Source organism: Eulemur rufifrons, chromosome 23 (assembly GCF_041146395.1).
Source record: "Eulemur rufifrons isolate Redbay chromosome 23, OSU_ERuf_1, whole genome shotgun sequence".
Classification (NCBI taxonomy): domain Eukaryota; kingdom Metazoa; phylum Chordata; class Mammalia; order Primates; family Lemuridae; genus Eulemur; species Eulemur rufifrons.
The window spans coordinates 4,836,676-4,898,738 of NC_091005.1; the positions used below are offsets into that span (position 1 = coordinate 4,836,676).

At 43.0% G+C, this 62,063-nt stretch overlaps 1 protein-coding gene across 2 annotated transcripts; it reads right to left on the reverse strand.

Annotated features, from left to right (window-relative positions):
* Window positions 1-683: 683 nt before the first annotated feature.
* On the reverse strand, window positions 684-39,104 carry CSNK2A2 (casein kinase 2 alpha 2). 2 transcript variants are annotated; one of them, XM_069497905.1, is made up of 12 exons: window positions 38,633-39,104; window positions 37,702-37,813; window positions 27,110-27,211; window positions 24,562-24,612; window positions 16,090-16,149; window positions 11,275-11,358; window positions 10,386-10,496; window positions 10,021-10,122; window positions 9,400-9,500; window positions 8,421-8,569; window positions 6,886-6,979; window positions 684-1,144 (listed from the first exon to the last, which is right to left on the reverse strand). In XM_069497905.1, the coding sequence occupies exons 1-11, from the start codon at window positions 38,734-38,736 to the stop codon at window positions 6,903-6,905; spliced, it is 1,053 nt and encodes a 350-aa protein (XP_069354006.1). In that variant the 5' UTR covers window positions 38,737-39,104; the 3' UTR covers window positions 684-1,144; window positions 6,886-6,902. The 2 variants fall into 2 exon arrangements, with proteins under 2 accessions (XP_069354006.1, XP_069354007.1); XM_069497906.1 differs by lacking the exon at window positions 11,275-11,358 and having other exon boundaries at window positions 745-1,144; window positions 38,633-38,796.
* Between the last annotated feature and the right edge of the window lie 22,959 nt (window positions 39,105-62,063).

A 62,063-nucleotide genomic window follows, 5' to 3' on the forward strand; every position in this document is an offset into this window, starting at 1 on the left:
CCCCTGGCACTGCGGTCCTAGATCAGATGAGCATCGAGCCAGCTGGCGAAGGCTCATTTGTGAAACTCGTCCTGTTGTTTCTCCATTTAACAAATACAACCAGTGCTGCCATCCCAGCCCCTCACATCTGAGCGGGCCACTTTTCCTTCCAGTTTATGGGTGCTTCAGAAAGGGATCAGAAGCAGCCCTTGGATCCGAGACCCCGAACCCCCTCCTGCCTCAACTGTCCTCCAACACATTTCTGTGTATGGGGGTATTTGGAGGGGCAGGATCAGGAGATGGAATGAAATGTGGAGACATGAGCAAAGGGACAACAGAGAGGGCCAAGGCATCTTCCTGAGATCATCAGAGGTGACATTTATCTACCACCTACCGCACTGGGTCTCACCTGATATGGAAGGGGGGTCGGGGGAGGACACTGGCCAAGGGACGTGCTAGGTCAAGGCCCAGCTTTCCTGGCTCACTGAATCTCCTTTTGACTATTGGCCCCATTCCCAGCATTTACATAGCTCTTAACACTTGGCATCTCTATAAACAGCGTCCTTAAAACTGGCTTTCCTGGCCTCAGGGATGTCCCCTCCTTTCCTCTGGTTACAATCTGGCACAAATGCACTTCTGTCTCAGTCCTCTGTGGCCACAGGTCTCCGTTCATGGCCCCTTCCATACTGAAAACTCTCCATACATTTCTTTTAAAACCTTTTATTCAATAATATATACTTTTAAAATAATAATATGTAACTGCCCACCATGCCAGGTATCGCCCCCGCTCCCCCACTGTGGAGTCTGTGGTCGGCTAGTTAGCGTGGTTTGCTGGAAAACCAGGCGGCTGCGGCCACGGCCACGGACAAGTCAGGGGGCGCCGGGGAGCAACAGTAACCAACAACCATTTTGCATACCCTTCACATTTCCCATGCTTTCTGGGTCGGGAGGAAGTCAACAGGAAGCCAAAGGCAAGTGAACCTTTTACATTCGGAAGTGAGGTTTGATATACAGTGGCGGCTGCCCTTCAGCTGGTCTAGTTCGTGCTCGCCAAACCTGCCACCGTTTTGTGTCTGCTCACGGAACGTGATCTCTCTACACACGTTAAGACGTTTGATTTGGTTCTTGTTCTGCTTATGGAAAAGTGGGAGGAACCGCAACAGACCTGGGGAGAGAGACGGGAGGAGGGGAAAGACGGCATTAATGAACCTGAGCGGAGTGAGGGGCAGGCCTCCCCTGTGTGGGGCTTCCTTCCCTTGAGGAGTGCTGGGGACAGAGTGCAAGCTGGCTTTCCTATGCCACTCCTGGAAAACCTTGGAAGAACTCGCTTTACGATTTCACGTTACAGTCAGTCCTCTCTGCCTTCCTCTTCTGATCACCGTACCAGAGGCCACCTTTAGGATGGCCTGGTGAGAGAGGAAGGGATGCGCCCCGGACACACCATGTGTTGCGACCTGGCCTCCTACTCCTTCCCTCGGGTCCAGGACACTGATGTAGAAGCTTTGAAGCCTCCTGACCATTCAGTGGGAGCCAAGTTGCAAGTTCAGCAGTCCAACGCTAGCTCCTGCTCAGACCTGACCTGATTTATTGAGGACATCTTGGGACTAAGAGTCAGAGGACTCGTATTTACTCAGAAAAAGGGCTGAGTCCACTAATAAGGAGCAGTAAGTGAGCTTAAAAAACATTTTTAACTCTCCTCTGGAAACAGCGAGCTGTCTGGCATGGCCTGCAAACCTCCTTTCTCCTTCCATGTCCAGCATAGTGAGTGGGTGGTCAGATGCCGGCAGCAGAATTCTGGAACCAATGTCTCCCAGAACAGGGCTACAACAGAAAGGACTATGCACCCGGCAAGCAGTCACACAAATCACTTCATGACAACTTTCTTTGGCTAAAGGAAGGGTGGCCCCACTGCCCAGTGTTTGAGAAGGGCTGCGTGGTGCATAAGGTTAAGAGGGATGTGACTATATTTGCCTTTCAGCACATCAGCTGATTTCCAAGCATCCAACTCCACAGGAATCAGTGAGAAGCAAGCACACTAATTAAAGACACGACCATCTGCCAAACAATAGCATGTGCCCGCATGTGTTGAAAGGAACAGTGTAGGGAGAGATTTTCATAAATGCAGAACACGGGGCCACAAGGTTAAAGTCATGCAACAGAACAAGGCAATCCCAAGAAGCAGGTGTCTAAATGGTGCGGCTCAGAAGCAAGTACCAAGAAATAGAACAATCCCACAAGGACGCCCCTCGAGTCCCACTTCTGCTAAAGCAAAGTCTTCACACGAGGGTGTGACAAAGATCTTTGCAGCTCATGGTTAATCCCTCCCCTCCCCCAAGAGACAGGCAGTACAAGTTAAGGTCCTCATAGCAATGGTGTCTTCCACTTGGGGAGGCTGGTTATTGTCAACATTTTTATTTATGAAAACAGGATTTAACATGGCATTTTTCTTCCCTCTAGGGGCAGCAGCACATAAATCATACATCAGTCATCCAGTGATACAGAGGTGGCCAACTGTGTCTGAAGTAGTCATTTGTAAAGGATCACAACCCAGGCAGTAGTGTTGCTTTTCTGCAAACAGAAGGAAATGGAAGGCTCCATGGTTCTTGAAGATTATCCAAGCTTTCCACTGAATGTCAAGATTTCTGTCCCAACCTCTTAGTCACCATTTACAGCAAGAAGAGCCAGCAAGTAAAAAACTGTTAATTTATTGATTCAAAGTTTTTTGTTTTTGATTTTTTTTAAAACAATCCCCAATACATGCAGTTCAGGGTTAAGTATCACATTTGTAGCACATTGTTGAGTCTCAACACAAAAATATGCATCACCTGTATAATCCCATCACATCTTTCCCAGCCTCTGTAATACCTGGTTGGGGGTTTTCATTAACCACATCCATATAGCTCAAAAGCATGTTGTTACTGGTTTTCTTGGCCAGATGTTTCCCTGCCACTTCTGCTCCCCCAATCCCCACCCTGGGGTTAGTTTTTTAAAGGCAGGACATTGTTCAGTCTTAATTTATTAAGCTCGCTGACAAACTTTGGCTTCTCGTGTGCTCAAGTGGACCCTGCTTTTGCTTTCAGAAGGGTTTATACTTAAATGACTGTGACTCTGATCAGTTATGATTCATTCATTTATGTAGGAGGGAAGTTTGCTTTTTCCTGTGGGTGCTCACGCAGTAACACAGGTTTCTAAACTAATCACTTAATCTGAACTGGCATTAAAGACAACTGCGAACTGGGCTCTCTCAGACCTATTTCAATGCATATATTAAAATTCTTCCAGTTGTTGCTTGTGTCCGTCCCAAAGTAGTTCTGCTTCCATCCTTATCAATGCAGCACCTGGGAGAACCTAAGTCGTTTCCCTGAGTAGGCACAAGACTGTGAGACCCACGGCACCAGCTCTCTCCGGGTCTCAGCACCTGACTTCAGAGCACCACCTTTCAGCCTCACTGGAACCAACCATGGGGCAGTGCCCTCCCCAGAGCACATTCCAGAACATGAACTTGGTGCCCTCTAATTTCATCCCTTCAAGAAGTGCGCTTCCTCCTCAAGATCGATCTACCTTTAGATCCTTTTTCTTATTGGTTCCTTTTCTTTTGACATCCCCTCTCCCAGCCACTCTCTCCAAGGCCCCAAGGATTACAAGTTCTTCTCCGTCTCCTCTATCAGTCTGAAAACACCTTCCTCGCTGCAAGGGAACACACTTGCTTTAAACCTTGAGTACTGACGTGTTACAAAACGTCCAGGAGGCGGCTCAGCTGAGTGACTGGTGTTTAAGCGCCCCACTGAACCACACCGGCACTTCCCTCAGTGGCGAGAGCCTGGTCTGCGTCATGCAATTAATGGCTTCTCTCCCTCCCGGCCACCTACCCTGCCCATAGGTACAAGACAGGAGCAAGGCCAGCTGAGAGCATCCAGGGGAGACTGAACTGCCACCAAACCACAGATGCAAATATTACTTAGCACTTCACTGGCTCCACTCACTCCAAGGGATTTCTCAGCCAAATCAAACCTTGCAGTCATGCTAACTTGTGGCCAACAAACGACGCTCTACCTGGAGTTGGCATAGGAACCTTTTGTTGTCATCACACCAAGTCTATGTTCTTGAACACAGGCAGTACCTGAGATGATAGTTTAACACTACCCTGTTCCCCACATTTTTTGCTTTTCTTTAGGAAATAATTAAGTCCTTATCATAGGCACTTTTAACCTGTTATAAGGTAATGAAGCAAACAAATGAAAATTACTGAGATGAGTTTAAGAAAGAATATGCTAACTGAAAAGGATATTGGGTGGGTAAATTTACCATAGTTTAGTCTAAACATTAGACTTCCACTCCTACACACACACACACACGCACACACCCCTTCTGGAATTCCCCAAGACCATCTCCTAACTCAGGTAAATACTCCTAAAATTTTAGGGGTGCTAAGTCCACCTGGACACAAAATGGTTTTTGGACACAAGTAAAGAGAAGGTCTGGACTGGACTCACTTCAGTTTGGGAAAGAATGGTCAGACCCAGAAGGGAGCGAGCACATCAAACCCAGTTAGTCTAAGGCATGAAGAGAGGTAAAAAGTGTAGGTGCTGGAAAAGAGAACCGTATGCTGAAAAAGGGAAGAACTCCTGTGTCAAAGCTGCAGTCACAGAGCCCAAGGACAGGCAGAGTAGCTGTGCTTGCACCTACTAAATCCTGGTCAGCGGAGAGAGAGGCTGAGGTAAGTCACCTGACTCTCCTCCAGATGCTTTGATTGCCTGTGGGGGATCCAGGGGACAGAAACGGCGGGGCTACCGATTCCCCAAGACCCTCCAGCAGGCTACTCTTGCTTGGTCCAGACACGCAACTTAAAAAAAAAAGGGCTTGGCATTACATAAGATATTCATGTAACAAAACCACTTGGGCTCCCTTAATTAATATTTTGAAATAATAAAAAAAGAGGGCACAGGTGATAAAGGAGATGGTAGGTAGGGGAGCAGGCAAGACACGCAGTGGCACATCTCCCTGATTATAACCAGCGGTTCAGAATTGCTCGTAAGGGCACATTAGAAGGCTTCTGATAATCCAAAACACTGAGTTTTGCTGCCTGACACAGCAGTCTGTTCCGCTGAGAGCTCACGTCTTGTGTTTGATTTTCAGGCAGAACAAATGTTTACATCACTATGCAGAATATGCAATGCAGGCAGGCAGCACTGGCGTGACAACCTCGGCTGAATGGATTCCGTAGCTTTGGGGTCTTACTGTTTATTTTTTACTCTGTAAACTCAACTCTATAATAAGAGAAGAGTTTTGTTTGCATTTTAAGTTCCCATAGACCAAACGAAAAAAAATAGAATCTACATTTAGAGATAGGACCTACTACCAATACCAATAAGATTTTATTGGAATATGGAATGTAAACAGATGCTTCAAACAATCAATCTAACCTTATAAAAATGTATGGCATTATTAAATAGTTTATCAAGAAACCCTAAAGTGTGATGTGGTGGTAGACACTCCTAGCCCTAGCCTAGGTGTGTGAGGTCCCCAGAGCTGTGCACAGCTCTGCAGGGGGGCGGGGGACTGTCAGCAAACCGTGTTGGTGATAAGTCCCCAAAATAAAATCAGCCCTATTTTTTTTTTTAAACAAAATCTTTCTTTGCTAACGTGAAAGTTAGCACACTGCATCCAAAGCTTAACACTTGTGCCAGGAGCTCCACGTCCTTCCCCAATCCTATGTTCCTCTCCTCTCAGTTGCTGCGTTATCAGATGGCTCTGCCCACATAAATCCAGTACCTGCATGCAGGAAAGACTTATCTTTGCTACCACATAAATGTATCGCATATCAGAGCTTAAGAACACATGTTACCCTGATTACGATGGGAAATTATTTCTTCCTCATGGGGATAAAAAGAGGGAAGGGGGATGATACGTTTTTGTTTTTTTTTTTAAACAAGTCTTTCCTGAATAAATTCTGATAGGATGTTTCCCCTCCCTGACCTGCCTGAAGACTGACTTTCCAGCTGCAGCTATGCTTGTGAACAAAAGGTCTGTTTGAGACAGGAGCACTAAAATAGGTGCACACACAGGGAAGTGCTGGGAAATGGTGGGGTTTTCCTTACAAGGCTGCCAAAAAAGAAAAGGGAAAAAAAAAAAAAAAGGCTAAAAGAAAAAAATAGCAACACGCTTTTATGGTTAGGCGAATCAACAGGGGTTATAGTGAGCTCCAAGTTATGCACTTAGCATGGAACGTTCGATGAGACTGATAGACCTGTTCATGGCATTGCAAGGTTTAAAATGATGCCCCCTAACATCAAAGAGGACTTGTGAAGGTGACTGCAGTTTGCTCCCAAATGAATACACTTAGAGGAAAACTGCAGGGATGAGGTACATTTCCTGGAGAGCTCATGTCATAAAAAAATACATAAAACATGAATTTGTAAAAGACCTTAAAAAAAAATACTGTCACTATTTTATTATCTCCGTTTCATAAATGAGGCTGGTGTGTCAGTATAAACTGCTGACCTTTTGCTAAAACTTGAGCCTGAATCTCACTGAAGGAAACCCAGACCACAATGGAATAGATAGGAAGTCAGACATTCAGAGCTTGTTGACCGCATGGGTTAATTCAACAGCGGTGCCCTGTTAAATAAGGTGAATGCACAACAACTCCGAGCCTCTCATCTCCCATGCATTCCAAAGGCAGAGCTCCTTCAGATCCTCAACTACGTGCATCAGCGTGCTGCCGCCATGGCAGCTCCCTGTAGACTAGTACTGGGGAGTTTCTTTCTTTTTGACAGACTTTTAGGTCTTTACTCTTCTTTGCGTTTAGAAGGAATGATTAGAATTTCTTTTTATCACACTGTAGTTTTCCTTCAAGATTTGTGTCTGGTTGGTTGGTGTTATTGGCAAGCATCAATGCCGCATTACCCGTCGCTTTCCAGTCTTCATCGCGCCGCCGTGAGAGCGCCGGGAAGCACAGCATTGTCTGCACAAGGCTGGGACTGCTCCTTCACCACAGGGTCTGTAAGAAAGCAGGGTGACAGTCGGCCGATCAGGGCTGGGGAGTGCCGGAGAGAACCCCATGGCAAAACCCAGCTCTTCCACCGTGAGACAGAGAGAGACAAGAATGACGGGCACGCCTGGGTCAAGAGGGCAACAGACGGAGACGGGGAAGTCACAGAATTCAGGACGCAGAAATAACCAGACACTGAAAAATCACCAGGCAAGCTGTTCTTGTAGTCAACCCTTAATACTTCCTCAGGGTATAAACTCAACTGCTGAAAGGCGTAGAAACCCTAATTTCCCACTGTTCAAAATGTCTACTAATTTTGTGTTCTTTCCTTTGAATACTAACATCATATCTAACCCCTAATTTCTTCAACGCATGTGCGATAATAAGCACATGGAGGGAAAGGTGGATAAAAAGAGCCATTAGAAGACCTAGTAATTTTAAGCAATAGTAGTTTAAAATTTTTTTAATGGAAATATAACGTGTATTCAGAAAAGTAGACAGATCATCAATTACATGTCATAAACATCAGTATTCTTAACGTGATTCAACTCAAAGGGTAAAAATAGCTCTGTGCCAGAAACTGCAGAGAGGACATCCGAGTTGCACTTGGACTGGGGTCTAGAAGGCTGAAGGGTAAAATCTTTTAAATTTGCTGTCTCTTTACACTTATGGACCATAGGTTCAAGGACACAGCAATATATCCTCCAGGCAAGAATTTAGTTAATGGGGGGGGGGGGGGTGTGAAAGAAACGAGAGCTTATTAGCCAAGCAAAAGGTAACTTTAAGGGCTGAAAGTTTTCATCTTCATTCAGAGAGTGAATTGAGACAAGCTGCTTAACCTCCCTGTTCCCAGTCTCCTTCCTGACTGGACTCAAACACAGGCTACACGAGGCAGTGCACTTCAAACACAAGTCACCAGCGGGAAGAACGCGGCACGCAGGACAAGCGCATGAAGCGATGCCCACGTACACTCCCGAGTGAGGCACGAGAAGCCAGCAGCTCAGCCAGGATTTCAGTGAGGTCTCTCCACACCTGCTTCCCTTTCCTCAAATTCCTTTCACCCATCCATTTCCTTCTTTAGAAATATTCTATGGTTATCTTATTACTTTTTAACTAATTACTTGTTTTTTGAGGGTAGAAATAATCGTTGATTAGGTTTCTACACTACAAATGTATATATTTCAAAACAAATTTTACACACTTGTGATCTATTAACTCAGGGTGACAGGAGTGGTCAAGCCAGGGGAGCTCCGGCTGGGAATAAGCAAATGCCTTTGGTGACCAAGAAACCAATGTGCAAAGCTGTTTCAATCGTCTACGACACATAAGGCCAAATTCCAAGGATGAGCCAATGTAAATACCTAGAATTCTCTTGACTGGCCTCAAAGATAAAGGGTGGAGGACTTTTTCCTGTAACACCCACCCCCGAAAACAGTCCCTGCAGACTCACAGAAGTATGGGTGCTCCATGGCCTCTTTGGCAGTCAATCTCTGTTGATGGTCGTATCGCAGAAGTTTGTCCAGAAGATCTAGGGCCTCGGGGCTGACAAGGTGTCTGTTCTCACTATGGATAAAGTTTTCCCAGCGTTTCCGTGAATGTCTGAGAAGAAAGGTGAAGGGTTAGTATTCTGAGACTAAATTCAACAAGAATCCTTATCTATTAGGGCTAAAGCCAAAAAAATCTTGGAATACTGCATTGGGTACAAGCTTGTTAAATTTCATTGTTATTTTTTCATTCTGAACCCTCCATAGTTATAGCACAGCATCCTGAAACGAAACAGTGCTCTGTGACTAGATGAACAGAATTAGCTGGAACTTTTACATCTGATTTCAAATTTGTGAAACCTTTCTTAGAGTACTCTTTATGGCCCAGGCTTTTAGGCAATTCTGGGTGAGGCATGGAGGAGACTGAGTAATTTTTACTGGTCAGCAGATGTATTTAGAGGACTGGCCTCAGAAACATGGAGGTTCCATAAAATACTTTTTGAAAACTGTCAGCATAACATTTACTTTTTAACACTATTGCACCATACCTGAAAAGTCAATGTGTTTTAAAATTTGCTAACTTATAGAAAATCCATTACAGAGAATGAGAAGAGTAAGTCTCTTACTCAAAGAAGTATTACAGCTTTCCAAGATTTACCATTAAAATTAAGCATATGCTGTACCAGAAAGCTTTTTTCTCTAACATTATGATTTTGTTTTCCATTTTCTAGTGATAAACAGGCTATTTCTTGGAGAAGTAAAATGATTACAAGATACATATAAACAATGTTCAAATATCTCAAAATAAAGTAAGCCTGGGAAAAAAAGGATTTTCAATTTTGAAATGATGAAAAAGGGGAAAGAAAGTGAATTCGGCTAACCTTTCCACTTCTGAAAAGGGGTAAGGTAAAGCCCTCTTTCTTTCTCTCTCTCTCTCTTACTTACTGTCCCAGGATATCGTTGAAGTGTGGATCTAGGTCTATGTGATACTTCTTCAGATACCCATACAGCTCATCTGTACCCAGAACCTTGGCAATGCGAACAAGCTGAAACACAAAACAAACTGACCAAATCACTGAGCACAGGACTCACTGCAAGCCCGTGAGGATGCTGTACCAGGGATCAAGACTTCCACACCACTAAATCTCCAAGGACAAGACACAAAGCTGAGTCTAGGGCAAGCAAGCAGACCCAAGGACATGAAATTCACATGAATGCAAATTTTCAAACTGTCTTTAAACTGATCACACAACTTATGATGATAATCTTTTAGAAGCTGACGAGTACAGAGGCATCATAATCTAATGACTAGAATCTAGTTTTATGAGAAAGGGGGTGCACCTGACTTGTTCACAGATTCACTTTGGAAGTCTGGCACAGATAGCCACTATCTGTCACTCTGGGGACCTCGTAACTACACACAAATTTTTGTGAAATTCTTTACCTTGAAGAAAATCTAATATGCAGACACTGAGAGAGATTTAGTGGCTCAAGGACATTATCTAAGGATGCTATTTTCTTGGCATTCACCCCTAAATAAATAAGAACCGGATGGTGTTTGCTCACCTGGTCATAGTTGTCCTGTCCATGGAAGAAGGGCTCCTTTCGAAAGATCATGCTTGCTAACATACAGCCCAAACTCCACATGTCCAAGCTATAATCATACATCTGAGAAATAAGGACAACCAGTTAGCCAAGGGTGTTAGCAACTGATCTGAATTTTTGCCTTGCATTTTATCTTTGCATATATTTTAGAAATAAAGCTCCTTCCCTTCCATGAAAAGTGGCTGAGAAAAACTAAAATTAGCATTTTGGGGTATAATAAAGGTCTGGGTTTTGAATGTATTCAAACTGACTAAATAAACAGCAAACCAGAAAAAGCCCTAAGTAAGTACAAAAATAACCCAGAGCAGCTCTGCTAACAAGTGTACCTGATAGTCCACAAGGAGCTCTGGTCCCTTGAAGTACCTTGAGGCTACACGAACATTGTACTCCTGAGCAGGATGATAGAACTCTGCCAGACCCCAATCTATCAGTCGTAGCTACAAACAGGACAGAAATAAAACATGTGAAAGGAGTGTTTCGAGACAGAACAAGGCCACATCACATTAGGTAACAAATATCTGGCCACAGAAAAAATGTGAGCAGGTGCACTGGTTTAAAAAAATGACACTTTCAGCAATGCATAAGAGGTCATTTCTAGAGCAGAGCACTCAGAATGCTTTTTTTTTTTTTAATTTAAATTATCCTGGCTCATCACTCTCTAGATAAATAGAGCTCAGCCTTTTTTTCTGCCGCCATATGACTTACATACGTAATGCATTCTCCCATCATTCACAGCTTTTTTGTAAGCTCCAGGCATAAGTGAAAGGGTTGGGGGACACATGCCCCACTCCTGAAGTGAAGCATTGCTCTAGCTTTTCATTAATCTAATACTAGCTGATCTATTTACTCACCAATCAGGGACAACCAGAGTCAGATATGAAAAATAGGAGAGACCCAAGTGTCCTTTTAAGGCCAGGCAGATTGGTCGGTGGGTCATTAAGAAACGAAGTAGAAACCACCAGGTGTAGTTTCTTTCTGAAGAAAACTATGATCAAAATAAACCAAGTAACTGCAGTCAGGGTCATCTGTCTACTTTCCTTGTGTACTATGCTATGCAAAGTAGAAACCAACACTGGAGACTGGAGGAGTAACTGTAACAAAAGTCACCAAAAATCCCCAGCATGGGTCTACAGAAACCATCTTGGTACTGGACAGCTTTCTGGTCTGCCCTAAGCCTTCTACTGAAGGCTTGTGGCTGCCTGGCTATAATGGTACCTTTTTCTGTTGGTGATCTATCATGACATTGTGAGGTTTCACATCCCTGTGCATGATTCCCTTGCTGTGGCAGTAATCCAGAGCCTATTAGGTAGAAAGCACAGAGAAAAGTAAGCAAACCCTCTACCACCCCCCAATGCAAGCATATTCTTATTATTTGTGACGCTTGAATACAGTCTCCCAAGGGGCAGCTTACTGCCTGTGATGAAAGAGAAAAACATGCTTCGGAAGCCACCCTTAGTCTCTGTGCAACTGCAGCTGGCAGAAGGGGGGCTACGGAGGGAATACCAAGGGCTACGATGAAGGTTTCTTTAAAAAGAGGAAATGATAAACCAGATTTGGGAACCTCACTAGAGTCTCCTCTCATAGTGGTTCAACCGACATGCCAGAATCCATGTGGACATGAAGAATGACATTAAATGTACCTTTTAACATGGCCTGTCTTTTACACAAGTTTCCCATGTGGGTTTTCTAGATTAAAAAGCATCAGTATTTTCCTTAAATACAATCCCCGAGCCAGTTTGCCTTTAAGAATGTTGTCACTCTAAGTGAGAAAACTGCTTCTTATAAGATCATTGATATGTAGATAGAATTTTTAAGTAAATTAAATTTAGAGAGCTGTACAACCATCACCACAATCCAGTTTCAGAAGATTCCCATCACCCCCCAAATTTCCCTTGAGCTTGTGTGCAATCAATCCCCACTCCTAACTACTCCCAACCCCCTCCCTGCCCTGCCCCCAACCACCCATCTGCTATTTGTTGCTACAGACTCAACTTCTACGAACATTCAGAAAATAAAATCATACATGTATAAGTACTCTGTCTACCTTCTTTCACTCCGTATAATGTTTTTGAGATTCATCCCGGTTCCCTTTTTCTTGCTAAGTGGTATTGCATTGTATGAATGCACTAGTTGATGGACATTTGGGTTGTTTCCACTTTTTGGCTATCTCGACTAATGCTGCTATGTACATTCATATACAAGTTGTTCAGGGGATATATGCTTTCATTTCTCTTGGGTAGATTCATAGGGTAGAGGTGCTTGGTTATACAGTTAAGTTTATGTTTAACTTTTTTTTCTTTTGAGACAGAGTCTCACTCCGTTGCCCTGAGTAGAGTGCCGTAGCATCAGCCTAACTCACAGCAATCTCAAACTCCTGGGCTTGAGCGATCCTCCTGCCTCAGCCTCTCAAGTAGCAGGGACTACAGGCGAACATGACACCCAGCTAATTTTTCTATTTTTAGTAGAGATGGGGTCTCACTCTTGCTCAGGCTGGTCTCAAACTCCTGAGCTCAAACGATCCTCCCACTTCGGCCTCCCAGAGTGTTAGGATTACAGGCGTGAGCCACCATGCCCGGCCTATTCATCTTTGTGATTAGAGCTTTACCAGTGGGTGTGAAGTGGTATCTCACTGTGTTTTTATTTCCATAATGAGTAATGAAAGAGAACCTTTTCAGGTGCTTATTGGCCATTATATCTTCTTCGGAAAAATATTGATTCAAATCTTTCAATTATTTGGTTTAACCTTTTTTTTAATATAAAAATTTGCTCCTAAATCTCCCTTTCCCAACACAATACTATTTTCATAAATTTCAGAGTCAGGATCTTTGGCTTGTTTTAAAAGGCACTTGAAGCCTACACCAGGCCAGTGATATACTCCTCAAAATACCATAGCAACCCATAACCATACGGTGCCTACTATGCGCAAGGCACTGAGCGCTCTTGGTGGAGTTTCCCATGGAACCACATCAGGATTCCTCACAACCCCATCGGCACTGTTGACATTTTGAACCAGATAATTCTTTGGGGTGGGGAGTTGTCTTGTGTAAAAGAGGATGTTTTGTAGAATCCCCGGCCTCTACCCACCGGTTGCCAGTAGTACTTCTCCAGCTGTAACAACCCAAAATGGTTCAAGACTTTGTCAAATGTCCCCTGGGGGCCAAGCCTGATCTGGCTGAGAAACACTGAGCTAAACTGTAGCAGGCATCTCACACTGGAGGAATACGGAAGCCAGAGACCTGGGATCACCATTCCAGGAAAACCTTCCCTGGTCTGTACCAAATTTTGCTTTCGCAGATACTATGTACAACGCTTTTTATTTAAGGATCAAGAACAGGCAATACTGCACTATGGTGATTTTTAGAATCTTTACAGGAGGAGATACTGAAGAGAAAGACCCAAGAGAGCCCTTTGGGATGTTTGTAATATTCCCTACCAGCCCTGTCCTACAGAACTTTCTGCAACAGTGGAAATATTCCGTATCTGCACCGTACAGTACGGTAACCACCAGCCACATGAGGACACTGAGCACCTGAAATGCGGTTAGTGTGACTAAGGAACTAAAATTTTAGGTTTAAACTTAATTTAAATAGCTACCTACAGGCAGCAGCTAATAACTATACTGGATAGTGTGGCCCTATTTAGATCTGGGTGAAGGTTTTACATATGAAAAAAATCCAAAAAAATGTACACTTAAGATTTATTCTCTTCACTTACATTCTACTTTAATTTATCTTTCCTTTGTTTTGCAATAATTATGGTAATCTTCCAAAGTGCCTTGGTGGCAGGGCTTTATGAAACCAGGAGACACAAGGGCAGACCCCTGGCATCTGAATCAGGAGAGCGGCCACTGCTGCAAAGCAGCAAGCGCTGAGAAACGACACCTGAGCGCCCACCCTCAGTTTCAATGAAGTTAAAGATTCCCCCTTCCCCACTCCTGATTTTCTTTTCAAAGAGAAAATTTACCAAGTGTTGATTCTGCTATTTTGCCTACTCTTTGCCCAAAGGAATAAACTAATTAGGATCACAATACCTGGCATGTGAAAAATACCTGACGAAAGCAAAGGCTGAACAAATACAGTAAGTTAGTTAATTCTTTTGCCCAGTTCCCTAGTCGGACTTCCCTGTGGAGTTACTGACATGCTTTTAAATTCCTTGGGGAATTATTTCAGTTTTAAAATCTGGTATAGTTTCTGACCATTAAGCATGAAAGACGTTTTTAAAGTTTCATCTGGGACGCTATGCTTCATTAGCACAAAGAAGTAGATGCCCTTACTGCCTAGCTGCCACCTCCAGAAAGCAGAAAGGACATCCAACGTTGAGTGACAGCTGCATGCCCAGCCTGGGAAGACCTGCATTATTGGGATGTCTTCACTTGATCTAAGGGTGAATGCACTAGGTTATAAATCTTTACCTTTGGTGTTAGCTAAAAGCCACAAAATCTCACTACTACTTTACTTAAAAACAACCAACTGTGAGATTTGGATTGTAGCTCTCTTAGGGTCAGTGCCTGGGCTTCTTTGGGAAGCGTCTCCAGGAAAGGAGGTGACAGTTCACAGGACCACAGCACTGAGAATCTCCTCCACACCAAGGTTTCGATTCTAGTCTGTAGAGGATGTGGACAAAGATGGCATAAATCAAGCTCTACTTCCTTCGTCTTTCTGATCTTACCGACAAAAAGAAGATCCATTAGATACTGAACCCGTGAATCTACCACCCATCTTGGCTCTCTCTAATGACAAGTGCTCATAAGAAAACACTCTCATCATTTCGTAGACCTAGTTCTTCAAATTCCCATTCCCTAAAGCCCAGCCTTGATTCACCTTGGTATTTAGTTCAAGCAACTGTTCACAATCCCATCAAAACTCCATCTTGGCAATTTTTTTCAATAATGCCAGTACCTTAGTCATCTCTATCTTATTTCAGAGTTTCTGAAGTCAAGATCCACAACTCCCCTAAAACCTTATGCAATACTGTACATTTATACACGCATTTTGGGAAGGATTTCATAGCTTTCATCAGGTTCTTAGTGATCTACGACCCTAATAATCTAGGTTCCCATGGGTCTATTCCATTTTACAAAGTTTAAAAAAAGTAATTCTTTACATAAGTGTTTACCTAGACAAACTAAAAATGACCATCACTACACCAATCAGTAATGGTTTCCAATTTCACAGTGCTTGGGAAGTCTCTTAGACGATCCACCCATCATTTCTTCCTGCATTAACCACCCAGGGCTGAAGAGGAAGGGTAGGCAGTCTCATACAGGAAGAGGATGATGACAGACAGCAAGAAAAAAATGGCTGCAGATGCCTGTAATCCCTGTACACATGTCCCTCTACAACATGACTTCAAGGCTTTTCCCATCAAGGAGTGGACTTTATTTCTCCACCTTTGAAGCTAGGCTTAGCCAAATTGACCAAAATTTGCTTTGGTCAACTGGGTATTAACAAATATTACAAAAGCATGAAAGGGGCCTCCACGTTGAGGTTTGCCTTTCTCTTGCTGCTAGGAACCCCAAGATCAGCACGGGAAGTAGCCTGGACTAACTTCCTGCAGGGTGAAACCTCAGCCATCCCAGATGCGGTCCCAGATATGTGAATGAGGCCATCCTGGACCATTGTGCCCCACTCCAGTTGTCCCAGACCTAAAGAATCACCCAGTTAACCCACAGAATTATGAGAAACAATAAGTCATTTTTAGAAAGTCCTTAAATTTCAGTGATTTGTTATATTCATAGTAAGTATTAATCAAGCAACAAAGAGAAAATCCAAGGACCAAGAACAGGCATGGGAGGTTCTAATCTTTGGGATGACGTCCCGGTACGGTACTCCCTAACTTGGCCATCTTTCTCAGTTCCACTGGAAAGTTTCTATGTGAAGGTTCCACAATGGAGCCCTCAATGTAAGTTTAAAAACCTCACTAAATTCTCTTGGCATCAAGAAATATTCTTCTTGAATTCTCTATGTTCTTTCAAAAACCTCCTTTAATGAATAAGCCTGAAAAAATTCATGGTTTATGAATGCCACTTACTTTAAGTAGTTCATACATATAAAACCGGATATCAAAGTCTGTCAGGATCTGGTAGAGTTGCTGAAACAGATTTCAGAAAACAAAGTTAATTTAGTCTCATTGCATCTTGTCATCCCAAGTGTGGGCCAGTCTCTGTAAGTTTACTTGGTGCTTAAGTTACTAAGGAATCCTATGACTTTTTATTACCTGATTGGGAACAAATGGGGACAAAGACTAAAGATGAGAGCCTAATATTTTAATCTTCAGAAAAAAAAGGGGGGGGGAACCTAAGGAATTCTAAGGAAGAAAAACATTTAAGCCAACTTGGATCTTTGCTATTTAATACTCCATGACTTTTAATACCCACAATTACATTATTGCAAAGTCTAAGCTGTCCAACCATCTTCACGTTCTTACTGCACATCAACAAACTAACCCCACTGCAACACCAGAATATACTTTGGAGAAGTGAGTTCTGAGTGGATAGCAGATCTGGGAAGAAATTTATAGGCTGATGTGGTAAATAGTGACAAGATAGGCTATTTATGAAATAAACATGAGGAAAATGATGTGCTATAGCATTTGGAGATGGCAAGAACTTTCTAAAAATCTCTACCCTCTGTTCCCTCAAAACTAATTCCAGGCTGGAAAAAAAAAAAGAATATTTCACAGGCAACAATTTATGTCTTAGGGGTAAGAAAAAAAAGTAGTGAAATGAGGTGTTAAAAAGAAAAAGACAGGGGTACCGAAAATGATCACAGGCCAAACTGATATACAAATGAAAATTTTCATTATTGATAATCCAAAAAGCCACCCACTGGGAGTTTAAAAAAAGCCCTTCAATATCTAAGAGTCAGAATAACTTGTATGCAACAAGGTTCATTAAAAGCATCATAAACCCTTGTCAGAAACTCTATTATCTTTCATATTCAATCAATTCCAAGTAAATCTCATTCCCCATCAATTCAAGCAAGACTTTCTATAAAAGTAACCAACACACCTTCACTAACCATTGACTGCCACACCAGAAAAAATTTTTTTCTCTTGGGGCCACAGTGTTTTATTATGAAAATAGAACAAAAACTTCAAAAACAAATGATCCTTTCTAATTGAATGAAAAATTTGTTTTTTATTGTTTGCTGGGCGTTAGTTACATGCAACTTGAAAAATAGTTCTCATGGCTCCCAAGGTGAAGAGATGTGAGTTACACATGTTTCACTAGGCCCCAGACTCAACAGGAGCATGAGTTAAATACAACTCACATGGCAGTTAATGTTTTAAAACTTCTTCTGTTGTTCCTCTATTGGAAGAAAGACTCGAGCAATGTAGGGAATCTCTCCAGGGAGCACAATGTATACAATGTGTCTGTGTAAAGGGGGAAACTAAAACTACCTATCAGTATTTTTTGTATCTGAAAAAATGATAAAGAAGAAACTAATAGAAGTGGTTTCATGTATGTATGTGTGTAGAGGAACAGGCAGCTGGAAAGAATAAAGGAGACTTCACTGTACAACATTTTATATTCATGTAAATTACATTACCTGTTCAAAAAAATGTTTAAGGAAAACATCAAATTTAGCATTTTCTAAGACGACCAGGACTTTGCTTCTTTCTCAAGTTTCCCCTTTTAGGTAAGAGTAATTCTCCCTTCCAGCTTAGTGAGAGTATCTGATTTTATAGACCTCAGACAGCCGCTGGCTCAGGGGCGGCAGGGAATGAAGACGCACAGGCCAGTGCACGGGCGGTGTCGTTGGGCTGCTCTGGCCGCAACTGACCCAAATTCAGGCAGAACGGCACAAACAAGCCACCACTTCTGCTCAGGAGAGCTTCAGCTAAAGAACAATCAGACACCCAAGTTCTCTGTTCTCCCCTAGCTTTGCAGGCACTGCAAGGAAAGCTGCTTAGCCAGTACTCGGCTGCACGTCGACAGCTTAAATGCACAGAGAGGCTTAGGGTACCATATCTTGGGCACCAAAGCAGCTCCTCCTCAGTGAGTTAAGGAAATCACTCACAGAGACTGTGCTAAATTGAACTTCAAGTTAATAAATAGCACATGAAAGAGAAAAGATCAAATTTTCTGTCCTTCAGAGGGCTACAATATTTTATTTTCATAAAACCAATATATGCTATTTTTATCAGGACATTTACCTGTGCAAAGCTTTCCTCTCCTATCATGTGGTACCTATACGGCGTATCTGTGTACATGGTGTAAGGCATAAAGATAAATTGACTGCCAATATAGTATTTCTAGCTATTTGAACCAACATCAAGTTTATTTAACACAAAAGACACCAATTGTACTCTGGTGTTTAGGTCTAATATATTACAAAGTCCTGAATGACAGGCTGCCATTCCCACTCATGTCTCAGAAGCTCTGGGTGGGAGGAGACCAAATTACCTCTGTAACATATAACCATGTGGGCCTAAAGTTCAGGACTCTCCAGGGTCCACAATCCGCATCCTCCAACTTTCACAGCTCTGTTCTCCACTGCAGTCCCCAGAAGTCCCCTGCTCTGACCAAACAAACCTATGTTTGCGGTCTCCATTTTTCCCTTCCAGTGCCCCCACGGCCGATCTGGAATACCCTGCCCACCCCCCCCACCTGTAAAACCAAACCCATACCATCCGCTTTTTACAGAGCTAGCAACAATCTCTCCCTTCTCTGAACACCATGCCATTTTACTCTCCAAGTGGGGTGTTCGCAGGACACTGAGAGCAGCACCACCCCCACAGTTAACACTCCTCACTCAGGTATCGGCAGTGATCTCAAGTTGTCCAGGCAATTCCTCACTCTGTTGTATGCTTTGCCCACACCCCAAGAGTCCCATGCCAACATTCTCTGTAAGTTGTGGAATATACCTATCGTGGAGAAAAATGGGTACTGTGGCTGGTGGCAGTCACCAAACTTGGTGATTTAAGATATCTGAACTTCCCCGACCCCGCAAGTATGCCAAGGGTCCACTGAACTCGGTAGTACACCCCTTTTTCCCACACCAAACTCTCCAACCACATTCTAAGTCCTCATAAAGCAGAACAGCATATACTTTATATATGCCACACACATATGGTGGTTCTGCCCTGCACACATTTTTTATGTTTACCAGTCAATGGTAAACATTATAGAAATAGACAAAAAAGAAACTGTCTTCCAAGAAATACAGAAGTACCAAGAGTCCATGACAAATTAGAAAGGGAATCTTCACAAGAACCAAACTTTCCCTCCATTCTTCTTAGCCAGCTATATGCAGAACATTATATTAAATAACCCACTGCAAAATGTTGGCAGGAAGTCAGCTTTGCTTACACTTTTATAAAGTGACTTATAAAAAACAAGCCTATGCTTTCCAGATCACAAAGGTAGTGAGGATGAAATTACTCACCAATCCCACTCTGTTCCAAAGTCTCAAACACACTGTCATGTCCCTAGAAGTCAGTTTTACTACAGGACTACTCTAAAGGGCCCAAGGTGGAAACTTCTTGGGCCTTTAGATTAACCCCAAAACATCTGAGGATGAGAATGGCAGAAACTGCAATTTGATTAGATTCAGGTCCTCCTTGGTCTAAAACCGCAGATGGCAGAATGGAACAGCCACAGGTGGGCCTCGCTCCTCCTAGAGGCACACAGACAGAGCCGTTCAAATTCCAGGTGCAGTTCAGCTGCCTCGTAATGAACCACAGATTACAAGGCCCCACTCCTAGCTACTACCACTCAGGAGGGTTCCCAGGTACCTCTGGTCACCTGCCAGATGTGAGAATCACCAACACAGCAAACTCTCAAACCACAAACAGAGCTTGCACGTTCCCTGATATACACAGCTTAGTCTATGTCCATAAATCCCAGGGGTCCTCATGCAGAGAGAAGAAAAATCGGGCAGAGTGGGATATAAAGTGAAGGGGAAAGAGATGTTTAATGCAGCAGTCAATAGTTTAGGCACTGTTAACATGTAACCCACAAGATCCAGAATAAAACCAAGGTCAACATTTTTAGAAATTTAAGGAAGGTGAATAAATCTTTGATCAAGCAAATCAAAGCTACCATTAATCACCTGAAAATGTCACTTATTTTCTTAAAGTTCTATTTTCTTACAGAAAATGACACAATAATGTTAATGACCTATTAATAACAGTACATTATTATTGTTCCCCCAACCAAGGAAACTGTATTTAGCCTGTAAACTCAAACTCTTAACAGATTTAGCAATGCTTCAGTTATCAGCTAAGTCAAGGCCTACCTCTATTGTGAATGATTTAAAATTCTCCAAATATCAATGTGATTCTATCATTTTCTTAGGATGGAACCCATTTAGAGTGTCTTATCAAACTTTAAAACGTCCAAATGATGTATTTTACTCAAAATGTATGTCTATTATATTTACACTCTTCCAAAAGCATAGAAAATTGAGAAGCATGTCTCAATAGAAACTTTTTTGGTACTCAAAATGGTACCTCAGCTTTCACTGAGACACTTCTGGGTTTGGGATTTTCTGTAATTACTCACTGCAACTCTTAGAGACTGATTTTTCCTATTCATTTGTTTTCCAGTTTTGTCTTTTGTTCTAAGTATCACCACGAATCTTTCATTATAGCTTTGGCATACATAAAGCATAACTGCTGATCTCAAGGAGAAACTAACCAAATCAGTACCTCCATCACAAAGTGAAATACAAGGAAAAAAATTAGTGAGGCTACAGAAGCTCTGAACTAAATTAGGAAGCTTGGTATAAGAAAATGATCATGTCATGTACTAAAGTTAAAAAGCAACCACTCACAAATTCCAAATAATCAATATTGCATAGAACATGTTCTCTGGACAAAGTACAATGAAATCTTTTAAAAACCCAATTGGATCCTGGATCATATATTGACGAACACACAGCTATAAAGGATATTACTAGAATGGTAATTACTGGGAAATTTTTGAATATGAACTCTGAGTTAGATGGCATTACTGCATAAATATTAAATTCCTTACATGTACTAACGGTACTGTGTCCTAGTTTCCATGCTAGCATATTTATAAGTAGAGTATCATGATGACGTTTGCAACTTACTTTAAGATGACTCAGCAAAAAGACAAAGAGACAGAAAGGGGAGGATCAGGAGATGGGACAGAGATAACCGCAAATGTGGCAAAATACCAACAACTGGTAAATCCAGGTGAAGGATAGGAGGGTACCGATTGCGCTATTCTTTCCAATTTTCAGGTTTTAAGTTTTTCAAAGTAAAAAGTCTAGGAAGAAAACCACCAATCCACAAGTTTGGAATCTGCACTTCTAAACTGAAAATTATCTAAAAGTAACTTCCATAACCATGGAATGCAGCTGAAATGATGCTCGGGGTTGTATAGACTTAAGTAAAGGTATTATCAACCAAGAAAAACAGGAACAAATCAAATGAGTTGACTTCAACTCAAGAAGTTAGGAGGCGGTGGCTCATGCCTGTAATCCTAGCACTCTGGGAGGCTGAGGCGGGAGGATAGCTCGAGGTCAGGAGTTCGAGACCAGCCTGAGCAAGAGCAAGACCCCGTCTCTACTAAAAATAGAAAGAAATTATCTGGACAACTAAAAATATATATAGAAAAAATTAGCTGGGCATGGTGGCGCATGCCTGTAGTCCCAGCTACTCGGGAGGCTGAGGCAGTAGCATCGCTTAAGCCCAGGAGTTTGAGGTTGCTGTGAGCTAGGCTGACACCACGGCACTCTAGCCCAGGCAACAGAATGAGACTCTGTCAAAAAAAAAATTAAATCGACTGATCTTCCTGTTTGTGGCCTGCCGTACTATCTCGAAGAGAAAATTTCCCTGTGATTTACTCTTCCAAAATACACATTTGCTACCTGATATTTAATGATCTCCGAAGTTGATTAAAATGTCATGGCTTAACATTCAAAGCGGACCTCCAGTTAAACATAGCAGATCACAGACTTCTGCTTCTACCTGAAGATCCTCTAAAGTAACAGTAAGAGGAGCACGGGGTGGGAAGATTAACTTATAAGAACTAAGAGAATGGGAGAGACAACATTTTGAAACTAGAAAACATGTCCAACTGACTTAGTAGGAAAAAAAGCTAAAAATTCTGCCAACAGTGAAGGGGGCCCAGAAGCAAATAGCCTCAAACTGAAAAGCTACAGAAGGGCTCTGGATTGGTGATCTTGCCAAGTATCACTGAAAAAGAATAAACGGGGTGTACTAAAAACAGAAGAACGGGTTTAAAACACCACTCTGAACACAGGAGAATGAAGTCAAGTCTGCACAAGCTCTCCTCGACTCGTGACTACTAAGATGCCAGCAGCCAAGCCTGCGTCCTCGAAACAGGAGCCGATGGCTCCGCAGAGCATTACTCTAAAAGGTGAGCAGACATTCAAGAACCATGACATTTCACACAATTATAACAGAGAGAAATAACAAACACACACACACACACACACACACACACACAAAGGAATCTGAAAGAAAAACAGAGAAAAGGTATGAAGGGGAAAAGTATTCTCAGGGAGAAAATAGAAGGTATTACATAAAACATAAAAGAACAGGATACTATTTTAAAAAGTTCTGAGACCAAAATGAAGCTCTAAGATGTGAAGTCTAACATTTGAGTTCTAGAAAGTGAGAACAAAGAAAAAAGGGGAGAAAAATCAAAGAACATTAAAAATATATTTCCAAAACGAAGGGAAAAAGCCCAGCAAGTATGGAGAACAAACGATAAAAGAGACCCATATGAAGGCACATTATTGTGAAATTTCAGAAGTCTGGAAATGAAAAGAAAATCCCAAGAGCTTGCAGAAGAAAAACAAAACAAAAACCATCACATAAGATGCAACCCAGAATGCCTTCGTTGTTAATACTGGAACAATCTCTTCAAAATTGAGGAAATTATGAATTAAACCTAGAATTCTACACCTCAGACAAATAAATTGGGAAGACAAAATAAAGATGTTTTTAGATATGGAAGCCTCAAAAAAAACATTAACTTCCCATGATCCCTTTAAAGAAAAGTACTAAAGAATGTATGAAATACCCCTTTTGAGGATTAAAACCCCAAGAAAGATTTCTCTAAGGAATTATAATTCCTGCTGATCTCTACTGTGTTGTTAAATCAACAGAGATGTCACTTCAAGAAACACAAAATGCTGAACTGAAATTTTATATATGTGGCCAGACTATCGGTAAAAGCTCATTAATGAAGCATAGGCATTTAAAACTTGGGGAACTGCACTAAGTAGTTCCATTAAAACTAGCTTTTAAACTTTTGCATTAGAAAAGTGTGTGGTTTTACTAAAGCCTGTCTAGTTCTCTAAGACATGCACATACATTCCCACTCATGTATACCAGGATAAACCTGAGTGATTCATACGATCAGCTACATACATCAGCAAAGTACTCTACCAAGCTAACCACCACTATGCTACTGAATGAAAAAATTTACATCCACTCTTTGGAGCTCACTACTGATTTCACCTGTAAGGAGTCACATTAACAAGAAAACCTGTTAGATATGGTATACGCTGTACTGTTACTTATTGCTTTATAAGTCAAAATATCCTCTTTTGCTTATTTTTCACTAATTGATCTTGTTTTAGAGTCATTTTAGAGTGATTAAGAAAAATTAAATACAAGTTTTTTTGTTTTTTTTTTTAACTTTCACCCAAACGCATCATTCCTGACACTAGCATCCTTCAATCACTGATTTGGTTTTGTCTCTAGCTTCTATCATAACAAAACCACAAGTCTCTTATTCACTGATGGAGTGAACTGAAAGTCCTCTAAATGCACCTGAAAATCAACACCACTATTTTGTTTTTATATTGGTTTTCAAATTATGCTCTAAAAAGGGGTTTCTACCATATCTGGTATGCCCAACCCCAAAAACCTTGTCAGAAGTTAAGGTTTTAGTGTTTGAACAATAATAAAAACAAATTAAAGAAAAACCAGTTTAAAACTGCGCTTTTTGAATAACAAAGTCTAAAATAACATATATTACAAATGTAAGAAAATGTAAAAGGAAAAACCCAAGATAGGGCTCTTCTAAAGCAGTGACTCTTCACTAGTTTTTCTGTATCATCTGCTTTGTACATAGTGTGCATGAACGCACACACACTCATTATCTGACAGCTTGAATGCAACGCATTGCTTCTTTTCACAAGAGCCCTGTATCAGTTTATCCCTTCCTTTCAGCAAAGTTAAGATTTCTTATGAATATCAAAGTTAACACCCACCCAAAGCTGTGTTGTCTAAAACAGGAGTGTTACATTACAGATGAGGCATTAGCTTAGACCCAGCTGAGCAGCTACTCTGGCAAAGGGTGATGAGTAATTTTACCAAATGTAGGAACTGTAACCACTTTCTGCATCCTGTACTCATGCTATAAGCGATCCACTCTGTAATGTCCTACTCTCAATGACACACCCGGCCCTCTTGTGTCCTAAAGTCAACAGTACTTATCACCACCTCCCCATCCCCCATTAACCCCATGCCAGAAAGAAAAAGTATACGCACCTTAAAATCTGTATTATTGATATATTCAAATACCAAAGCTGGTGTCTTTGACTGCAAGAGAGAATATTAATGCTTTTTAAATACCCAAACAATAATCAATATAATTTGCTTCTGCCACATGGTCCATCCTCAAATCCCACTTAGATGAAAAAGGGATTCAGTCATCAGGGACAGGTTGTTCAGAAAGTGTCTTCTTGAAATTTTACGATGTCTGGAATTTGCTTCAAAATAACTGGGGATGGTGGGAGGCGGGAGTACAGATGAACAAGGTTGGCCACAGGCTGATTAACTGCTAAATCAGGCGACATGTGCAGGGAGGTTCATTACATTATTCACTTTACTTTTGCAAATGGCTGAAACTTTTTATAATAATAAAAAGTGTTAAAAAAAGATATTCTTGGAATAACCTATCAGTGGCCTTGACCAACCTGTCAATGGTTATGTGAGGATTTACACTCTGCACTGTTCCAGTTTGCCAACTACAAAAGGAGTAACACAGTTTCATCTTGGTTTAGCAAGGCAGATGCGTTTGACAGAATTATCATAGGGTCCAAAAGAAAATACAATTACCCATGAAATTATCAATAAGCTACACTGTAAAATTACTGCCTTGGCTAGAGACCATTAAAGAATGTCTCACCTTACAAAGCAGATGTGTTTCAAAAAATGGTAGATAACCAAATATTTTTAAAGCACTATAATCTTTAATGCACTGAGTACAAAATGTTCAACATTTTCTGTGTAAATCCAGATTTTCAAATGTAGGGTTTACTTAAGTGAAGTAAATAATGCTAATTGGCAATAATAAGCTTTCAAAATTGGGAGAAAAGCAGAGGCTTAAAGGGTTATAAAAAGAAAAAAAATCATCCTGGAAATCTTTATTGCTGGCGACTTTTACTCAAGGGCCAGGTGAAAATTACCTAGGAAACAGGCCATAGTACACTCACACCAGAACAACTCCAGCAGCAGCCCGACAGCAGCCATAATCAAACAATTCTTCGCTAGTCTGGAGTTTTAGGGGTTTCATCAAGGCCACCAGATCTCTCTACACACTGGAATAAGCCTGATTCTCTAACAGTCAGGGGCAAGGGCTCCTTGTTGATTTTTGTCAATTTCAATTTACTTGTCTTACATATCATGTAAAACATACACACTCTAAGTAACAAATTACAAAAATAATAACACAGGTAAGTTCTGTTAACTTGAAAAAAAAAAGCAAAATGGCAATGCTCTTGCTATACTACCTACTGGTCATATTTTAAAAATGCTTCTGAAATTTTTATTTTTATATGGTGCTCTTTTTTTTTTCTTTTTAAAAAAACTTTAAATTTTCTTCTCTTTCTTTTTTTTTTTTTAGGGCAAAGAGTTCATGACCTATAAATGTGCCTTTTTAAACAGACAACACTCATTTTTAGTGCAGGCCATTTTCAAAACGTTAGGTAGTCCAGAGCTAGTCATTATAAAATCTGAGCTAATCAGGATGGGATATACTTTTTAATGCCAATTAGACACAATCTGACATACAACCACTCCTTCTCAGTCTTTTCAGGGTCCAAAAGGAAAAATGTTCCTTATTCTTCAGTTCAACAATACTGTGTAATCTTGGGCAAATTATTTAACTTCCGCAGACTTCAGTTTTCTCGTCTGTACAATGCAGACAGTAACAGTACCCACTCCACCGGACTGTTGTGAGGATTAAATGACATTACACAGTTAAACACTCACAACAGCGCCTGGCACATAGTAAGTGCTCAATGCATGTTCGCTACTATTATGAGGATGTCTTTAGCAGACAGAGGCAAAGACCTACTTCTTAAATAAACAAAAGACTATCACAGGAGGAGAACAGGGAAATATTTGACGTAGAGCAGGTAGAGAACAGAAATGGGATGGGAAGTGGTACAGAAGAAGTAGGGGAGGCGGGGAGTCTTTAACCTCAGCTAGTCAGAATCACTCAAGGTTAAGTTACTCTCCAGGGAGAGAAAACAAAATTAAACAACACATCTAAAATGGCTAAAAATTAAGCATTAACAAGAATATTTCAGTTGTATATACATATACAACGTGAGCCCTAATGGCAGATTCTTCTTTCTCAACCATCACAACCCAGTAGGGCTGTGAGCTGCTCAGCTCTCTACACCGGGTGTCCATGTGGAGATTTCCCACATATCCTCGTGTAAATTGAGATTTTCAAATGTCACACTTAAGTGAGATAAAATAATGCAAATTGCCAGTTGTTAGCTTTCAAAATTGGGAGAAAAGCAGAAGCTTAAAGGAGATATCCAGCAAACATTTGTGGGCTGAACCAAAATAATGAGGTAACAAAGCCAGGACAGGGATTTTTCTCGGTACATTTTTAGGTTCCATGAAAGTGGTGGTGGCTACCTTATCATTGGGCCACCGTGATTTTTCTCTAGTTTTCACAACCATTCAGCAGTAAAGACAAACACCCCACTATGTAGCATTATCTGAGGTTCTCTGTGTTAAACAACCCCCCATATCCATACCCCAGCCTGCTAGTTCTCCCCCGCAACCATTAGACACCTACCACAGGGTCCTTTACAGTGTCAATCAGCTTAATGATATTTGTTCCACCACGAAGATTCTCCAGAATCTTAACCTCTCGTTTTATCTTCTTTTTCTTCACTGGCTTAAATACACAAGAGTAATCAGAAGTGAGACTCCTTTTGAAGTTAATAAGATAAATAAAATTTTAAAACAATGTTAGCCAATCAAATGAATAGTATGCTCTCTTGTACATTGTGTTGTGTTAAAAAGCAAGCCTAAATTAGAAGGAAAAACATTGAGATCAACTGCGCTTGCCCCTAAGAACCTTTAACATTAAGTATTTTACAGACTCATCCAGCTTATGTGTCAAGATCTTTAAGTAGTCACAGCTAGGGCACTTAAAAATTTTGAACACCCATGTCATGCTTTAAAAATAAAATCCCTGCTTACTAGATAACTAACTGCCAAATGGAAAATGTTATAGCTCTGAACGGCTGTATATAATGCACTCACAGACGGAAAAACTGAAACAAAATGGTGAAACACCTGCCCTTCCAATGAGTTACATGTAATTCTGTCTTCCAGGAGTGAAAGACCAGTCCACTGACATCAAGTTACAAACTTGTTTCCCAGCTGCTGGCTTCCATTTCCTGTCGCCACTCCCATTTCCTTAATATCTAGAATCTGAAATCAGAACAGAGCCAGTAATGTTTCCCAGCAGCTCCTACTCCTAAAGAAAGAGATGTTGGAACAGCAATGGAGAAAAGTGATCTCTGATACAGTAGTGACTGAAATCTCTATTTGCTGACGTTTGGTCTGCTGGAGAGGAAAATTCAAGACTTTTATCAGAAATATTTGCATTACATATATTTTATCTTGTCTTAAATGGGCTAAAGAGTTTGCAGAATAAAAGTAGTTCTGAAAAAATAAGACTATCACAATCAAGTATGCTTTATAAGGCACTTAGAACAGTGGCCCACAGTAAGTACCCAATAATGTAAGCTTTATTATTTTCAAATTTTTAGTAATTTGTTATTTAGTAATAAGTCATATTTAATCCTCACAAAACCTCTATGTGGCAGACTCAGCAAAGTTGAGCTATTTGCCCAAGGTCACACAGCTAGTAGGAGTGGGGGCAGAATCAAGGCTGGGTGGTCTGACTTTGAATGCCATACTCTTAGCCACTGTGCTTTTGCTTCCCAAGTGTGTTAACGGGAGGAATGCAAGAAGGAAGAGGAGTATTCCATCACGGAGACACTGTAACAATAGCACAGGCAAAGTGAGGCCGACGGGTTTGCTGTGAAACGGTGAGACAAGATTTAAAAAGCCTGTGTGTGGTGCTGGTGGCAGGGGGAAAATGTAACATACACATATGCCAGAGAAACCATCTTTTGTTGGTCACTAAGCTACAGCTTTCAATACATTAAGAAAACAGAGATGGAGAAGACTATGAAACACAGAGCACCTGCATCACCTAAAATAGGGTGCTCAACAGGGAGACTGGAGTTAGCTGCCACGACAATGCCTACTCCCCACTCTGTTCTAGTAGAGCAGATGTGGCTGCTATGCCACTTCCCCATCACCACTTAGAACCCTTACTCCTTAGTCCGTTTATATCATTAAGGAGCTCAAGATTTTGGGAAAATGATGCACGGTGTAACTCAATAAAAAAAATAGCCAAGGAAGGCATACTACTACAAAATAACTGATCTGTAAGCTTAAAAATGCTCAAGTCATAAAACAGACTCAGCAACTGTTCCAGATTACAAAAACATGACAACTGAATATAACACATGCTCTGGGATTTTCTTTTGCTATAAAGAACAGTATGAGGATAATTTCTGAGACCAGCCTGGACAATATGGTGAGACCCCATCTCTAAAAAAAGGTCTAAAAATTAGCTGGGTGTGGTGGTGTGCACCTGTAGTCCTGACTACTCGGGAAGCTCAGGCAGGAGGAATGCTTGAGCCCATGAGTTTGAGGATACAGTGAGCTATAATCATTCCACTGCACTCTAGCCTAGGCAACAGAGCAAGATTCTCTAAAAAAAAAAAAAAAAAAAAAATTATAAGGATAATCAGCAAATGTGAATGAGGGCTATAGATTAGCTAACAGCATTGTATCAATGTTAATTTCTGATTTTTTAACACAGCCCTTTATGGTTATATAAGAAACTGTCCTTATTTTTAGGAAATACACACAAAAGTATTTAGAGATGACTGCAATGTACTCTCAAGAACTTTGGAAAAACACATAAAATATAATTATACAGATGTTGTCTGTTAGGCCCAATGGTTCTAGAGTCCCATTTAAATACAGAGTTTCTTTATTTAAAAATATATATATAATTATACAGATGTATATATGTACATATTCATGTAAATACATACATATGCGTATATACGGTATATATGTGACATAGACAGAGAGAAGGATGAAGTAAATGTTAACATTTGAGGAACCTGAGTGAAATCTATGGGAATTCTTGCAATTTTTCTTTTCTTTTCTTTTTTTTTTTTTTTGAGACAGTCTCACTCTTGTTGCCCAGGCTAGAGTGCCATGGCATCAGTCTAGCTCACAGCAACCTCAAACTCCTGGGCTCAAGCAATCCTACTGCCTCAGCCTCCTGAGTAAGCTGGGACTACAGGCATGCACCACCATGCCCGGGTAATTTTTTATGTATATATTTTTAGTTGTCCAGCTAATTTTTTTTTAGTAGAGACGGGGTCTTGCTCTTGCTCAGGCTGGTCTTTAACTCCTGAGCTCAAACGATCCGCCCGCCTCAGCCTCCGAGAGTGCTAGGAATATAGGCGTGAGCCACCATGGTCAATGCCTTTCAATGTAAGAGAAGTCTAGGGCTGCCATCCACTATGGAATGCAGCTACAGATCTGTGGGAGTGGTAACAGAAAAAAAAACCCACAGCCAGAAGCCCCTATGTACCAAACATCCTCTTCTACTCCTAAGGGTAGTTCTAACACCTTGCGGGGTAACCCACTAAATAAGCTGCTTTTACGACGCTGCCCCATATAAAGTCTTGAGTTGCTCTCCTGTTACTCAGCAACAGGCCAGACAGGCACACTGCTCAGGGACAACTCAGTTAAGATCGAGCTGCCTTTCACTATGTCTAAAGGTATCCTATGGAGCATCTGAAGCATATTTTGCTGTCTGTCACCTGTCCAACTTCCCAAACTAGAGAATGGGAACAGCAGGCCAATTCTGAAGTGGCACAATGGAGTCCCATAGCAGCTAGAGTCCTCATAAAAGACCAAGAGACTATAAAAAAGTAAGGTGACCTACAGCCCAGAACACTCCCCTCAAAGCACCAAGAACCAGGCTACCGGCAGCTCCCTTCGGCCTCAGTTAGTTTATTCCTCTGAATCTGAGATGGTCCAGAAGCTAAAGTACCAATGAGCTCCGAGGAAGTGAAAGTGATCATTTTAATTCTACAAATGGATCAAAGAGAAAAAGTGAAGATTCCTAAGGGAGACTGTTCACAGGAAAATAAATTATGAGTTTTACAGAAATAAGGATGTTTTGATTCTCCTGTCCAGAGTTTGTACTCATTCACAACCAGATACATAAAATGGAGAGAATACACACATTTCCATGAAAATCTCATAATTTCATCTCACATGTTAGAAAAAGTCTCCCATCTGGGGTTCACTTATTCCAATTCAGAGAGTAACTGTTTAGAAGATTCAAACTGAAACAATTTAGCTATTCTCCAAACCAAAAAAAAAAGTTTCAATAATAAATGAATTTTGGCACACACCTAGAGAAAATATTTAAGGGGGAAAGAAAAAACAATTTAAAATTTTCTGTGCATGAGCTCTGAAAATGAAAAAAAGAAAAAAGAAAAAATATCTTTTTGGAAGGTCTCTGCCTGTATGATCAGTTGTAGCTATTCAGGAAAACCTTGTTCAAAGTAATCTAAGAATTAAGGTACTTTTTCTCTTTCCCAATTTACCAACATTTAAAAATTTTAAAACAAAAGACAAATTTAGTGACAGGCTGCTTAGAAAGACAAAAGTTGATAAAGTCAGTAATCTGTCCTATTTATTTACTCAGAGCTGCTTTAAAAAAAAAAAAAAAAAGCCAGACCTGAGAATGATTTCTATTACTTGCATTTAATTGTGATTGAACTTGCAAACTTACATCTACCAAAGGTGTAAGAATTATGACCTTAATAAATTCCAGAAACTATTAACAAGCAAAGATCCACTTAAATTTTTTTCCAAGCACAACCGAATTGATAAACACAGGCAGGAATATAGTTCATAACTTTCAAATTTGGGGTTACTATTATTCTACCAAACCAATGATGGCACCACAGAGATATCAATTTCATCATCTGCAATAACAATTACAATGAACAATGGCTGCCAGGAATGTAGGATGGAGTAAGGAAGGAAGTCCAGCCTGGATGATGGCATATATTACCTTGGAAGCATCTCTAAAACTCGCTGTACCTGACCTCAATATAAATATTACCTGAGCAGTTATTTCTTCACAGCAAGTTTTCCTCTAATCTTTCAAGTCTCATTATCCCAATTACATTATCAACTCCTTGAGGGTAATTATTTATTCTCAGGATTTAAGAAGGCTAGGCATAAAATCAAAATGACAATCAAGTACCACTTCACAAATGTTAGGACGGCTACTATAAAAATAATGGAAAATTAACAAGTGTTGACAAGGATGTGGAGAAATAAGAACCCTCGTACATTGTTGGTGGGAATGTAAAATGGTATAGCCACTGTAGAAAGGCCCTCCATAACTTAAAAATAGAATTACCTAATAATCTATAATAGCAATTCCACTTCTGGAAGGAAGCAGGGTCTTGCAGAGGTATGTGTACACCCATGTTCAAAGCAGCATTATTCACAACAGCTGAAGCATGGATGCAACCCAAGTGTCCCACTGCTGGATGAATAAACAAAATGAGGTATATACATACAATGGAAAATTAATTTGGCCTTAAAAAGGAAGGAAACTCTGACGCATGCTGCGACATGGATGACCCTTGAGGACATTGTGCTATGTGAAATAAGCCAGTCACAAAAGGACAAATACTATATGATTCCACTTATATGAGGTACCTAGAGCAGTCACACTCATAGAGACAGGCAGCAGAATGGCGGTTGCCAGGGGAAGAGGGGAGGGAGAAACGGGGAGTTACTGTTTAATGAGTGCAGAGTTTCAGTTTTACAGGATCGAAAAGAGTTAAGGGGGGGGGGGTAATGGTTGCACATCATCATGAATGGATTTAAATACCACTGAACCATACACTTAAAAATGGTTAAGATGGTAAATTTTATGTATATCTATTTTAACACACAAAAAAATCGGAAAGAAAGGGCAAGACACACAACAGGCCTTTTGAATTTCACCAAGAGAATGTTACAACCTTTGTACTACTGGTTCTGCCTCTAATCCTCTCAGATGAGTATTATTAATGAAGTTTTACTTGAGGACGCTAAGGCACAGAGAGTTTTAATATATTTGTTCAATGTCATAGAGTTTCTGAGTGTTGAAATTAACATCCGAATCCAGACAGTCTACTTCCTGGGCCATACTCTCTCAGGAAAGAAAAACATTTTGTAGATTACTAAAACATGATCATATATCTACATTTCATCTGATTCTCCCAACAATCCTGTGGGTTAAATAGGAAACGTATACCTATTTTGCCAATGAGAAAACAGAGTCAAGTGAGTATAAATGAACGAACTAGTTATGGAACCCAAGTCTTCTCCCCTCCATTTATTTACAGCATTTCTTACACTATACCACCCTGATTATGAGGTGGCAGATCCTGAATTAGGCTCTAGAAACTATCTAGAGCCCTGCTGTACATATGAAAATGGGTACGCTGTATTAAGATACTCTTTTCACACATGGTTCACTTTAGAATCAACTCTGTATATTAAAGGGATAAAACCATTAACCCAAAAATCTGGCAACGGGTCATGAGGAGACTTCGAGGAACCACATGGGTTAAAAAAGCATAAAAATACTGCTTACTGAGGTTTCAAACCAAGAGTAAAGTAGCTTCTCATTTTCTCATTAAACATATGACTGTGAATACAAATCATAGAGAACCCCTGCCTGGGTCCCTATAGCTGAGTATTTTTGATTCCATACTTCAACTAGCAACCCACCAAAGCCAAATACTTCCTTTGAGAAGAGTTAACTCCAAAAATCATTAGAAACAAATTAATTTCACAGTTGAGTACATCAAAAAGTCAAATATCCAACCAACATCCTAATTGTGCTCCTCAAATCTACCAAGACTCCATGACAGAAATACCGGGCCCTAAATCCAGTATTTCCACCCCTAACCACGTGACCCTGAGCAAATCACGGCCTTTCCCTGGGTCCTGGGTCCTGGGTCCTGGTTCATATGTAAACAGGGTTTGGGTTCTCATGGTTTGTAAGCTCCCATGTTCTGTGGGACCACACTCTCAATCTGTGACACAACCACAATATTAGAAACAGCCTAGGTCTTTGCACACGATTTTTAACATTTATATTGTTTTTTTTTTTTTTTTTTTTTTGAGACAGAGTCTCACTTTGTTGCCCAGGCTAGAGTGAGTGCCGTGGCGTCAGCCTAGCTCACAGCAACCTCAGACTCCTGGGCTCAAGCGATCCTCCTGCCTCAGCCTCCCGAGTAGCTGGGACTACAGGGATGCGCCACCATGCCCGGCTAATTTTTATATATATATATATATATATATATATATATATTTTTAGTGGTCCATATAATTTCTTTCTATTTTTGGTAGAGACGGGGTCTCGCTCTTGCTCAGGCTGGTCTCGAACTCCTGACCTTGAGCGATCCACCCGCCTCGGCCTCCCAGAGTGCTAGGATTACAGGCGTGAGCCACCGCGCCTGGCCAACATTTATATTGTTTTTAATGTTAGTAATAAGTAATAGTGTTGTAGCTCCTTTTACATCATGAGACATTTGCAAAAACTAGAATTCACAAAAAACTTAGATATATACCACTAACGGGTTGCTTCAAGAAGGTGTCTTCATACACATGCCTGAATGGAGGGTAAAGAAACCTCCCACTGGAGAAAGCAGAATAAAAAACAAACTTTGGCATAAAGGTCACCGGCTCACCGTGAGGTTACCAAGAAGGATCTGGCATCAATGCTCATCCTTCTTCTAACACTACTTCCTGACAACACAAAATTTTAAAAATATCTACAAACAAATATGCTAAACATAATTTAAAAAAATTTAATACTACCATTCTTTTTTTAAGCTCAAGAATTAATTTCTGAGAAAAAAATGAACAGTCAAGATATTTATAAAATAAGACTATTAACAGGACACCTTATATGGGAGTTTCCAAGTCATTGTAGCACTGGTTCAAAACGCTGTACATTTGTTTTTTAAAAATAGTATTGCTTCTTGCATGGTCCTTAGGCAATTAAAAAAACAGTATTGCTCTTGACTTCTATTCAGGAAATAGCAGTTTAATTTGAAAGATCTCAAGGAACCCAAGAAGTATTGAAATAAACAGAGTGTTCACTAAATGACAAAAACTGTCCAAATGCTTTTATTTCTATGTATACCATTCTAAGAGGTACTACAAAGGAACTGAAGAATTGATTTTTCAGAACCAAAAGATAAAACTTATAGCACTAGAGCAGGCTTCTACCCTGCTATATAAACCCTTACCATCCCCCCTCCATCTTTTTCTCTTTTCTCCTCAAAACAGTCTCTGCCAAAAAAGATACAACCTATTGATTGGACAGTTTTCTTTTAAAATTTTAGCCCCAGAATTTCACTTGAGGATAGATAGTAAAATTCTGCTCACCATTTTCTAAATTCCTAAACCCTCCTAATAGCCCGAATTATTATGATGCCCTCTATATCAGTTACTATGTGTACGACACATAGGTACGTTAATCCAACTGCAATCCTGCAGCTGAAAGACAGTAAGATTATATGAAAAGGAAGCCTTTTCTAGATTCCTCCAAATTAGGAGCAGCTGAGTAAGCTGTTAAGGCCCTAATTTCCTATGACCAAACACCACAAAAGTAGGTATTAGTCATAACTTCAGCTTATTTGAATAAAGCAGCACAACTCTGGATAAAGACCTTGTCCTTTTTAAAAATTAATACTTTTAATCCACTTTAACAACAAAACCAAAACAATACTATTAATGGTTTCTTACCCCATCCTTAAAATAACAAGATCTAGACAGAAATGCCACATGGCTTTCAAAAACATAAAGAAGTGGCCGGGCGCGGTGGCTCACGCCTGTAATCCTAGCACTCTGGGAGGCCGAGACGGGTGGATCGCTGGAGGTCAGGAGTTCGAGACCAGCCTGAGTAAGAGCGAGACCCCGTCTCTACTAAAAATAGAAAGAAATTATATGGACAACTAAAATATATATACACAAAAAATGAGCCGGGCATGGTGGCGCATGCCTGTAGTCCCAGCTAGTCGGGAGGCTGAGGCAGTAGGATCGCTTAAGCCCAGGAGTTTGAGGTTGCTGTGAGCTAGGCTGACGCCACGGCACTCACTCTAGCCGGGGCAACAGAGTGAGACTCTGTCTCAAAAAAAAAAAAAAAAAACATAAAGAAGTGAATATAGTTTCATCAGTACAAACAAGGTGATTCAGGCTGCACCGTGAAAAGAAACCATGTTGAAAAGAAACAAGAAACACTCTGCTAACTAGAGTATCAAGGGGCCCCCACGTCTTATTCCAGAACACTGGAACTTATTTCTGTGCTCAACCTTATGATCCTACAATCCAGTGTTCAAATGAGCAGTAAGAAACATTAAGAAATAGGAAACAGGAGTTCTGGCTAAGGGTCATTTCAACATAGTGACGTTAGATAAGTTTCTTTGTTGCTGAGGTCTCCAGTTTTGTAAAAATAACCTACAGCAGCTTCCTAACTGGGTTCCCGAACATATCCTGAGAATCTTTAGAGCAGGGGAAAACTATCCAGCAACTGTCCCTATGAAGTTCTTTTCAAGGATGACTAAAGAACAATGTGATGCTTTCCTGAATGAACACAATGGTATTTATACACACCTGAATGCCGTTCCCTCTAAAACAGATACCACGGGAAATCAGCACACTTATCCTAAAAATGCTGCCATTGCACAAAAGTTTAGATATTTTTCTGGAATTGCTTTAGAGTCAGCAATTCATTCTTCTGAATGCACAGCAGTGGAATGTGGATATTTCTAATTTCAATTTATGCCTTGCTCACTTCTTAGAAAGATGTCAAGCAGCTTATGTTAAAAACATTTACAGTTATGTTCATGGAGAAAATGTATGGCTTCCCGAGGTAACTTCTACGAAGGGAACATTTCTTTAAACATTTATGCTTATTTAAAAAAAAAAAAAAGACTTTGCGACTTCATGGGTGCAACTATTTAGGGAAGAGGGGAGTCAAACTCCTTATCTGCAACATCAGTTCCTTACTTCTCATCCCCAGTGTTTGACAGTACAAATAACTTTGCCTATTTCTCTTTACTGCAATTCTGCTCTTCCATCACTAGGCTATGATGGTACTGAATGATAGAGTTGACTATTTTCCTGAAAGGTGATTACCAGAAAGTGTAAGCCTGACCCCTCACATCAAACAGGGATTATCTACACAGCTGCCCTAACACACAAAAACAGCTTTTCAATCCCCCACTCTTACTTATTCCACAGAACCTCTGCAAAACGGCCACAGTGGAAATCATGTGTATGTAAAAGTGCTTGTATCACTCTTCAGTCTTCTCATTCTTTCACTAAATGACACGTACACATGTTAAATGATCCAGCAATAATGAGGACCCACCAGAGATTCTGAGAATTACTTTTCAGTGTATCCTATAAAACCTTAAAGCTACATAGTCTGTTACCTGAAGGAAAATTTAGCCAATTCTTCATGCTCATTAAAATCATGTCTTCATCCAAGAGATAACAAAAGGCATCATTATTAAACTGAGACTGCTAAAACCAGATATTAAGACTGTCTTGTTCCCATTATCATTTTAGTGATCTTAAGTGTACCCTTTTACTGTTCCAAATTTCACTTTTACTAGCTGATAAGCAACAACGGCTCACTGGCTCCCCAACAAGGCTTCCCGACACTGATGGCTCACTCTATCAATCCCACCTGAAACTTTACAGCCAAAGGCAAACAACAGATTGGCCACTGAGGAGTTTCCCTCCACGTGGGCTTCAAATTCACCTCTGAAACCGCTCCAATTTTTCACAACTTTCTTTCTGGAGTAACTTAGAAACCCAAGAGTAACAAACATAGCACTCAAGGAACCCTTAAACTTATGGACTCTCCATGAAGAGGCTCTTCTTTCTTTTGAATACCTATTTACTTTGTAACAAATGGAGCCCTTTTGGAATTTTTGCTTTGAGTGCCCATAATCTGCAGTTTAGAACAACGAAGTTCCTGAACTGTCATGCTTAGATTTGAGATCAGTCTGTGTATTTTCTTAAAAGTTCACAGGAAACAGAGTGGGAGAAGTAATGGATTAACATCAGACAAGAGATATATAACATGTGAGCTTGCACTGACTGCTCTTTCTAGACCGTGGCTTATATCCTTCTGACCTGTGGGGGAAAAATGTTACATATCACTCATAGGACACTCACCTTGAGTATTTTTACAACCACTCTCTCATTGTTGGTGATGTTAATGGCCTCAAATACTTCACTATATTTTCCTCGACCAAGTTTTCGAACCAGTTGGTAATCATCTTGATTACTGTGAAAGGTAAGAAACACACATAAATGCCAGGATTTGGGATTAACCAAGCCTATGCCCACTGTACACTCCATTCAGCCACTTCCATTAATCTAACACTTGGAAGTGTCTATACATCAGCCACAACTCATTCCCTAAATGAAAGCTACAACATAAACTTGGCTCCCTTCACTTTGCAGAGCTCCTAACCTAATTGGTCCCTCCTAACTTGGGAAGACGGGGGAGGAAAGCAACCCTCTGAGCCAACATAGAGGGGCAAGCAAAGCATCCATTCTGGAGGCCCAGAGGATGCCCCCTCTACCCCATGGCTCCACGACACCTGCTTCCTATTTCACACCCTGAAGGTAGACAGTGCCCGCTTGGAGAATCTGGACGTCTTTAAGAAATGTCCTCCCACCTAGCCTCATTTCAGAAAACTAAAAAGGCAGAGAATTTTAATAGCTCAAGAGGCCAGCTGCTGACTCCCCACCCCAATAGAAACCCAAAAGTGTAAGGCGGAAAGGCTGCTCTCCCTCACTTCCACCGGGCTTTGATTCCCGGACCCTGCACTTCTCCCCGCCCGCTACGAAAGCATTTCTTGAGGGAAAACGGTGCGTAAAGCGGGGAGAAAGGGACGCTACGGGGGGTGGGGTGAGGAGAGGAAAACGAGGACATGTGCGAGATGGGGGACTCTCCTTCCCATCGCAGACCCGTGGAAGCGCCGGCCCGGCTGAGGGGCCAGCGGGGAGACAGATCACCCCGGGCCGAGCGCGGTTTGAGGGGGGCGGCCTAGCGGGGGAGGGGGTTAGTGGGCCCGGCGGGGGGCGGCGGCGGCTTTACCCCCAGCTCGGGACGTGAGACTCATAGTCCCAGTACTCGCGGCTCCTCAGGCTGTTCACCTCGGCGTAGACCCGGGCCCTGCTGCCCGCGGCCGGGCCGGGCATGGCGGGCGGGACCGGGGGGCGGCGCGGGACGCAGAGGGTGGCGGCGGCGGCGCGGCGGGGGGCGCGGGGTGGCGGGCGGAGGAGGCAGCCGGCCGCTGGGCGCTGGAGGAGGAGGAGGAGGAGTGCGCCGGCGGGCGGCCGCGCCAGGCCGGGCCCGCGGGGGCGGGCGGGCTGGGGGCGCGGGGGGCGCCGGCCGAGCCGGCCCGGCCCTGGAGCGGCCGGCGGGGCGGCGGGGCGGGCGGTGCTCGCGCTCCGCGGCGATCTCCGCTCGGCTCGCGGCCCCCAGGCGGCGGCGGCGGCGACCGCACCGGCAGCCACCGGCCAGGAAAGGGGCAGCAGCGGCGGCGGCGGCGGCGAAGAAGGAGGAGGAGGAGGAGGAGGAGGAGGCGGAGGAAACCCGGAAAAGGGGCCGTGCTCACTAGGAGCGGCCGCCGCCCGGCCTGGGGCCGCCCTGGCTCACAGCGCCCCCTGCAGCGTGGGGGGACCCGCCGGGCGGCCCCGCCCCCGCCCCGCCCCCGGCTCCCGCCGCCCCGCCCCGCCCCGCGGTCCAACTCTCACCCTCCGGCTGGCCTGACCGCTCACCACGGGGCCTCCGGGGCCCGCCGACTGTTGCCCTGGAGCCTGGACCCTGGAATCTCAACCCTTTCTGGACTGTCCTGGACACGCCTACCCCGACCCCTCCACCTCTGGCCACCCATCCCGCCACCTCCCATACTCACCCTTTTATGCGCCTCTGGTTACCCAAAATTGTCCCCATCAAGTCCCTTCCCAACGACTCGCTTGTAAACCTCAAACCTCCTCCACCTCAAGTTTTCTCCCTCCCTCTCAGGGACACCCCCTCTTCTCCTTCTGGACCCTGCCCTGTCCCCATAGACTCCTCACCCCCCATGTCTTCCCACTCTGTCTTCATCCAGAGCCTTCCCACAAATCCCTTCTGTACTTGCCCCCAAGTTCTCTTCCAGAGCCTTCGCTGAGAACCCTCTCTGGTTGTCCACTTCGGTCACTTGGTTAAACTGGAGACGGCAGGGTTGTGCCACTATAAAGTTATAATTTTTTCCCTTTGTAATTAATAAGTAATTTGTGGGGAGATACTTTGAAACTCTGTAAATACTTTGTTTTTGTTTGGGAGGAGAGAGAGCAGACGGCACAGGCTAGGGGTTGGGGTTGAGCTGAGGGTAGGGGAGTAACCAAGCTGGCTTGTCTTATGATGCCGCCTTCTAGGCCCGAAATTCTTTCCTCTTTGATCTTCTGGGCCTTTCTTCTTCCTTACTTTCCCATCCCAATCCTTTATCAACAGAACCTCTTCCCCCAGTCCAGGTTACTCTAGACTGCAATCCTTTTTCACATTGTTTTCTAAATGAGACCTCGCTCCTTCCACCTTGATAGAGCTAAGAGCACAGACTGTGGAATTAAATCTACCCAGCCCTGCTTACTTACAACCTGTGTGACCTTGGGCAATTACTCAACCTCTCTGTGCTACAGATTTTACAGCATAAAACCAGTACTGGCACCCAGTTCACAGGGCTGCAGGGAGAATTACACAAGGTAAACCATGGAAAACCCTTAGAACTGTGTCCAGTATTAAGATACTAAGTGTTTAATATTATTATTTCCAGACCCAGGGCCTTTTTCCTATCACTTTTCCCTCCCTGAGACCACCACACACCCATCTTTCATCTCCTTCCACCTTCCACGCTTGGCCAGGGGCCACCTCCACCACCTCCACCTCCACCTTCCCACAGCTGACTCCTTTTTCCTCTTCAAGTCTCAGCACCCTATCCACATCCTTCATAAAACTGCATATCTTGTCATTATTTGTTTGCCTTCCCTGTAAAAACAGTATGACAGCAAGGACTGGAACTGTATGCTCACCACCAGCTCACCCCGCACTGGCTACAGTTGGGGGCCTCCAATGAATACAGTGTTACCGCACATATGCCTTATGGGTGACAAAGGGGAACCTGGAGGTCACCACCTTAGTCATGGATCAATCTTATCATCAGTAAGTAACCAACTGACCCTCTGATGTGATGCGCTGAGAAGGGACACATCCCCCATGTAGTACTCCTGCCAAAAATGTTCAACCTGAATCTAATCACAAGGGCGCCATCAGACAAATCCAAACTGGGGGACATTCTGCAAAATGGCTAGCCTGGACTCTTCAAAAATAACAATATCACAGGAGAAACAAAACAAAACCCTGGAGTAGTGTTGTCAAATAGAGAAGACTGAGAGACATGACTAAATGAAGTGTAGGATTCTGAATTAGAGTTTGGATTTTAAAAAGGTAGGAAGGAAAGGAGGGAGGGAGGGAGGGAGAAAGAATACAGCTCATAGAAGGACACCACTGGAGAGATTTGAATATGGGGTTTATATTACATCATAGTATTGTATCAGTGTTAAATTTTATGAATGTGATCATGGTGTTGTGGTTATGAAAGAAAATCCTTTGATTTTAGGAGTTACATGCCAGGTATTTAGGGATGAAGTATCATAATACCTGCAACTTACTCTCTGGAAAAACATGGGTCCCTGAGAGCATTAGCACACATGGGGCAGTGGGGATTGGAACAATTGGGGGTAAATTTTGACAATTAGTGAATGTAATTGAAGAGTACATAAGTTTGCAACTTTTGGGTAGATTTGAAAATGTTCAAAATAAAAACTGGAAGAAAATAAACCTTTATGGAATTAGTGGACTTGGAATTTAATTCCCAAACCTCCAAACCTCCCTAAATCTCTTTCACACTGAAGACATAAACATTCTTGGGCTCTTAATGCAGCTTTAGGATTTGTTTCTGACAAGTCCCTATGAACTATTCCAAACCAGAGATTCTTAATCTTGAGCCCTTGGATGAGCTTCCTGGGTTCCAGGAACCCCTGGCACTAGGTGCTAAATTTGTGTGTATGTGTGTGTGTGTGTACACGTTCTTTCCTTAGCATACATCAGATTCCCAAGGGAGGCCATAACCCAGAAATGATTCCAAACCACTGGTCTAACTACTGTGTCCAACCTCAGCTGCGGCCCCATTCCTCACCTCCACCCTCACCCACCTCTGACCCCACCCGCCCTCCCTGCACCTTCCACTCATCCCTCACCACCCAACCCGCACCCATCTCACGTAACCTGCTCCCACACCTGCAGGATGCCTGAGGATTCACCCACACACCACTCTGGTGCAACACACTCCTGGATTCGGCTGACACTTCGCTAACTCAGCCCTGAAACTTTGTAGTCCGTCCTCCCACGGCCAAATGGAATATGTGTTTATAGTTTGTTGGTAGGTGGGCTGGGCACCCCACAGAATTGGCAGAGACCCCCTGCCTCTTGTTCCTGCTGGCTGTCCATGAAGCTGGCTTGGCTTGAGTAAAGATGGGCAATTGAGGATGATACCCAGGCAGCCCTCACTGAAGGAGTCTTACTTGGGCACGAAGAGAAGCAGGCTGGTAGCTCTGCAGGGTGGGTGACAGGCCAGGGAGGTTCAGCGAACTAGAATTGACTCCGCTGAATTACTCTGTGCATGCAGTTTGGGGGGGAGTATAATTCAGGGTTGTGCAAGGGGGAATGAAAGAGGGCATTTTGTGTCAACACTTTCACACCAACTCCTCCTGTGCCCCAAAATTCTATCCAAACACTCCAAACCTCCCAAAACCCAAAACAAACACATTTTCCACTCCCTCTGAAGACCATCTTCTATCTTCAGAAGGTCTATTTTCGAAACATTTGAGAGGTTTACAGGTTTTTACCATGTATTGCTGCTTCTTAGGAACCTAGCTTAAGAAAATAATGACAATTATAAACAAAGAATTATTAATAGTGATGACAATTTATGTGTTCCACATCACTGAATCCTGAAGAAACCCTACAAGGCTAAAAATCCTTGGCTTTATGCTTTAAGTGGGTGGATTGTATGATATGTGAATTATATTTCAATACAACAGTTAAAAATATCTGTGAAGTGATGGATATACTAATTACCCTGATTTGATCATTATACACATAATATACATGTATCAAAATATCACACATAACCCCCCAAATATGTACAATGATATATCAACTAAAAAGGCCGGGCGAGGTGGCTCTCGCCTGTAATCCTAGCACTCTGGGAGGCCGAGGCGGGAGGATCTCTCAAGGTCAGGAGTTGGAGACCAGCCTGAGCAAGAGTGAGACCCCCTGTCTCTACTAAAAATAGAAAGAAATTATCTGGACAACTAAAAATATACATAGCAAAAAGTAGCTGGGCATGTGGCACATGCCTGTAGTCCCAGCTACTGGGGAGGCTGAGGCAGGACGATCGCTTGAGCCCGGGAGTTTGAGGTTGCTGTGAGCTAAGGTGACGCCGCAGCACTCTAGCCTGGGCAACAGAGCGTGACTCTGTCTCAACAACAACAACAAAAAAAAAAAAAAAACAAAGTTACAGGGTTGGAGCTTTTGTAAGGATCCCCCTTTTGCAGAGGAGGAAATCAAGACTCCAATGACGAGGATCACTTGAGGAAGAGGCTAGATTTGAACTCAGATCTTTCCAACTACCAAGTCCATTCATTTCCTTAACCCCTTTCTGATTCAGCATGTCCCCCAAAAGGCCCAAGGGTGTTTGTCATGCAAACCATCATCTTTAATCATAAAAATATACAACCACCTAAATATTAATATTGCAAACTGGAGGACCATTTAAATAAATTGTCATACATCCCTATAGTGAAATATTAGGCATTATTAAGTATTATCATAATGAGGAGCTTTTAGTGATGGGAATAACTTTATGATATAAGGTATTTAAAATTTTTTTTTTAAGTTGCACAAGTGATTGTGGTAAGCAGAATAATGTCCCTCCCCTCACCTCAAAGATATATACTTCCTGTTTCCCAGAACCTGTAAATCTGTTACCTTACACTGGACAAAGAGACTTTGCATATGTGCTTACATTGAGGACTTTGAGATGGGGAAGTCACTGTGGATTACCCAGGTGGATTCAGTGGAATCACGGAGCCCTGTGAGTGAAAGAAGGAGGCAGGACAGTGGAAGAAGTAGATGTGTTGATGGCAGCAGTGGTCAGAACGATGTGATTGCTGGTTTTGAAGCTGGAAGGGGGCCACAAGCCAAGGAATACGGGCAGCTTTGAGAAGGAAAGGTTCCTTTTAAGGAAAGGATTTTTTAAGGAAACCTTAAAAGGTTTCCTTTTAAGGAAACAGATTCTCCCCTAGAGCATCCAGAAGGAATGCAGCCCCGCCAACACCTTGATTTTAGTCCAATGAGACCCATTTTGAATAAATTTGTATTTTTTAAGCTACTAAATTTGTGGTAATTTGTTGTAGCAGCGATAGAAAACTCATACAGTAGTATATAGTTAATAAAGACTCTATCCTTGGACCAAAACTTTAGTCAGGCTCCTGAGTCTTTTCTGATAAGCTTGACCTTGGACTTCCCTCTCTGTCCTTGTTGAATCTAATTTGAGCAAGAATCCTGCTAAGAGGAACAAAACTTCCTCTTACCCTTGATATCTGACTACCCTCAGTATCCTGGGCTGCCTTCAGCAAAAGTTCTATCAAGTCAGTTTAGCCAGAAACCCCTTGCCCTTAATGTTTCCTCTTAGTAATTTTCTATCCACTGATCTCCAGCCTGCTCCTTGGTTATATATCCCCACTTGTTCTTGTTGGAGTAGGAGCTGAGTTCCATCTCACTCCCTCACTGCAAGACCCTGTTCCAGCGGTTCCTATACCTATTGCCATGGCCTCCTTTGAATGAAATTTGCCTTACCATCTTTAACAAGTGTGATGAATAATTTTTTTCTTTAATAAACATTTTTTTGAGAAATTCAAGAGTCAGTAAGGTAAAAAGTGAAACTTGTCCTTCTCTGCCTTCCACATTTCCACAGTTTGGTGTGTATCCTTCCACACCTTTTTCTATGCAATACAACATATGATACAACCTATATTCTTTTGTTTTGCTTTGCTTTGTTTCAAAGCAGGATACTAAAGTGTACACATATATTTAGTAGGTAAGATCTCAGGTATGTATGCAACAAATGCATAGGAAAAGAACTGGAGGGAAATAGATTAAATAATTTTGGGTCTCAGAACCATAAGATTTTATTTTTATAATCAGAAAAAAAAAATGGGTCATTTCGGGCTGTTGACTATTCTATCCCTCTCCCCAACAACTTGAGTGTTAACAGGGGCTTTTCACCAGTTGGGAAGAAGTTAGAGTGTAAGGAATTGGGGTCTTGAGTTTTCTCTGTAATCCAAGGAGTCTACAGGGAATTGTTAAAAGAAAAACTTTAGACAAATTAAATTTAGCAGAGTTTAACTGAGCAAAGAATGATTCTGGCATTGGATAGCCCTCAGAACCAGATCAGGTTCAGAGATCTCTGGCTTGTGAGGTGGTCAGGCAGCATTTATGGGCAGAAAAATGAAAGTGAGGTTCAAAGGGAGTTCAATTGGTTACAGCTTGGTGTTTACTTTCTTTGAACGTGGTCTGATCAGTTGGCTGCCTGGGATTGACTGGAGCTTGGCTGCTGTGATCGCCTGAGACCCAGCTATCTGTTACAAAAGTATGCTCATAAGTTAGGCTTTCAGTTAGTTCACCTGCTAAGGTAGGTTGCACTTTGTTACATAAAGACAAGTATGGAGGCATCCTCAGGCCAAATTTTGTTTAATTTAACAGAATGCTGGACTCTCACTTTTGGGCATCTTTGAGGTTCCAGAGAGGTGAATAAAAGGTGTGGATTAGGGCCCAACTGGCTGCACTCCACTTTGGTACATTTACACATAAATTCCTTAGGGATATCACCGTGATCTCTAGGCTTTCAGACTCGCCACATGCTAATCCAGGGGTCTTTAACCTGAGTCCATGGCTACAGCTCAGTGGGTTCAGAAACTTGGTCAAAAGAAAATTACATCGTTATTCATTAACTTCTAAATAAAATTTAGCATTCCCTCTCATGATGAACGTAGTAAAAAACAAAACAAAACATGGCAGTATTCACAGTACCTGTAACTTTGTCCACCAGTGGAAATCACAGATAGCTGCTTGTCACATGACAGTTGGTGCTATTTTGAGGCAAGAAAGTTTGCTCTCCAGAAAGGCCATCTGCTCTGATTGTTGTAGGCAAAAGAATCTGGAGGAATCCTCAAGTTTTGCTTTTTCTCCTGTATTCCAGCCATTACTCTGAGCCTGAGATTTGATGGCATTTTATTTTCCCCAATAGACACTAGCTGCTCTCCCCTAAGAAAAACGTTAGATGTTGCAAATGCAAGCTCTACTTTTTGTTTTAGGAAGCACACCATTCTAGATGCTTGCAGAAGTCTTCACGTTTCACTGGAAGAAGACGTGGAAAGACCAGATATTAGTGATGGGCCCTATGCCAGCTCTGATGCCCACAAGAGCACAGAGTGTAACAGAAGTGCCCAGGAATGATCTGCCAACCCTAGAAAGCACTATTAAGCCCAAGAAGAAGGTTGAAACTCCACATGCCTAAGGTGATGACCGATCTCTCCATTGAGAAAGTGGAACAGACAGACAACAGTGGGGAAAGACGGTTGGGAGAAGGTGGCATTGTTTGCAACCACACTAGACATCAGTGTCATTGCTGGAACCATCTTTCAGTCAAGCATCGATGCATTATGACTATCCAACCCTGAGACTCCTTTCGAATCTTGCCACTGGCCCCAATAATGTCCTTTAGAACAAAAAGATCCACTCTAGAACCACATGCAGCATTTAGTTGTCACGTTTCTTCAATCTCATTCAGTTTAGAACAGTTCCTCAGGGTCTTTTTGTAGATTTCCTCAATTTGGGGTTATCTGATTTTTCTTCATCATTTGATTCAGATATATATCTTTGGCAGAAATATTTCAGAAATAAATCTGGGTACTTATTGTATCCTATCAGGTGGCATACAATTTTCTTCATCACATTACTGGGGATATTAACTTCAATCAGCTGATAATCAAAGTGGTGTCTGCCAGGTTTCTCCACTGTATAGTTACTTTTTAAATCTTTTTAATGAGTATGTACTTTGAGGTGAGATATTTTGTTTTTTCTTTTCTTTTTTTTTTTTTTTGTTGAGACAGAGTCTCACTCTGTTGCCCAGGCTAGAGTGAGTGCCGTGGCGTCAGCTTAGCTCACAGCAACCTCAAACTCCTGGGCTTAAGCGATCCTACGCCTCAGCCTCCCGAGTAGCTGGGACTACAGGCATGCGCCACTATGCCCGGCTAATTTTTTCTGTATAGATTTTTTTAGTTGTCCATATAATGTCTTTCTATTTTTAGTAGAGACGGGGTCTCGCTCTTGCTCAGGCTGGTCTCGAACTCCTGACCTCGAGCGATCTACCCGCCTCGGCCTCCCAGAGTGCTAGGATTACAGGTGTGAGCCACCGCGCCCGGCCGAGGTGAGATATTTTGAAAACTATGTATTAAATAATTATCCTGGTCCTCATCTAAATTTCTCCGTATGTGTATTATTATGGACTCATGGATTCTATTTTATTCAATGAGTTATAATCAGTTGTTATCATGATGCTCAAATTGCCCCTTATTTGGCCAGTGGGAGCCCTTTCCAACTGGCTCCTGAATCCTTTGACATGTCCCATCATTCTTTGAGCCCTTTCTTATTTTTTGGCACAAAAGATGCTCCAGGCTTATCTTGTACTTTTCCTGCCCCAGCCCTGGAATCAACCATTGCTCCAAAAAGTCCTGATTCTTTTTAGTGGAGAACAGTGTTTAGAAGCCAAGATCTGGGCATGAGCGTACTCACTGTAATGAGACTATTGCCACCCCAGGTACTCAAGTGGACTGAACTACAGAATGTATGTATGTATGTGTATACACACCCCCCCAATTTATGTCTTTATTTCTATATTTATCTATGTATGTTGAAAACCATGAATTCATTCCCTATCTCCAATTTTGATCTAACACCATACAATTCATTCTAGTTTTCTCCCTCTCTATATTTGTAACCCTCTTTTCTGACCCGTGAGTAAGCTGGCAATGCAGGGCTCTTATAGATAGAGGAGGGAGTATTAAGAAAGGCTTCTCAGAGGAGGTGGCATTTCAGCTGAGATTTGAAGGAAGTGAGGGCATCAGCCAGGTGGACGCTGGGGGAAGAGGGTTCTAGGCAGAACACAGCAGTAGTTGCAATGGCCCTGAGCTGGTGCGTCTGAGGACTGCGGGAGTCCTGTGGCTGAGCCAGTAGGCCAATCATGCCAGCCAGGTAGCAACTTACAGACCTTTGCAAGGACTTCGGTTTCTGTAGTGACCAAGACAGGAGCCACTGGAGCATTGTGGATACGAGAGGGACATGGCTTTACAAAGGATTGCTCTGACCGCAGACGTGGAAGCAGGGCCACCAGCGGGAGACGTGCAGGAGACCAGGGAAGCGAGGAGGAAGGTTGGGAAGGGGGTGAGAAATGCCCAGATTCGGGAATCTTTTTTTAGGGGTAGACAACAGGAAGTAGAATGTGGCATTTACGAGATAGGTGGTGGCACATGGTGCTATATAAGTGTTTATTAAAGCAATAAATAAAATAGAAAACCGTCCGCAAAGCGCTCAGCACAACGTGCGGCATATAATAAACTACATCATTACCACTGTTTGTCTACTGATGAATGAAGATGAAAACTTTCCCTTATCCCTATTGTCCCAATTCTGGCCCCATCCTGGCGTCCTGGAATGTAACCCCTTGAGCAGAGCCCCCCCCTTTTCAACCAGAGCTCCCTCATATCCCGCCCCCACCCTTCCCAATGAGTCAAAACTCCCACTTCCTCTGAGTCCTGTCCCTGCAGGGTGTGGGGCTGGCATCTGATAAGCTAATTCACAATGAGGTATTGACTTCTTGCAAGATGCCTGCCCCTCCCAGAAGGACTCACATTTTTTTAAAAGGCGGCAACTCATTTACCTACTTCTGGGAATGTGGTGGAATCTCTGACAGTATGACAGGGTGGTGAGGGAGGTTATTTTGTTCAGGGCAACTCTCAAATGACACCTCACAGAGAGCGGGGACCTCCCTGAAGGGGCCCAGCACAGGGGCAGGCTGCATTCCTCTCTCTCTATTCTGCTTTGCAAGACAATCCTTGGTGTTTACTGCCTCTATTTACTGCAAGAACCTGATCCCAGTGTGGCCAAAAGATCACCACCTTTGGGCACCATCATCTGTGGGATGCCTCAGCAGGGCAGACTTCACTCATTGATCAGACTTAATCCACTAATAGAAACTTATAACCTAATGCCATGACTCTGGGTGCCTCAGATTGGGTGCAAAATTGGTGACTGTGCAAGACTGGTTTAAGAAGCTAGGCCACTGCCAGGCGTGGTAGCTCACACCTGTAATCCTAGCACTCCGGGGGGCCGAGGCGGGTGGCTCATTTGAGCTCAGGAGTTCGAGACCAGCCTGAGCAAGAGCGAGACCCCGTCTCTACTAAAAAATAGAAAGAAATTAGCTGGACAACTAAAAATATATAGAAAAAATGAGCCGGGCATGGTGGCGCATGCCTGTAGTCCCAGCTACTCAGGAGGCTGAGGCAGGAGGATCGCTTGAGCCCAGGAGTTTGAGGTTGCTATGAGCTGGGCTGACGCCACGGCACTCTAGCCCAGACTACAGAGCGAGACTCTGTCTCAAAAAAAAAAAAAAAGAAAGAAAGAAAGAAAAAATAAAAGAAAGAAAGAAAAAAAAAAAAGGAAGTTGTGGGCATCTGGTAACCTGGGCCATGAGAGATACTCAGTGGGCACCAATCCTCGAGGGAAGCAGGAGTCTCAAGGGCCCAGTTTAAGGGATGAATCTAAGAATGGGAAGATGTCTCCAAAGGCAGCAGCCTCTATGTGAAGTCATGTCAACCACCAGCATCATGTTTAAAACTCTCACGTGCCAGCTGCTGTTATCTTACACCAAACAGTGTCACCCTGTCCAAAATGGGGGCACTGCATCCACATTTTACAGATGAGGAAATCGGTTAAGTCACTTGCCAGAGCCAGCACTTGAAATCAGGTAGTCTTGGTTCCTCTTAACCACCTGCCCCATCCCATGCCCCCAAAACTTCCTCAGATAAAACGGAGTGAAATCCTAATATACCAATATATAAAACAGATGTTTTTATTTTATTTATTTATTTATTTTTTTTTTTTGAGACAGAGTCTCACTCTGTTGCCCGGGCTAGAGTGAGTGCCGTGGCATCAGCCTAGCTCACAGCAACCTCAAACTCCTGGGCTTAAGTGATCCTACTGCCTCAGCCTCCCGAGTAGCTGGGACCACAGGCATGCACCACCATGCCCGGCTAATTTTTTCTATATATATTTTTAGCTCTCCATATAATTTATTTCTATTTTTAGTAGAGACGGGGTCTCGCTCTTGCTCAGGCTGGTCTCGAACTCCTGACCTCCAGCGATCCACCCGCCTCGGCCTCCCAGAGTGCTAGGATTACAGGCGTGAGCCACCGCGCCCGGCCTAAAACAGATGTTTTTAAAGCTGCTCTGGGGGCGGGAGGTCAAGGTCAGGATTCTGAGAGCCCAGAGCAGAGCTCTCTGAGACTCCCCATGACACTGGGAATTCCCTCCGCCTTCCCATTTGAGCATTACTAGTACAGGGCCCATCATGGAGTGTAGCAAGGAAGCAGAGAAGTTATTTGGACCCACATTCAAGACCAATCTCAAATGTAGACTTTCAGCGTAGATATCTTATGGAAAACACAATTATATTTGCATCATTTTTTTGGTTTTTTAAAACCATTGGTTTGTTAAATATAAACACTTAAAAATACTGCAATATTTGTAACCTTTTTTTTTCTGGCATTCCTTCTCCTCCTCCTTCCCCCTTCCTCCTCTTCTCCCTCCTCTTTATCCTCCTCTTCCTTCTCCTGCTTCCTGCTTTTTAAAAGTTGAGGTATAAATTCTCCACCAGAAGGAATCAGGGATGTTTGGAGAGATGGCTGATTCCAGCTTTGGGTAAGGGAAATATAGCTGAACATCTAGTTTGTCAGAAAGTAAGCAAGTACACAAGAAACGATGGGGACATATCAGCAGGACACAAGGGCTAACTTGAAGGGGCTCCCATTGGCCAAATTTAGCACAATTTGAGCATCACATGAAATAATGATAGGGGTTACCAAATAAAAAAAGCATAAAATAAGAATCTATCAGTCCCTACTGATAAAAATAAAGTAGAATCCTGATTAAGAAATGTAAAAGGAATGATGGAATTAGAAAAATCGCCATTTGGCAGCTGTCATAGTAACGATTTATTTGGGCGAGCATCGCCAATGAATGCTAAAACTTGTGGGTGAAAATATGAGAAACAGGATATTTATATTGACTCAAAGTATCTTCTCACAGGACACAAATTACAGAGGGAAAAACAGTCACTCCGTAGTACGGAAACATGGCAGGTACCATCTTAACAGGTGATCAAAGTTGAAATCACCATGTAGATATCATCTGCCTCCTGATAGGGTGCTCTGAGAATGACACTTCACTTCCGTGATATTCCTGCCCAAGATGTAGAATTGGAATCAAATCACAAGGAAACTTCAAACAAGCCCAAACTGAGGAGCCCTGTTTAAAAATAACTGGGCTTTACTCTTCAAAAATGTCAAGGTCGTAAGACAAAAGACTAAGAAACTATTCCATATCAAAGGAAACTAAAGAGACATGGCCACTAAATGAAATCTTGGAACAGAAAAATTCATTTATTTATTTCACTATAAAAGATATTGGTGGGATAGTAGACAAAATTTAAATGAAGTCTCTATATTGAAAATGATATATCAATGTTAGTACATTGGTTTTTATAATCTTATAAGAAAATGTCCCTGTTTCTAGGAAATACACGTTGAAGTAATTAGGCATAAAGAGGCATCAGGTTTGCAACTTACTCTTAAATATTTCAGAAAAAAACAGAAGCAGACAGACAATGATAAAGCAAATGTAGTCAAATGTTAACATTTGGGGAACTTACAGATTCTGAGTAAAGGGCGTATGACAATTCTTAATTCTATTTTGCAACTAAAAATATTTCAAAATAAAAATTTAAAAATAGGGCAGTATTAAAACATGTTTCATACATTGGGATTATTAATGTGATCCTCAAAAAGGCAACTTAGGATCTGAGGCAAGTGTCTAGAGTACCATTGGCAAATTCATCGTATATATTATTTTGTCAGATAAAATAATTGTTGGTTCATTAAATCTGAAAGTTATAATTTGTTTTTGGACTATTACTAATCATAAATAAATATGTACATGGCCGGGCGCGGTGGCTCACGCCTGTAATCCTAGCACTCTGGGAGGCCGAGGTGGGCGGATCGTTTGAGCTCAGGAGTTCGAGACCAGCCTGAGCAAGAGCGAGACCTCATCTCTACTAAAAATAGAAAGAAATTATAGGGACAGCTAAAAATACATATAGAAAAAATTAGCCGGGCATGGTGGTGCATGCCTGTAGTCCCAGCTACTCGGGAGGCTGAGACAGGAGGATCCCTTGAGCTCAGGAGTTTGAGGTTGCTGTGAGCTAGGCTGACGCCACGGCACTCACTCTAGCCTGGGCAACAGAGTGAGACTCTGTCTCAAAAAAAAAAAAATAAATAAATATGTACATGACTGAAAAAAATTGAAGTGTAGTATACATGCAGTAAAGTACAGTTTTTCATTATATATGTGGAGATATATATATGGATAATACAAACATACACATGCAGGCTCTACTACCTCACTGATGCTCACTCATCACTGTATTTAACCCTCTCAGGATTGGCCAGGTGGGCATCACCACCTCCACTTTACATGAATGAAGGAAACTGAGGAAGGTCCCACGCTAGCAAGGGGCAGAATCCAGATGCAAACCATTGTCCTTTGAATTCCAAAGCCAGTGTTTGAAAGCACTCTGCTACACTAATTATTGATGCTAGTGTCATCAACAAACATTGATGGGTACCAGTTATTTTACCTCCCTGTGCCTCAGTTTCCTCATTCATAAAATGAGATCACAGCCACACACGCTTAATGAGTTAAGACATGTCAAGTGCTCAGACAGTGCCTTCATATAGTAAATGCTCATTTGTGAGTTATTGTTACCCAGTGTGCATAAGGCACTGGGAATACCATGAGGTCTAAGATGCCATCCTCTACTCCTGGGGCTACTCCCTAGCTAGGGAGACAGAGCACATTTCCACAAAGATAAATAGCCACTCCAGGGAATTCATGCTAAGGACTGGCATGTGTATCTCTGGTCCAGAGAACCAGATAGGGGGATGCCTTGGAGGGAGTAGCCTTGGCCAGCAGGACACTGAAGTGGCCTCCCACCATTGCTGCTTGGTCTGGGAGGAGCTAATGCACCTATCTGGAAGCATATCCAGCCCTGCCCCGGCTCCCAACACATCTCGTCTGCCACTATCAGTGCAATGGTCTTCATGAATGAGACTTGTGCTTCTGCCTGGAGATCTTCCCACTGGCCCTGGATGTCCCTGGCTGGATCAGTCAGCGTTGGGGAAAAGAGAAACGATTCTAAAGCATCTAAAAAGGGTGTGATTGCAGGAAATTGGACACACAGGTGATGGAAGAGTAGGGAAACCAAAGAGGCACAATAGTAGGAAGCCACTGCTTCTCTCCCCACCCCCAGCTGCAGGGGCAAGGGAGCAAGTGATGCTGCTGGAGCCCACAAAAGAGATGTAGCCACAGCCAGAGGTGCTGCCCAAGGCAGAGAGAAAGGGTAACGCGCTCCCCACCAGCTTTTTCCCATCTCCTATCTATTGGACTCTAGCCAGTGATGTCCAGGGCCTGTAAAACCCAGCCTGAAGGGCTCAGTGGCAACCCCCTACTCCTCACCCTGCTCCCACCAACACAGACAAGATGAGGGGAAGAGTGAGGAATAGATCTCAGGCCACGAGGGCCAACAGCAGCCCACGGCCTTTCTACTTTGGCATTCCAATGACTCATCCCGTGTTTGGCACAGATCTGAGCTTCATAAATGAGTTTGAGCAAATGATTGACTGTTGGGAAATAGGGCACAGTGTCCCATGTCATTGATCATTTTTTAAAGTGAACGCCTGCTATAATTATTGTGGAAAAGTATTTGGCAGTAGCTACTAAAGTGGAGCAGTGGAACATACTATGACCCAGCAATTCTACTCCCAAGTGTATACCTAACAGAGATGTGTATGTATGTTCATCAAAAGACACACACTAGAATTAGGTTATTGCAATAGCCCCAGACTGGAACCCCCTCACCCCCAAAACTCATCAACAGTGGAATGGATGGATAAACACAATGAAATATTGTATGACAACAAGAATAAATGATCTATAATTACTTGCATCGAAGTGGATGACAACATGGTGAAGCCGGACACAAAGGGGAATGTGCTACATGATTCCATTTATCATAAATAGAAAAACAGGCAACACTAATATCTGGCTTCAGGAGTCAGGGTAGTGGTTACCCTTGGGAGGCAGCGACAGTGAGGGAGTATTTGAGGGCTTCTGGGGTGCTGGTAATGTTCTATTTCTTCAACCATTTGCTAATTACACAGTACGCTCAGTTTTTGAAATTATGTCAAGATGTACACTTATGATTTGTACACAGTTTCTTGCATGTAATTCTTTAATCAAAAACTGAATACTCTAATGGATGGACCATTTTCTTTTCCTACTTCCTGCTTCTCCCCTCTCAGCCCAGAGATTTTCCCTGGAAACTGGATGAAGGAGGAGGCTGGGTTAATGGCCAAAGATGAGAAAGAAATAGGCCCAAAGGACTGGGCTCTTTTTTGGGTGCCAAGCACTGCGCTGTGCTCTTGAGGGAATGGCCCAATGACCCCTCAGTGGCACACATGGAGCACATTCCCCTAGGGGCAGCATGATGATTATGAGGAATGGGACTGGCGAGCTGAGGTGACTTGTTCCATATCACAAAATTAGTTCACTGGCTGGGCCGAGATTTGAACCCAACTTGCCTCCGAACTCCCCAGCCTAGGCTCTTAACTCCTTTGTTCCTCTATGATCCAGAGGGAACAGGAGACACAGGTAATGCTGACTATGGCTCCCGGCCCTTAGTTTGTGCCTCTGATTCTGATTTATAAAATACGAGCTACCTCGTCAATGAACAGGCCCCAGTTCTGACGCTTTCTGGAGACTTTCTGCCTCTGCCTCACCCTCAGCTGGAACAAAGCAATTTCTAGACACCAAAGATGTCTGTCATGCCTGATGTCCCCCTCTGCTTCTGAATGAGGTCAAAAAGCTTTGTCCTGGCCTGGAGATCAGGCCTACACAGGGATCCCTGTAACTCTGAAAGGAAGGGAATCAAGTTCAATGTGGACATCAAGAGAAAACATCCAAACAGCTCACCCTGGAGAGGGAGGTCAAAGGAAGCTCTCAGAACATAGGGAGGAAAATCAGAAGGTGGATACTATTAACGACCTTCCATGCTTTGGTCTTCCAAAGGGGCGAACCATAGACTGACCGTCCTTCAATTCCCCCAATGCGCTCTCTGTCCTCTCTGGGCCTTCGCACGAGCTCTTCCCTTTCCAGACACCACTCTTCCCTTGGCCTTTGCTTGGGGGCTCAGGTTGTGGTTGAGTTAGGGCTAAGGAGTCTGGCTCACCTAGATTCAAATTCTACTTGTCTTCTTTTATTTTTTTTTTTATTTATTTTATTTTATTTATTTTTTTTGTTGAGACAGAGTCTCACTTTGTTGCCCAGGCTAGAGTGAGTGCCGTGGCGTCAGCTTAGCTCACAGCAACCTCAGACTCCTCGGCTTAAGCGATCCTACTGCCTCAGCCTCCCGAGTAGCTGGGACTACAGGCATGCGCCACTATGCCCGGCTAATTTTTTCTATATAGATTTTTAGTTGTCCATATAATGTCATTCTATTTTTAGTAGAGACGGGGTCTCGCTCAGGCTGGTCTCAAACTCCTGACCTTGAGCAATCCACCCGCCTCGGCCTCCCAGAGTGCTAGGATTACAGGCGTGAGCCACCGCGCCCGGCCTAAATTCTACTTGTCTTCATATCTCAGCTAAGACCTCACTTGCTCTGAGAAATCTTTCCTGGTGCCTCAAAATCTGGGGCACCTTGAACTTCTCCTCTTATAGCATTTATCACCCTGGGCTGTAATTGTCTGCATCACAGTGGAAGCTCCATGTGAGCAGGGACACCAACAGCTTTGCTGCTGCATGCCCAGGGCCAAGCACATAGTAGGTGCTCAATAGATATGTGTTAAGAGAATGAAGGTGTGTTCTGGCAGCCACTGGATGGTGACTTACATAACTTGCAAATAGTCACTTGCCCATGAGCCTGAGTTCCTTTATCTGATTTTTGAGCAGCTTCCCTCTCGGGGAAGAAAAGGACAGGCACTTCTTATTCACGGTTGAAGCTTAACACTTAGGGGTGGTTTTGACACCATTGTTCAAAACATGAAATCCTGCAAAAATGCTGGTGGGGGCAGCAACCGCATGGGGAAGGTGAGGGACAGTTGAAGCTAAGTCAGAGGAAATGGTCCCAGAGAGTAGAAGGAGTGGGTGGGCAGGAGAGGGTGGCCTCTGCTTGACTTTAAGTCACTCCCTCTGAAACCCTTCTGTTTGCAGCTGTCAGGATTAGCAGAGGCACATTCTCAGTGCTTCCCTGAGAAGAAATGACTCTCTAAAGCAGGGTTTCTCAACCTCGGCACTACTGACATTTTGAGCCAGCTAATAATTCTTTGTTGTGCAGGCTGTTGTGTGCATTGAAGGGTGTTTAGCAGCGTAGTGGGTTGAATAGTTTCCTTCCACAATTCATGTCCACCTGGAACCTCGGAATGTGACCTTATTTGGAATAAGGGTCTTTGTAGGTGTGATGAGTTAAGGATCTCAAGATAAAATAAATCTGGATTTAGGGCTGGCTCTAAATTATGATCATTATTTGTCAATTAAAAAAAGAAATCTAATGACTGGTGTCCTTTTAGGAAGAGGAGAGGACACACACAGACGGGGAAGAAGGCCACATGACAATGGAGGCAGAGGTTGGCGTGACGCAGCTACAAGCCATGGAATGCCAAGGATTGCCAGGAACCGCCAGGAGCCACCAGAAACGGGGAAGAGACGGGAAGAATTCTTCCCTAGAGTCTTCAGAGGGACAGTGGCCTTACTGACACCTCTATTCTAGACTTCCAGCCTCCAGAACTGTAAGAGAATAAATTACTGTTGCTTTTGAGACAGCAGCCCTAGGAAACTTAGACAAGAATCATCTCTGGCTCTATCCACTAAATGCCTACAGCACTCCCCTCTGTTATGACAAACAAAACTGCCTCAGACATTGCCAAATGTGCCCTGGCGGAAAGGGACAAAATAGTCCCCACCAACTCACTGAGAACCACGGCTGTAGCAGGGCGGACATGCTGAAAAGACACAGCAGAGTCGGATGAACCTGGGTTTGAATCTCAGCCCCGCCCTGGAACAGCTACATGACTACGTGACCTTGGGCAAGTTGCTTAACTTTTCTGAACCTCAGTCTCCTCCTGGGTAAAACTCCCCCTAATGAAGGTCCCCGTATCTCACAGAATCATCAGGCTGATGGAAGGAGATGATGTGTCGAACGTGCTTAGCACAGCACTGGGCACACAGCTAGCCCTCAATAAATAGTAAGTGCAACAGTAATTGCTACGTGTTTTTATCCAGCAATAACAACATTGCCTAATTGGTAATAAATACATTAAGAAATAACAATGGCAATTATCATTATTAATATTTAAAGCCTGCAAGCTGACTCGGTTTTGACTTAATAATCTACTATGGGCTGTTGCCAAACAGGGGCAGTGGCTCCTCCCAGATAGAGCAGGTGCTGGGTGACCGTCCTGGTGTCACTTCCCAAATTACTAGTTCTTACTCCACTCCACTTCAGCCTGAGAGTATCCTGGAAAGCTGCACAGGGTAGTTACTTAAAATGTGTCATCCCCATTGTACAGAAGTGGAAACTGAGGGACAAAAACATTAAGTCACTTACCCCAGTTTAAACCACCAGCAGCCAAGCCAGGGCTGAAGCCCTGAACCCCCACCTCCAAGGCACCCCCTCCCCCACTTTTACACGCCCGGTACTACCCTCCTTACAAAGCCTGACGCTAAGAAAAGAAACTTAATGGCCTACAGTTTAGAGTTACTTTATATTCAATAATTACCTCTCCCAGGGATATCTGCACAGGAAATCTCTTTATCTAATGGGCAAACATAATTTTGGGGGCTGAGGTGAAATCCTCAAGTAGGTGGATTCCACATGTATTTATTAATCACGGTTCTGTAGGAAACAGAATTCTACTCAGTTAAAGGTCAACTTTGAAGAGAAAGTTCGAGAGACCTCAGTGATGGGACTGTAGCCATTCACTTGGGCGTTAAAGGGAACCAACGAGGATGGTGAGGCAACCCAGGGACCAGCGGCATTCCAGGCAGGAAGGGGAAGGTGAGGGCCGGCGCCGTGCGTGAGGGGAAGCCAGACACAAGGTGCGGTCGCGGGGAGGCCACGCCCCGCCAGAGCCAGAGGAGCGCGGCAGCAGAGAACTACCCCGGCGCGGTCTCTTCCCGCCCTTCAGTCTCGGCTGCAGGCCTCTTATTGGCTGAAACCGCCGGAAGTTAGCCAGCAAGGGAGCCTGGGAAATGGAGTCCGCAGGAACAAGCCTCCTCAGAGCAGTGGGCAGGGAGGGAAAGCGGGTTGAGGGAGGGATCATCACTAGCACAGCGGTGGGTAGGGTGGTGATTTGAAGGGGTAAAGGGAAAATCAGCAGCGAGGAGTTGATGTGGTGATGGGCTGTATTTGTGTAAACTCTTGGGCCACGAACAGGAAGCCTAGAAACATCCTGACTCACACCCGGCTTTGTATTCTTGGTGATTGCTTTAAAATCAACCAACTTTGCTTGCTAAGTTGCCAGGACTGAGAAGGGAACAGAAAGGAACAGCTATCCTTTAAAAATAAGCGAATCTGCCGGGCGCGGTGGCTCACGCCTGTAATCCTAGCACTCTGGGAGGTCGAGGCGGGCGGATTGTTTGAGCTCAGGAGTTCGAGACCAGCCTGAGCAAGAGCGAGACCCCGTCTCTACTAAAAATAGAAAGAAATTATCTGGACAACTAAAATATATATATAGAAAAAATTAGCCTGGCATGGTGGCGCATGCCTGTAGTCCCAGCTACTCGGGAGGCTGAGACAGGAGGATCGTTTAAGCCCAGGAGTTTGAGGTTGCTGTGAGCTAGGCTGACGCCACGGCACTCACTCCAGCCAGGGCAACAAAGCGAGACTCTGTCTCCAAAAAAAAAAAAAAAAAAAAAAGTCGAATCTTAAGGAGGTGAAGGGATGAGCCATGTGTTTGTTATCTGGGGGAACGGTGTCCGGGCAGAGGGAACTGCCAGGACAAAGGCTCCGAGGCAGGAGCACGCCTGGCATGTTGGAGAAACAGCCAGCACGCCAACGTGACTAGAAAGGACGAAGGCAGTGGGAGATGAGCTCAGAGAGGAGACAGCTGGGGTGGTGGACAGGTGGGCCAGATGAGGCATGATCTAACTTAAAAACTTAAGGTGTGTGTGGTTTTTTTGTTTGTTTGTTTGTTTTGGAGAGGGTCTCTCACAGCACCCTCAAACTTCTGGGCTCAAGCTATCCTCCTGCCTCAGCCTTCTGAGTGGCTGGGACTACAGGCATGCACCCGGCTAATTTTTTCTGTTTTTTGAAGAGCTGGGGTCTGCTGTTGCTCAGGCTGGTCTCCAACTCCTCAGCTCAAGCAATCCTCCCGCCTCAGCCCCTCAAAATGCTAGGATTACAGGCGTGAACCACCTCTCCGGGCCCTAATTTATGTTTCACAGGATCTCTCTGGCTGATGTGTGGAGACTACACTACAGGAGGCAGAGGTAAGAACAAAAGGGGACGAGAAGTTGGGAGTTGACCACATTTCCCCACTCTCTCCCTCCCTTCCTCTCCTCCTCCCCTTAGTCCTCTGCCTGTTCTCCTCCTCTTCCTCCTCCTCCTTCTTCTTCTTTCCCCTCCCCTCCTCTCCCTCTCCTTACCCACCCGCTTTTCTTTTTCTTCTTCTTGCAGTTTTATTGACATGCAACAGATTGCACAGTAAGGAGATAATTGCAGTGATTCAGGCAAAACATGATGGTGGTTTGGACTAGAACGGCCCTAGTAATCAGAAAATGGCTAGATTTATTCCGAAGGGAGAGCTAGTGGCATCTGCTGACAGATCAGATGTGGAGGTGAGAGACAAACAGGAGTCAAAGGTCAGTCAAGGATTACCCCCAGGTTTGTTGGCCTGAGTCTCTGGAAGGATGGAGTTAAAGTTGTCAATTACAGAAACGGGGAAGCACAGGTGAGGAGTGGGTTTGGAGGGAGGGGAAAAATTATGAGACTAGTGTGGGTGCGTTAAGTGTAACATGGAAAGGGCACATGCAAGTGCAAATGTCGAGTAGGCGATTGGATGTACGAGGCTGGAGTAGAGAAGACAACGTGTTTGTTCTATAGCTTTATTGAGGTATAACTGATACACAACAAGCTGTGCACATTTAAATATTGTACAGTGGACACCTTGATAAGTTATGATACATGTTTACATCCACGAAATTACCATCCCCCAAAGTTTCCTTGTGCCCCTGTGTGGTCCCTCTCATCGTACTCCTACTTCCCTGACCCCGTATATCCCAGACGACCCACTGATCTGTTTTTTATCACTCTCGATTGGTTTGCATTTTCTAGAATTTCATAAAAATAGAAACATATAGCATGTATTCTTTTTTTTTTTTGTCTGACTTCTTCCACTCAACATAATTATTTTGAGATGTACGCATGTTGTTGCCTGTATCAGTAGTTCACACCTCCCCCTTTTTTGATGGGTACTGTTTCGTTGTATGGATGTATCACAATCTCTTTATTCTTTTATTTGTTGATGGACATTTGGATTTTGACTTAGGACATGAGGTTTTTGGTTGGACATATGCTCTCATTTCTCTTGGATAAATGACCTCAGAGTGGAATGGCTGGGTCATGTGGTAGAAGTGTCTTTAGCTTTTTAAGAATCTGTCAAACTGGGCTGGGCGAGGTAGCTCATGCCTGTAATCCTAGCACTCTGGGAGGCCGAGGCAGGAGGATCACTCGAGCCCAGGAGTTTGAGGCTGCTGTGAGCTAGGCTGATGCCACAGCACTCTAGCCCAGGTGACAGAGCAAGACTCTGTCTCAAAAAAAAAAAAAAAGTAACAATTGGAATACTAAAAGAAAACTTCAGTGAGTGAGTTTAAGCTTCCTGCTGCATCTTTTTCCACCACTGACACCTCCAGTGCCACAGGACCTGTTGTGTCATATGGCCCAATTGGCAGGGCTGTTTGCATCAAAGCCTGGACTTGCTGTAGAGCCCTTTATTGCTCTGGGTTCACTTGAGGCTGGCACCCGTTTGTGTCACCTGGTATATAGATATATTAGATGTTCCTAAATGTAGTCTTCATTGCTCCCAGACCCCAAAGAAGCCTACCAGCGGAGAGAAGGTGGTGGCAGGGCTCAGCCTCTGTGCTATCATCTCCAGTAATTCCGCTCTGGTCCCAAACTTGTACATCCTAAGCAGCCAAACAAAAGCCCTCCTTCAGGGTCTAGTGACTGTCCTTTGATGTTAACGCATGTTCCATGTAGGGGAAGGCGGCTGACACCCAGCCCAAGCAGTTTATCACAGCTTGCTTTCTAACCACATCCAGTGCCCACCCTCTCTAAGAGAAGTTTGCCCCTCCTGCCCTCTGTGCTCTTCCATCCCGATGGGGGACAGACAGAAAGCTTCCCTGTTGCCTCGCTGATCGTTGCCATGGCACATGTCAGGGTAAAAGTTAACAGCATGGACTTGGGGTTCCGCTAGAGCTTGAGTCCATTCCTGTGTGGAATGGAATCTAAGCTGCTCTATTCCTCGGTTTCCTGGTCTGTAAGATGAGGACAACAATACAGATTTCATGTGCCCGTTTTTAGGGTTTAATGACTTGATCACTGTGGAGCTCAGCGTGAGGCATGATGTTATTACTCTCATCACCCCACGTTGCAACAGCTTGTTTAGGGGCAGTTTCCCTCATTTAACTGGGAGCTCCTTGGCTACAGTGGTTTTTTCCATACATTCCCTCAAGATAATAAGGACATAGTAGATATCCAGTGCCTATTTAGGGATGTCTCCTGAATTTATACCCATGTTATAATCAGCCACTTTTTTTTTTTTCTTCTGGAACTACAGGATGTTGATATCTGAAAGAAACTGCAATTAGCATGTATAAAGCTCCAGGTGGTGAACAGAGCAGGGGCCTCACAGTGAGGTAGGGACAGGAAGATGCTCTGATAAATCGTATTAACTTCTTGGGCCTCAGTTTCCTTGTT

What these genes read in the sequence shown, in the direction of transcription:
- CSNK2A2 (XM_069497905.1), bottom strand. Translation starts at nt 38,736, where the DNA reads ATGCCCGGCCCGGCCGCGGGCAGCAGGGCCCGGGTCTACGCCGAGGTG. An exon ending in TCTCACGTCCCGAGCTGGGG is followed by an intron (nt 37,814 to 38,632) that starts GTAAAGCCGCCG and finishes TACCTTTCACAG; the next exon opens with TAATCAAGATGATTACCAAC. An exon ending in ATATGTATGAACTACTTAAA is followed by an intron (nt 11,359 to 16,089) that starts GTAAGTGGCATT and finishes TCTACCTAATAG; the next exon opens with GCTCTGGATTACTGCCACAG.